This window comes from Arachis hypogaea, chromosome 1, assembly GCF_003086295.3.
Source record: "Arachis hypogaea cultivar Tifrunner chromosome 1, arahy.Tifrunner.gnm2.J5K5, whole genome shotgun sequence".
NCBI lineage: Eukaryota > Viridiplantae > Streptophyta > Magnoliopsida > Fabales > Fabaceae > Arachis > Arachis hypogaea.
Genome location: NC_092036.1, coordinates 9,039,734 through 9,109,472, shown reverse-complemented (window position 1 = coordinate 9,109,472; position 69,739 = coordinate 9,039,734). Strand labels below are relative to the sequence as shown.

Sequence of the window (69,739 nt, the reverse complement as noted above, 5' to 3'; positions counted from 1 at the left end):
GATGATATCATCTGTCGGTTATAGAGCCAACCCGACAAGTCCTGGTAGCTAACCCTTGGACTGTTCCTCTGTCATGCATCCCCAACTCGAGTTATACTCATCATAAACTTGATCATAATCATGATCTATATCCATCACCTTCACTGGTGAATATTTACGGGGGCGAGCTCATCCGGGTCTTTCATAGTGCCCGGCCACACTTATGACATAGGGTCAAAAGAGTATCAAGTCTCAACCTGGAGCACGTGGTGGCTAGCCACTACTACTACCCAGGGAAACTCGTAACTCCGATAGTGGAAGTGCAAATCACAATTATCAATAATTCAGCATAAACATGCATGAATTCTCATCCATGGATCAACATCCATATCAGCCATTCCGGCTCACGATTAAATCCATAACCAGCCAATATTCATAGCATACACAGCTATTCCGGCTCACGGTTCAATCCAGAACCAGCCAATATCCATAGCATACACAGCTATTCCGGCTCACGGTTCAATCCAGAACCAGCCAATATCCATATCATACACAGCTATTCCGGCTCACGGTTCAATCCAGAACCAGCCAATTCATAGACAATTACAGCCTTTCGGCCATGGCATAACAAGCACTTCCACCACCATCCTTCACATCCCACATAATCATCTTTGATCCTCATTGATCATTCATTTTTCCCTTGCTTCACTCGCAAGTTATCTCATTCACTAGCCTTTCTTCTCATAGCTAGACATATCATAATGATTTAAGATATAAGTGGTGAGATCGGAGGCTTAGAAGTATGAAATTTGGCTTTTAAAACTCAAAAATCAACTTTGGGATGAAAACAGGTCCACGCGTACGCGCACTCCACGCGCACGCTTGAATGGCCTCAAAACTTCATCGACGCGCAAGCGTCATGCACGCTAACGCGTGGATTAAACATTTGCCAATCGACGCGCAAGCGTCAACCACGCGTACGCGTGGGTGTTCTCGTGCCCCAGGCACAACACTGGCACAGTTCTGGCATAACTCTCTGGAAAATGGCTGGGCATTGGGTGCAACACCATCGGCGCGCCCGCGCACATCACGCATACGCGTGTATGGCATTTTCGGGAAGAACGGCGCGCACGCGCCAAGTGCGCCCACGCGCAAGGGGTCAGTCTGCTAAAAATTTTCTAAGTTAAAAGCTGCAGAATTTACCAATTTGAACCCCAATCTTCCAACGGACATAACTTCCTCATTTTAAATCGTTTTTCACCCGTTCTTCGAACAGCACGGACATTCCGGATCCAATTTTATTTCTAAAAAGATTTGGTACAAAACAGAGATCCGTAGTCCAAGTTATGTCCCGCCAAAGTATGCCCAAAAACCATGTTTTTCATAAAAACCACAAAGTGCCATTTTCAAAACAAGCCATTTCCAACTCTTTTCAAAATCAATCAAAACATGCCATTTTCATCCTTTTCCTTTGAAATCAATCAAAATATATCAATTTCAACATCAAGCCTCCTCAACTCACACATTGAGATTTTACCACAATATACAAAATCACTATCTCATCATTCTAACCCACTTCACCCAAGTGGCTCAAACTCAAATATATTGACATATCATATACTCTTACTCATGCCAATTCTCAACAACACCAATTCCAATAAATCATCATTGTACACAATCAATATCATACTCACCACCAACATGGTTCAACCCATAATTCAACCATAACCAATCATCAAGCATATATCACAACATGCATATTTCTCATACATCATACCATCAAGGCATCATTAATCATCATCACATATATGACCACATCATATATCTCAATCATTCAACAACATCAACCATTCAATGCCTATCTTAGGGCCTCTAGCCTAAGTATTTCCTACCACATTACATATTAGATACGGGAAACCGAAACCATACCTTAGCCGATTTTCCCAAGCTCCACCGGAGCACTTCCAAACCACTTATCCACAAGCTCTCAAGGCCTCAACACCTCCAAGAACAGATTTTTCACCACCAAACCCTTTCCAAGCTTTTCAAAATCACCAAATCAAGCTCCAATATTCACATATACACAACCTAAGCCACAATCATCATACCCATACACAACATCTCAATACCCCAACATCATAAAACAACAAAATACACTAGGGTTGAGAATCTTACCACACCCAAGGTCCAAGGAGACAAGATTAACCTTCTCCTTCAAGAGAGTTGGGTCCTATAACATCAAAGAACCCAAAATCTCAACATTTCACCCATGAAACTCGAAAATAAGGGCTGAGATTTCGAACAGAAACTTGTGGCTTACCTCAAGATTGATTGTATGGGTTTTGTAGAGCTCTCCGCGGTGAACGCGTGGCCGCAAACGGAGCGGCAATCGGAGCTCTAGATCAAAAGTTATGGTGGTTTGAAGATCAAGTGAGAGATAGAGGTTTGAGAGAGTGTTCTTCCCCCATTTCCTCTCTTTTTCAGCGTGTTTGGTGTTGTGTGAGGAGAGAGAGTGCTGAAAACTAGGGTTTTGGTTTAGTTATGTTGGGCCAAGGGCCCACTTTGGGTCCGATTGGCCCGGTTTGGCCCGTTCGGTCCAATCTTGGTCCGAATTCTATAAAATTGGTACCGAAATTCTCGTCTCAATCTCCTCTATCACATTTAGCCATAAAAATCACATTTTAGGCTTTCTAGAATAAATTCTCATTTATGGGTTAATTAGCCGTTAATTAACCAGGTTTTACAAACCGGCCGGTCCGGTTTGATTTTCAGAACCATGTTGTCAAAGTATTCTCCACATGAGTTTGTTTTGTTGACTGATGGGAAAGAACCTGAATTTTATGGAGAAGCTGTTGAAGATGGAAGTAAAGCTCAATGGTTTGAAGCTATGCAAGAAGAAATGAAGTCCTTGCTTGAGAATGATACCTATGAGTTAGTGAAACTATCGAAGGGTATGCGAGTTTTGAAGAACAAATAGGTATTCAGAATCAAGAATGAAGAACACAATTTTAAGTCTTGGTATAAAGTTAGATTGGTTGTTAGAAGCTTTAGCCAGAGAAAATGTGTTGATTATGAAGAGATTTTTCTCTTGTTGTGAGGATGTCATCCATTCGTGCTGTGCTTGGATTAGCAGCTTCTCTTGATCTGGAGATTAAACAAATGGATGTGAACACATCTTTTTTTCATGGTGATTTGGACAAAGAGATCTACATGGAGCAACCAAAGGGCTTTGTTGTTAAAAGAATGAAAGATTTTGTGTGCAAGTTTAAGAAAAGTCTTTATGGGTTGAATCAAACTCCAAGACAGTGGTACAAGAAGTTTGAATCTGTTATGGATGACCATGATTATCGTAAGATAACTTCAGATCATTGTGTATTTATGCAAAAATTTTCTGATAGTAATTTTATCATTATTTTTCTTTGTGTGGATAATATTTTAATTTTGGATAAGATTGCTTTGAGGATTAATGAGTTGAAAAAACAGTTGAGCAAGTTCTTTGCTATGAAGGACTTGGGTCCTGCCAAACAGATTTTGTGCATGACTATTACTTGTTATAGAGATTCCAAGAAACTTTATTTGTCATAGGAGAAGTACATAAAGTAGGTGCTTCAAAGGTTTGACATGAATAATGTCAAATGTGTTGCTAGTTCTTTTGCTCCTAATTTTAAGTTGAGCACCAAGCAGTGTCCAACCACTAATGAGGAGAAACAAGCAATGGATGAAATTTCTTATGCTTCAGCTGTTGAAAGCTTGATGTATACTATGGTGTGCACTAGACCAGACATTGCTCATACGGTTGATACTGTGAGTCATTTTCTCTCTAATCTAGGTAAAGAACATTAGAATATTTTTAAATGGATTATGAGATGTCTCAAAAGTACAATTAACTTGAGTTTGAGTTTTGGTGGTGAGAAACTTTTGCTAATTGGCTTTACTGACGCAGACATGGCAGGAGATATTGATTCTTGAAAGTCTACTTCTAATTATTTGATCAAATTTACAGGGAGAGTTATTTCATGGCAGTCAAGATTACAGAAGTGTGTTGCACTTTCTACTACAGAGGCAGAGTTTATTGCAACAACTGAAGCATGTAAAAAGTTATTGTGGATGAAGAAGTTTCTTGTAGCACTTGGTTTTAAGCAAGACCATTATGTGTTATTGTGTGATAGTCAAAGTGTTATTCATCTTGTCAAAAACTCTACTTTTCATGAACATATCGATGTTAGGTATCACTGGATACGGGATGCGTTAGATTCCAAGTTATTGAAACTTGAGAAAGTTCACACTGATGATAATGGTGCTGATATAATGACAAAAGATATTGTCAAGAGATAAGATTGAAATATGTTGTTTGATTGCCGAAATGGCGAGGCCTCCACCTAGTCGAGGAGAGCGAGATTTGTTGGGTTTTTTCTCTCCTTTGTGAGGCCCAAGCCCAATTTTTTGGGGTATCTCTTACTTTCTTTGCACTCAGTGTGTCACAATTCTAATAAGATTTTTGGAGTTATTGAGAAATAGAGAGTGTAGCCATCAAAGTGAGAGAGAAGAGGGAAGACAAAATTCCTATTTTTATAAAAACAGTAAATTTCAAATAGCAGTTCTCATTAGTTCATCGTTAGATCGGCTTAAAATTTGAATCACATATTCCTCTCATCTTGTTCTTTATTCTGGTTGGTGAAGATGTTCATTAAAAGTTTACACTGGAAGAAATTGGGTTCGCAAGAGAGAAAATAGATTCCCCGTTTTTATGCGGAGCAACAATATTTGAATAGCAATTTCTCATTCGTTCACCGTTTGATTAATGTAAAATTTAGACTTCAGATTTTTCTCATTTTCTTCTTCATTCTGGATGGTGAAAATTTTTATTGGAGGTCTGTAGTGGGAGAAATAGGCTTTGAACAACAGCTCTATTTTTGAGGTATTTTTCATCTTCTTGTTTTTCTTTTGTAAGTTTTGGTGCTTTGATATTTTGGCTGGTTATATACGCGATTTGTGTTTTGTTTTTACCTCTCACAGTGAGGGAGTTTTCCACATTAAATCTTGGTGTGTTCTTGTTATTGCTTTACTTGTTGTGAGTGTTTTCATATTGTTCTTGTGTTTGTGTTATTTTTCCTACTGGGCTCTTTCACATATTAACGTTAGTTCTTTGCATGAGGAAGTTTAAATACGTTGTGACAAAATATTTTTCCATACGTAAAAGTATCACATTTGTTTCCATTTTGTTTAGCCACATAGTGTTTATGAATCATACATTTTTTGCAGTCACCTACATTTGATTTTTTTTTTTAACCCAGAAAGGAACAAAGAAATTAGTGCCTGTTGATGAGTAATACAGAGCAAGATTTGGATGATTTAATTTGCATTATGCATAGGTCTTGCGTTTATGCTAGAGTACAATGATAATAGGAACTAAATTCACAGGTTTCACCATGCTAAAGTTACAGCAGAGATGAAAGGATGCTATTGTAATGTAAAAACAGGGAAAAAAAATCGAAGTTGAGGATCTCCTTTATCACCAACTTGAATATTCCATCCAATATTATTATTAGTTCCCTAATTTGCCTTCATATTTGTAGGGCATTAGCAATAGATCCTGCTAGACTCAATACTTCAAAAGGAGCTTTGTTTGCAATAGCTTTCACAGTTAAAGGGCAAGAATCTGTGATCCAAAAGTATGCAAAAGCATTATCCAAGGCTCCAGCAAAATTCGAAATCGAATGGCAGCAAATACCATCAAAACATGTATCCAAGTGTGAGAAATGTACAAGTATGTGAAAATATTGGGTTATGCTACGTGTACACCAAAATCAGCCACCAAATTAAGTCACCAGTATAAAATACATGTTAGAATACAAAATACACATTAGAAATAAATTAAACTACACATGTATTTATATAGAAATACATTGGTAGCTAATTTGGGAGTTGGGACTAATTGTTTTTATGAGTGAATCGCTCCCACGACTGTGACATAGGCGCTTACCTTTGCTGCACCATGGGATGCTAAAACTTTCTGAGTAAAACCAGCAAGATAAAAAGGAGATACATGTTAATTGCTAAGTTGCAAATAGATGCAGACACTCTTGTAACTCTCTTGTAATTTGCAAGTATTTTAACTTGTAATGGTCTCGAGAAAAATTATATAAATGTCTATGTAGGCATTTAATGGGAAGAAGTGGGAGAAGTTTAATAGCGAAAAGGTTGCCTCACTGGCATACGCAAGGATACAAGGAAAGGCTGCACTTGTGACACATTTTCAGAATTCAAGCTTAATGAATGAGGATAAGCGGTGTCGGCCAATTCTCTTTCATTCAAAGGGCCAAGAGACGAATGATCAGGTAACTTCTGACGACAATAAAGTTGTTAAGAGAGCCGAGCCGACCGGACACATTCATCCTGATCTTATACATACGCCTTGCAAACTTGATTGTGAAGAGTCATTAAGACTTTAGAATTGGAAATGGTTTAATTTATATATTGATCAATTATTGCTTTTTTCAAGTGTTTTTCTGATTGTTTCTCTCTTACCATCCAGGAGAATTTTCTATCCAGCAATTTGAATATATGTATTCGTCAACCAGACGGGTCTTACTCAGGTGATTTATTGGAGAGTCCAAAGGGCGATTGGGACGAGAAACTAGAAAAAGATTAACCGTTTGCTAGCTATTTATATGTTCCTAGCCACAATAATAAATGGGGGTTGGGAATGCTAACAACTGCATAGGGCAATGTTAAGGTGTACAAAGCTAATTGATTTAAAAGAACAAAAAAGTTGGTGTATAAAGGTGAAGAATCAGCATAGCTTTCAGCTGCTGGAGACTCTGAATATGTCAATATTTCATAATAATCATCAATGGAGGAAGAGAATAAGATGGCATTTCTTTGTCAGCTTGCATGCCAGAGTTTGCAGATTTGACTAATTTGTATATTATTAAAATGAGGTACTGTCATATTAGCTTTGTCAATGTTGTCATGAAACCTAAAAAGCTTGTGCATGTATATATGTGAACCAGTTTCTTTGCCTTATTCTTATGTTAGATCAGCCATCTAGAATATTGTTACTGGATACACTGAAATGTTGGAATATCCTTGAAGAACCTCTTATTTTTCTCTGGAGTTTATCCTTAGTCTATCAATATCGTGAAATTTGATAAAATAAGTGTAGATATCATATGATACGAACATCTTAAAACCATGTTCATCAGAATAAGCACCTACAACTACCTACATCTGCCATGTATGTGATGTAGTTTAATCCTAGAAAGAGGCTTAGTAAGTAGTAACACAGTAAGACCCAATTAATTGCAATCATAATTACTATAATCTGCTGTTAGTGAATTTGAGCTCTATTTAAAAATTTGTTGTTGACCAATGAATTGCTGTATGCAAAAAGCGGGATTCCAACCTTGACACATGCTTAAGTGGATTAGTAAATTAACTACTAGACTAAACATCACATGCATTTGTTTACATGAAAAAAGAGACATGCTCTCTAAAAGCTGCACTCACTGAAGCTTCTCTTCTTTGTCTTCTTTCTCCTCCTCCTCCTCTTCGTCGTCGTCATCATCAGATTAGGTCAGAAGGGGTTGTACAGCTTCACTGGCTGCTCTGAAACGAAACGCATTCCTAATTGCTTGTGCATGATTTCGAACTTTTCTCATTACTTGTTCCCTTTCCTCTTCTTTCTTCAAGTCCAAGGTGTAAGCAAATCTGCGCGAAGCATTTAGCACAAGTGCCGCTTGCCTCCACTGCTTGAGCCGATCAATCGAGGCATTTTTGGTGGTTGTGATGTCGAATGGAGAACCTTCATCCTCATCGGTCGCCACCGGTCGTTGTTGAACCGTTGAAGGAGCAGCAGCGGTGTTAGTGATTGCGTGGTTTTCTAGATCAATGGCCACTTGAGGATGCTGATCTTGGATCCCAACACGTTCTATTGGATCACGAGCATCTACATGAGAATGGAGAATCACAAAGCAAAAGCTAATAACTGTTCCAACTGAAAATCCCAACAGCAACTTAATCTTCATCATTTGAGCTATGAAAATTCCAATGAAGAAGTACATGAGTTCTTCGAACACAAAGGGGACATTCCAGCTAAGCGACATGGTGGAGAAAGCAATGGACGAAACCACACTATATGCATCTGGTTTTGCAACCATGGCGGTGGCTCTATCGGAGAAGAAGGAGAAGACGGTGGTGGATAGCATAACCAAGAACGTAGTCACAGATCTGAACCGAAGAATTCTCAAGCGCTGCCACTTTCGTGCTAAGAATCTAAGAATTCTTGAGTGTTTCCAATCCTTTGCAAGAAGAGCGACGAGGAAAGTGATGGAACTGAAGAGAGCGTAGAAAATGATCTTCCATGGTTTCCAGTTTCCGAAGAGATGATTGAAGGAGGAGCTGAGAGCATAACAGATTAATCCAATTAGAGCTGAAGCAACGGTTACCAATCTCCACAACCTTTCTTGCTTGTTCAAGCGCACCATATTTTTCTTGCCTCGTCAATTTTGGGATATTTGAATTTATTGAGTCAAAATAGATTGTTTCATGGTTGTTTGGAAGAAATTTCCAAGAAATGTATAGGCTGTGTCTAATGCTGCCTTTACCAATATTATTATAATGAACTTATGTTCTGCTTTTTAGATGTGTGGGAGTAATTGGAAGGGAAAAAGAGAATAGTTTTTTTTGGCTTTGACTCATAAGTAATAAACCACTTCTGAATTACCTTCATTGGTTGGGGCTGATCTTGGATACCAAGCTGTTCCGGTGTAACATTTGAGCATTGTCTGATTCCATAAAAATAAAATTCAAATTTAGCATCAACATTAGATAGTTAATGCTCAATACATATTTATCCATCTAGTAAAGCTACCTCAACAATGGAAGAAATTATGGGACTCGAGGATATGCTCTCAGTTTATGTAAACAAAGATTTTTATCTTAGTTTAAACATACAGGCAGTGGTGTTCAGTAATTAGCATAAAGACAGGAAGAAAAGATAAATCTAAAGACTACTACCAAAACATGGAGCAAATTACATTACAAGAGGTTGTTGAGGTAGATTTACTAGATGAATAAATATCTATTGAGCATTAAGTATCAAATGTTGATGCTAAATTTTCTCCTGAAATCTCTCACTATTTTCCAAAAGAAGGGAAGAGGTAGAGACTGAAGTAAAACATAAGAAGCTTACCCAATGTTAAATATTTTGACCAATACTCATACATTTTTAAAGCATACATATCAAAGGCTATTTATTTCATGATGACGCTTTTTTATTTGGTTTAAAAAAAAGTGGTGATCATATTTTGTGGTGGCTAAAATTGACTATAATTGACTGGCCAATAAAATGAAGACACAAGATGGAAAAGTTAGTTAGTGTATGATTAGTTTCAAGAAAAAAAGATAACTCAATAAATATTACCACAATAGCAGAATAGTAATTATAGTCCCAGAACCATTTTCTGATGGATCTGTAATTATTATTCTACTATTAAAATAATGTTTCTTGGGTTATCGCATTTTTTTTAAAGCTAATCATATATCAGTTATTTTTTTTCATCCATGTGTCCTAATTTTATTGATCAGTCAACTATAGCCAACTTTAGCCACCACAGTCCACATAAGGGAACATGTACGTAAGTATGACCAAATATTTTATCCGCTCTTTTTATTGTGATTGTGACAAGTGGGTTTATAACACACTAGTTATACAATTAGAAGATGAAAAATACTATAGGGTTATCAAAATTTATTACTTTCGGTAATTAGTTAATTATAAATTTTTTAAAATATGGGATAAAGCATGTAAAGGAATTGAATTTATAATTAAGGAATGTCAAAAACAATAAATTCTAATATTTCATAATATTTCTCAAAGGATATATAATTTCGTACACTATGCTTAAGCAGTAGATTGTAGTGAAGCTTCATCTATGACCATTTGCGGTTGAATTTCATCACTGGCTTCAGTGGCTTGCGGAGAAGCTACCCCATCGGAAGAGACTTGTTGTGGTGAGTCTTCTACCTCAATGACCAACACTTGCGGCGGTTGATCTTCATCAGTAGAATGTTCTGAAGCTTCTTCAACACTAAAACCAAACTGCATGCATTCCCGTGCTTTATATCAATTGTGTTGTTATTACAGATTTATATTTAACTTGTGTTAAAAAAATGGCTTGATTTCATGTCATATATCAACTTAAGCTTTAGAATCTGTCAATCAATTAATCAATTACATCACTTTCAACAAATACTACCTTTGTGTAAGTACATCACCAGATTAATGTTAGTTCTTTGCACGAGAAGAAGTTGAAATACATTGTGACAAAATATTTTCCAATTTTAACATTAGAGTATTACATTTGTTTCCATTTTGTTTAGCCAAATATTGTTTATGAATCATACATTTTTGCAGTCACTTACATATTTATTATTATTATTTAACCCACAAAGGAACAAAGAAATTAATGCCTGTTGATGAGTAATACAGAGCAAAATTTGGATGATTTAATTTGCATTATGCATAGGTCTTGCTTTTATGCTAGAGAACAATCATAATAGAAACTAAATTCACAGGTTTCACCATGCTAAGGTTACAGCAGAGATGAAAGGATGTTATTGTAATGTAAAAACAGGAAAAAAAATTGAAGTTGAGGATCTCCTTTATCACCAACTTGAATATTCTATCCAATATTATTATTAGTTCCCTAGTTTGCCTTCATATTTGTAGGGCATTAGCAATGGATCCTGCTAGACTCAATACTTCAAAAGGAGCTTTGTTTGCAATATCTTTCACAGTTAAAGGGCAAGAATCTGTGATCCAAAAGTATGCAAAAGCATTATCCAAGACTCCTGCAAAATTCGAAATCGAATGGCGGCAATACCATCAAAACATGTATCCAAGTGTGAGAAATGTAGAAGTATGTGAAAATATTATGCTTGGGAGTTGGGACTAACTGTTTTTTTTATGAGTGAATCGCTCCCACGATTTGTTGGGGAATACGCCATGTGTGACATAGGCGCTCACCTTTTCTGCTTTATGGGATGCTAAAACTTTCTGAGTAAAACCAGCAAGATAAAAAGGAGATACATGTTAATTGCCAAGTTGCAAATAGATGCAGACACATGCATTCATGTTTAAGATTCTAATATAGACATTAAGTTTTGCTTATGGTGTTGCTAAGCTAGAATCATAAGAAAAATGAGAACATACAAAAAGAAAAAAAAAATTGACATAATCATCTTCAATTCGCAAATTGAAATAACTTGCCTGACACTCAACCAGGGTGCTTCCAGATTGAACCAAATCATCAACAATTACTACATGATGACCAGTGACGTCGCCTTCCTTGAGTTGAACTATCCGCTTGTCACCGTCACGAACTTTTGTACATACTACCTGCCACCTCAAATTTCAGGTAATCTATTTGGGAAAAAAAATTACAGAATAGATTAAATAGATAGATACTAAGAGACTCACCACTCGGAAACCATCAAACTGCTTGTGAAACCTCTTCCAAGCACCATCATCTGGAAATGCTATAACTACCTGGAAATTACAACTGTTTTAACATCATAATTTGATCGCTAGACAAAGGCAGTAAGATTTTGAAGTAATGTAGATTACAAAATACTCACATTTTTGGCATCCAGAAGCCGTTGCAAGCGTTGCTTTAAGAGAGGAATACCGGTCTCAAACAAGGGCAAAACCTCATCTCCAAAATAAAACCTCTCCTGCATATTTAAGTCATAAATAAAATTGAATGAAAATTCATGGTATTTGAATTGAATGAGAAGTTTACCAGAACATCATAAGAAACAAATGAGAGCAATGTTGCTATCTTCTTCAAAAGTATATGAGAAATTAAGTGAAGAGCATAAACATAGCATTATGATAGAATATCATGATCATCTGAAGTGAACAAGTAGTTTTGGGCAAAAACACTACTCTTAAATTGTACTTTTGATTCCATCTAGGCCATGTATTCTATTGGATGGTGTCGACGTGTCTTCACTCATTCTTTGGATAGTGTATTTAACAGTAAACATAACTTTAATAACAATCCATAAGTACCATAATTAAAGGACCACAAAAGTGAAGCTAATGAATTCCTTTTAATGCATTATGTACACAAACCTGCAAAGCATGAATGTCATATGTGACTAAACTAGTTGGGCCACCTCTTGAAATCGGAATATTCGTCAACATCCTTGCAAGGGTGAAGGCAGTTGCTACATCTCCTTCTTCCTCCATTCGCTCGAAGGATCCAGTTGGAAAGAAAGGCAATACCAATGTGAACGAAGCGACAAATAGACGAGGGAGTGCATACACAACAGAAAGTTGCTCAAAGATATGTGCTGGGGAGCTGAAAGATGCCAGAAAAGCAACGTGTTGACCTCGGAGCTCTTCTGCATTTTCTATAAAAATATTTGGAAATCCATCAGCAAAAGACCTGGAGAACCATAAAATTAGTCAGCTTTTGAATTTTCTTTTCCTAAACGATGCATGAAGAAACATCAAAACATAATAACATATGTTAAAGGGAAGACAAGTAAAGACATCATTGTTAATAAGCCAAAATCGGAAATAAAATGAATGTTCATTCTGTTAAGTTCAGAGCATAGCCAAATGAGAACTGGGATGAAGTGAAGAACATAGATGAGAAAATGAGAGGGAATAATACACAGGTAGTTCATTGTTTTGCAAGAATTCAGAAAAATTGGGAATGAATTTGTATTTGAACTAGAGACTCTTGAGTTTATGGCTTTATGCAGATCAATATATCATTTATTTTATTTTCTACATTTTATTGTTCATATAAGAGGTAGTTTCCACTGTCACATCAGTGAAACTCAATTCCAATCAGAACCATTCACTGTTTCAATATATAAATGGTTGATTTGATGAAAGCTTGTTCATGTAATGTAAATTTTAATGCTGGATTTGCTTGCTTTTCTCGGATCAAAGATGCCGAATAGAGCTAATTAAAAAAAAATAAATGAATAAACTAACATGATTCACCTAATATGTGTTAGGATTTGGTTGAATTAGTCCCACATTGCTTAGGATAGCAAATGGAGTGGGTGGCCTAGGCTATAAATATGAGGCTAAGTTCTCCATTTGTTTTTGCACCAGTCAGAAACACTTTAAGCTTGTATCTGATTTTTCTTTTCCTCTGTACTCTTTGATTAGAGAGTGTTGTGAGGTGTAGTTAGATATTTGCTTTGAAAGAGTGTGGGTGTACTGGGGTGCCGGTGAGAGAAAGAAGTCTATGTGTTGTAACAATTTTCACATAGTGATATTCTCTGGTTGTCATTTGACAACGGCCGTGGTTTTTTCTCCGGTAATTGGAGTTTCCACGTTAAATTCTTGTGTTGTGATTGTGTCTATTTTATTTCTCTGTCAAAGGTGTTTTCTCAAGGGGGAATTGTGTCTTATTCCCAACAAGTGGTATCAGAGCCTGGTTCGGTGGGATTTATTCTTAGTATGCTCTGTGGTTGCAGCCTAGTCTAATCTCTTTGGTTGCTGTTGTTGTTGCTGGAAGGCAGTGTGACTCTGTGAGAGTGCAGTTTGGAAAAGGTTCTGGCTAAGGAAAGACTTGGTATTTAAGTGTGTCCATTGTGACCCACCTCTCTTTCCTGGGGACCCTTCCTAGTGCACGGTCTACAGTTGAGTTATAATATTCCAGTATACGGTTGCAACAATGTCAGGATATTCAAGTGCTGTGAAGCTTGAAATAGAGAAATTTGATGGAAGAATCAATTTTGGCTTGTGGCAAGTACAAGTCAAGGATGTGTTGATACAATCAGGTTTGCACAAGGCGTTGAAGGAGAAGATCTCTGGTTGCTCTCTCTATGAGAGAAGATGATGTTCTCTAGAAGACAAGAAGTATCCTCATGGTATTACCGCACTGCCATGGATAAGGATAAGTTGTGGCAATCGGGTCCACAATTGCACACGGGCATTGGTTGGCGTTGAGATGCAAGGTGTGTGGCGGAGTTAGGTCGATGGCTGAAGAACTTCCAGGAAAAGCCAATTTGGAAGTTGCACCATGAATTTTCAGCAAGGTTTCGATCTGTACCAAGGCGAAATTCTTGGAGTGGTCTAATTCCAAGTGAGTATACTTTCATGGTGGAGTATGATAGTTCTCTGAACTATGATTGTCGGTATAGACAATGGCAGCAAAGAATTGTCGGTGTTGACAATGGAAGCTGAAGATGTGTGACTATTTCAATCAAGGTGGAGATTGTTAGGATTTGGTTGAATTAGTCCCACATTGCTTAGGATAGCAAATGGAGTGGGTGGCCTAGGCTATAAATATGAGGCTAAGTTCTCCATTTGTTTTTGCACCAGTCAGAAACACTTTAAGCTTGTATCTGATTTTTCTTTTCCTCTGTACTCTTTGATTAGAGAGTGTTGTGAGGTGTAGTTAGATATTTGCTTTGAAAGAGTGTGGGTGTACTGGGGTGCCGGTGAGAGAAAGAAGTCTATGTGTTGTAACAATTTTCACATAGTGATATTCTCTGGTTGTCATTTGACAACGGCCGTGGTTTTTTCTCCGGTAATTGGAGTTTCCACGTTAAATTCTTGTGTTGTGATTGTGTCTATTTTATTTCTCTGTCAAAGGTGTTTTCTCAAGGGGGAATTGTGTCTTATTCCCAACAATATGCTAAAGTAAGCTATAGAATTTAGATAGCTTAAAGAACTCCTACAATCAGTTCCTTTTTTCTTTTTTTAATCAAAGTTTCTTTTCATCATATCAGTTAATTAAAAAACATGATTCTTTTTTCTTTTCAAGAAAGCTCATCCAAATATTCAGTTACCATTGAAATTACTGGAATAGGAGCCAATACACAATCCATGAATAGTTTCAGCTTTCAAGCAAGAAAATAAATAAATAAAAATAAATAAAAAGATTCAAACGAATGAGAAAGAAGGAGAGTATAGTAATTGTTAGAGTTACCTCCATTTGATACTCTGAAGAGTGACGTGGTCAAATGAATGAGAAGCAACATTGCGAGCGAGTTCCTCACAGTCAACGGAGTAGAACAAGTTCACGTGCTTCTTCGGGCACTTCACCATTGCTTTCTTCATTTTGTTCTTCTTCTTTTTGTTCTTCTTCTTGTTCTTGTTCTGTTTTTCTCAGCTTCAACAAACAACAAAGCCAAGCGTGAAGACAAAGCAGGAAGAGAATTTAGCGAGGGGTTTAAAAAAAAAGCAGCAAAACAACAAAATAAGTTTCTTTTTTTATTAAAGAAAAAAAAAAGAAAAAGGGTTTTCTGGTTGGTAGGATAGTCAATTAGTCAACTCCGAAAGACACGGAATCAAATGAAAGAAACGGGTGGGTCGGGTCCCTCTTTCAGTCTTTTCTTACATGACTCTGTTTTGGTAAAGGATTTTTTTTATATATTTGATTTAATAAGTTAAATTTTTATTTCTGTTTCTATTAAAAGCATAATAAGTCTCCTAATATTTTTCGTATTAGGTTGAACTTAAACATATTCTAATTAAATTGGAATAGAAAGTATTATTGTTATTCTTAAAATAATTTTGAAAAAATAAATTTAATAAATAATTAACTAATAACATAATAAATTTAAAAATTAAAAAATATTAACTTATCAATAAAAAAGTTGAATCATAATATTTTCACTTTTTAAACTAGGATTCCACAGTGCAAAATATTATCCAAAATTAGTGATTAAGTAAATTTTCTTCACTTATATACATATGGACAACCGGTCAATCAATCCAACTAAACAACAAACAAACTCAAAAGCATTAAAATAGGGCCGATAAATACAATAAAAATAAGGAGTAATTCATGTCCAATAATGATATGTAAATACTAAAATATCTAAAAAATTTAAGGTGGGTTTGTTTGTAGAATTTAATTTTGATACAAAAATCATTTTACATGTGGATCCAATCACATAACGCTACATTAGTAAAAATAAAGATTAAATAAGATTTTGGTCTTTAAAGTATAGGCCAAAAATTTTTTTTGCATACAAAATCATTCTTAAGATGTAACTTGGTTCTAAAATCGTCCTTACTTTAGCGACAAAAATCGTACAGAGGTGGCAACGGAAACTAAGACAGAGGTGGATCGTGGACAGCTTCTTCTTTCTCTTCTCTTTTTTTTTTCTTCTTCTTCTTCTTTCCTTCCCCTTCGCAGGCACAGAAACATTCTCTTTCTCTTATTTTTTTTATTTTATTTTATAATTTTTTTGTTATGGATAATTTGACCCAAAATTTTAATATTTGAGTAAAAACTTGATTTTAAATCTTAAGGATGATTTTGTATGACAAAAAAAGTTGGGGACGAAAAAATTTTTTAGTCTTATACTTTAGGGACCAAAATCGTACTTAACCCTAAAAATAACTATTTTTTACATTAACCGCATGAATAGTCATTTACGAGAACGATTGTGATTAAACAATTGTGTAAAATATTTTATACTATTAGTATATCAAAATTAAACTCTTGTTTTTAATGTTAAGTAACTTAACCAATCTAGATTGATCGAGTAGTCAGCTCACTCATCCGCTTAAGCAAGTGTCATGATTTGAATCTCATCTTGTACATACAGTAATCTATTGCTCATTAATAAATTCTTAAATAGAGCTCAAATATTTTTTTAAATGATCATTCATGCAATGAATGTAAAAAATAGTTATTTTTATTACGCAGGCAATGTGAAAAGAAGTTACTTTTATTGATATAGCGTTATATAATTGAATACATGTGTAAAACTATTTTACACTGACAAATTGACAATATGTCAAAATTAAATTCTTATACAATATGGATGTTTATATATATCTAATACAACAAATTTCAATCTTGATGGTTTTTATTTTTTAACATTGGTGGATTGAATTTTATATTGTTAGGTTTTGAATTTGAAAATGTATTTTAGTTGTTCGCATAGTGTCATTTTATGTATCTATACATATGCCTTAGTTATTAAGATTTATCACACACAAAATACCAAAATACAAAGAGAATAAAAGTAAAGAGATGTCGCAATCCGATTTAGACAGTGAGCGACGCTGAGGAAAGGTTTTCTAGCAAGCCTATTTACACCTTTTAATTTAGATCTGAGAGGGAGAATGGTGTAAGATTTACGCAATTGTGGTGTTAAGAGTAAAAATTGGACCGTCTGATTTTTAGGTACACAAATCGGACCGTCCGATTTGTGTTTAAAAAATTAAAAAAATTTGGGTACACAAACTCCAAATTTTTTTAATTTTTTAAATACAAATCGGAGGGTCCGATTACCTTCGCCAAAATTTAAATTTTTTCTTTCACACTAATTGGACTGTCCGATTAGTAGGCTTAATTTTTTTTACAAAGAATAATCCGATTTCTTCATCCCTTGTTTCAGAAAAAGTTGTCCCACATCTATGTCTAGTATCCACATTCTCCACAACAACTCACAAGTCACAAAACACACATACTTCTCATATCCAAAAAAAAAAATGAACACCCTATAGTTCTTAAATACTAATTCTTTTCAAAACACATAATTTAAAGTTGCATCTATTATATAGTACAAATACAAATTTATACAAATATATAATACTATCAAACATGAAAGATCCTGCTTGTTATATATGAAGCATTTATTAAAAAAATTCAAAAGTGCAGTATAAATTACATGACCTTTAGAAGGAAACGACTCACCAAAAACTCAATTTTTTTTGTATCTATCATTGTGAAGAAAAAAGAGTACATTCTTGAATCAATGTCACAATACATTATAACATTGGAGATTTTGTTCAACTGCAGTGGGCAGACAAAGATACATACCAAGGAACACTGTTGAAGCTGGCTGGATTATTCAAGAATAATTTTGAAACCTTCACAAATTACAATATTGGAACTAATGATGAGCTTACACAAGAGATTCTTTCAGTTGGCCCAATCTTCTAATGCTGAATAGATTCAAGCATTGCTAAGCTTAGTGACTAGATTTCATAATCAAAATCAATTAAAAAAAGTTAGCATTTGTAGGGATCCATTCATGTGTACAGATTTAAATTTCAAGTTTGCTAATTGAATTATAAGTATTTTTGGGGAAGGGAAAGTGAAAAAAATATAAATGAAAATAAAACAAACTGATCATAACATTTGGATAAAAGAAATACTTGAAAATATTTTAACTAATACATTGATAATTTTTTAATCACAATAGCCCATTCAAAAATCACATGTTAAACTAAAATGTGACAAAAGTTGAAAAGACATAACATCAACAACAAATCATTACAAGTGTACCTAGCCTAATAACAAAGTATTCTAATGAAGAATAATAAGAGACAAAACATTAATCATGGAATAAGTTTCCAAGCTTGATGCATAATGTCATCATCTATGAAGGGACGCCAAGACCACATCTCACAGAAGCTTTGCAGCTCTTCTGATGGCACCTTGAGATCTAATGCAGAAACTATCTTTTCCTACATCAATATAATTAAACAAATAAATAGTTTATAAGATGTTAAATATGTACTTCCCCTTATCAGCTTAATCTTTTAAGATAAGTAGATTTATAATATGGTATCAGCTTTTATAACCTAAAAGTCTAAAGTTTGATCTTTGTTGATCCTGAAACAAAACAAATTTCAGCACAAGACAAATAAAAGAAAGACTATGCAAAATTCACAAAAATAAAAGAAAAAAACTCGTGTATAAAAGGACATGTATATAATCATCATTTATGTATATTTTCCTATTAGCTTAAACTTTTGGAACAAGTGGTTCATAACATAAAGGTTTTCCATAATTTAAATATGAATTGTTAAGGTCACAAAAGAGATCATTTACCTGCATCAAATAGTCTTGCTTGACCATACCATATAAGATAGCCATTAGAGAAGCAAAATGTGTGACATCACTACTTTTCTTTTCTTCAGTATTTGTGCAATCAGTATTTTGAGAATGTGAGAAGCCAACGATTTCTTCCTGAGAAAAACGTAACTACCATTCTTAAATGAGCTACATCCCCATAGTTTCCATTGTATAAGTTGTATCAGTAACATGTAAATGATGCATGAATTTTAGTGAAGATGCATATCTTCCTGACAAAGCAGAGAAAGAGGAAAATTGCCTTGTGCTATATGATTGTTAATGGTGAAAGATCATGCAAAACCGAATCATGCGAAAACATCAAATGAGAGGCTCCGTTATTGAAATTTTACTATCAAGTCTTAAAATTTGAAGTTATGTGGGTAAAAAGCTAAACCCAGAAAGATAGTGAATCAATAGTCACTCTCAAATAAAAAGTATTACCAAATCATCAGAAGCTGCCTGATCATTCAATTCAACACCAAACTCAATATCCGAGAAGGTAGATAATTTCCCATGTGTACTTTGTATGGCACTCGTTACGTCTCCCAATAAACCTTCAAGCTCATTAATTATTACCTTGGCTGCAAGACAGAGAAGACAATGAATAGCAGCAGCATCCATTTGTACCAAGGACAAATGCTGAACATAAGCTAAGGTGAACATTGAAAAGACAGGATAAACAAAAACAAAAGGCCTAATAGGCCAACTTGTTAAATAGAAGTAACAGTTATAACAAGACAAATGATCAATCACATAACAAAAATAAGCCTCAGTAGTGCCACACCTTCGCTTATATGGTTAAGAAGTCCCCGTTTGCATGAGCACACTTCAATATTCAATTTTGCCATGTCAAAACCAATGTAAATCAGCACAAATAATAGCAATAGCACTAAAGTGGATAGAAATTGAAACAAGAATCGATAACCAAAAATAAAATTGATGTTCCAAACAGATGTCTACTATTGAATGAACAAAATTCATAAAATATGTCCAATTCTAGTTATAATAATCAAAATTTACAAGGACTAGAGTAGCAATTTCTTGAATTGACTAAAAAATGTGAATAAACAAATTAGATGGAAACCAAAAAGGAATGAGAATGGAGAAGTCTAGAACCAAGCAAGTAAGAAATGCCAGCACAACTGAGTTAATCATGCGAAGCAAGATCATTTAATGGGAACGAAACTTGTGAATGGAATTTAGAATACTTCTTTTTCAGAACTTGCACAGATTCTTGAATAACTAAGAAATAATACTTGCATACATTTGCAAAATGTATGATCAGCTTATAAGTGCACACAAGAAGAATTCCTCTTATCGTCATTCAAGGGTAAGCAAGAGCCATACTTACAATTGGTTACATTCTTGACACTGTCATTGGGTTTCTTGCAACCAGAGTTGACATAGGATTTAACTCTATCTGTTCCATTAGCTTCCATTATCTTGCCAACTAATATAGAATTGGTATCTATAGGAGGTCTCCGGATAAACTCTACATGTTGATAAAGAAAATTCAAAACAACCATGTAGCATACGTAAGTAAAATTATTATTTCACACTTCCTAACTAACAGATGGTAAACATAATTGTGTAAAACTACCAAGTGCTTGTTGAAATCCAGACAGCTGCTTGCTTCCTACATTTCCCAACTCATCAATCTTTGTAATCCTATCATTGGGTAGCTGTTGAGACACATAACATTGCATAGATATATTTTCTGATGGTGAAAGAAAGAAACCACAAAATAGCACCAATTCCTAAAGAACAGGGGGAAAAGATATATGTTTGTGTATTAGGTCGAGCACTGTCTCAAATCATAAGAAATACCATGATGGAAAGTTTTTCTATGATGCACTCTTTCTATTTCCCACTACCTCCACCATTTGCAGTTATTGCCACCTCTAGCAGCCCTTGGGACTAACAATCATTGTAGTTGTTGCATGTCCAAAACTGTGGCTACTAGTTAGGAAATATGTAGTTTGTAGGTGGAGAATTACAACACAAATTACGATGACAAGACAAAAATTTACGGCAACTACAATGAACTATGTGGGAAACCTCCCTCAAACTTGTTGATCCTCTTGGTTATTCAAGCAATTAAAACAACTACAAAGCAACAATAACATATGCTTTGTATTGTATCCAAATGAAATTCTTCTTTCAATTAGTTTACATATCTAGACATGGATTTCATTTATTCATTTGAAACTGCTAAAGGAAACACAAGAAAAATACTATTGTTCTTGTAAGATTGCATTCATGAAAAGGGAAATATTATTCCCAATATTTGTTCCAAGTAACTTTTCAATCCTTAAGAGTCAACCATGGCAACCAGGCTTTATTTTTATATACAAGCATATAAAACTACCAGATACTTACCAATAGACCAATATCAAAGAAACAAAGAAGCTATAAAGAGTGAAAAATTACCCTGTCATGAAATCCCTAAATTTGTGGAAAATTTCTTGATCGAGGTGAGAAACTGGATTATCTTCTGTGCTACCCATTCTGAATTCCAGACACAAAATGTGTTTTAAGTTAAAACTAAAAAAACAGTTTCATGTAACGTTTCATATTTTCATAATATGTAAACCAAACCCAAATCAGTTTAGAGAAGAGTTGTGCATAAATTTGTTTGTCAACTGAAAACATTTCCAAGCCGAAGGCTAACAAATAAACGTTCGTAAACGAAACAGCACGTTTTACACGTCTGGGCGTCTGGCTCATATAAGTCAGTCTGCAGGCTTAAATGGCCTGCCCGTTTAACTTTTTATGATCTTAAAAAATTATTATAATTCCTAAATTCACCCCCCCCCCCCAAAAAAAAAAAACCTTAACAGGATCAAACATTTATTGAATGGGTTGAGTTCGAATTGTGTTGCGCTTGACTAAATTTATTTACCAGGTCATATATCACATTGATGGTTGGTAATATCATGTCATGAGAAGTGATCTAGTCAGTATAGTATAAATTAAATATTTTAAAGCTACCATATGCTAAAATCAAAATAATCTAAATAAAGCCATGAAATTAAACTAAACTATTGTATAATAGATTTGTGAACATCTCTTTATAAAAACATTTGAGTCGAGAAATTAAACCCAGCAAAAATGAAGAGAAATATAATTTACTTGGATGGGTGTAAACTTTTGTAAATAATAAATCTAAATTGACTTCTAAATATATAAAATAAAATTGACAGAAAGAAATTAAAAACACATCTTCAATAATGATTCCTTTTCACCAACAAATTCTATAAGTATGGAAAAATAGTTTATTCAATAAATATTTTACTCAATAATATTCTGAAACATGTATTCCTCTTTGATACATGGCTTACGTTCTAACTCTAAATCATACTAAACCTGGTGTTTGACTAGCAGCAGTAACAAAAAGGTAAGAACAAAATGATGATAATGGCACTTCTTATGGACATTGTGCTTCTAGCTCAGAACAACAGTGAGACCAAATTTACACCTATTTATAGTGCAGTAGATAGATATTAAAGAAGGGAGTTATTAGAGCATTGATTCACCATCACACTCAAATCCATTACACCAATGCTTCCTCTTATAGCACATTAGTCTCAGGCAATGGGAGGAAACATGCGAGAGTGGACAGATATAACTTGATGCTGGATATACTTGCTAGTATTCATGGGATCAGGAATCCAATGAATCTCACTCATATTTGGTGTCTCAACATATGCCATGGTGAACTCTCCTACCTTCTCCATCTTACCTCTCTTGCCTGACCTTAGCACAAGGTGGTTGCGTTGGTAGGAGAAGATGCCATTGGTCAGCTGAATTATGTCGCCACCCTCGAAAGCATTGCACTCATCTCCCCAAAGCTGAACATGAACGGCTGCAGTCTCGTCGGCCACAAGAGCCATGCATAACTTGTTCTGGCCCTCCAGTGTTGCATTGCCTTTCTCCAAAACTATGAATTTGGTGTTAATGTTGTTCTGAGCTGAAGGCACAATGTCTTTCAAAAGTATCATCGTCGTTGTCATTTTATTCTTGCTTTTTGTTAATGCTGCTGCTCCTCAAACACTAGGTTGGCTTATTAATTAGTATGATTTGGAATTAGAACCAAAACCATGTATCAAAAAGGAATGAATATAAATAATACAATACATATATCAAAGAACAAACACTAGGCACTTGAGAATATACATCTCTCTCAAGTAAACATCCAAATTGGTCCAACGAATTTCAGAACACTTTGGTCCCAACAAATTTTTATTACTCTGGAAGTTCTCGAGAAAGATTGGTCCCTCCGCTTTCAATCATATTATTAATATTAGTGTTGAACAAATAAGTCACTAATACAATTATGTCCCAAAAAATTATTATCACAAGACAATCAGACTTCTAGAGAATGAAAATTTGTTGAGAAACAAATTGTCCGATCTAGAATTTCTCGGGGACCTAGTTAAGTGTATACTTTATATATTTTCATACAGGATTTGGGAATTAACATGAAGTAACAGAGAAAAAGCAGCAGCAAAGTGAAAAAGCTATGAAAAGAGTGGAAAGTTACCGTTAAAACTGTTAAGAATTTCTTGCTCCGAGTGAGAAAATGCTTGATTTCTATCCTGAAATTCACACACAAAATGGAATAGAATTCAATTCAAATCTTAATGAAAGTGGAAGAAATTTAAAAACAAAATAAAATAAATAAACACAAATATGGAAAAGATACAGATGTTGCCGCGGCAGCCGCCGGAGAGAGAGGAATACGGTGGCCAGTGGTGGTGGTGGTGGCGGTAGTTGAGGGATGAGAGAAGAGCAGAAGGAGTGAACGCTGCGGAGAAGAAAAGAAAGGAATTGGGGTTTTTGAAGGTAGGGATATATTTGGTATTTTATTTAAAAAAAATGGTTACCGTAATTAAAAATAATTAAAATAAATAAATAAAATAGAACTGTGAATTCAATAAACGGAGCTTCCTATGTAATCAGATCCCTTTCTTTTTCGCTTCATCGATCACTCTCAATCGATCAATCATCATACAATGTAAGCTCTTTTCATAATCTCCCATTTTCCCTTCCACTTTCGGTTTTTTTTTTTTTTTCAGTTCCTTCATCGTTTTTAATCTTTTTTAATTTTTTAAATTGTTGCTACTTTACTACCATGCATTTTGATATGAATTATTCTCCATGCGGGATCAGTTGATTTTCTGAAATGATTGAAATTTCGGTGAAAATCAATCACCAATACATATTTTCTGGTTTGTGTAATTTAATTTTTCGAGTTTCTAACGAGTTTATGAACCCAATAATCCTGGTTCTATTGTTTTTCATATTAAAAGTTTTTTTTTTTCGTGTTCACCAAGGTATTGGATTATGTCTAACGTAAAAAAGTTTAATTTTTGAATTGGTTTGTGTGATTGGTGCAAACAGAGAGCATGCAACCATTCTTCCATCAATTACTGTTGCATTGTTGATTAATTGGTTGATTTTGTACTTCAAGCGGCAATGCGGGGCTATGATGATGATGAAGATGATAGAGATGTAAGATCCATAATTTATGGGTTTCAAGATTCCCCTTTTTAAAAAAAAATTTATGTTGTGATTATTTTTTCTGTGACCCTCTGATTATTAGGCTTGTGTTCGTTTAAGCACTTTTTTCCGGCTGCATTTTTGGCTCATGCGTTATGATCATCCCTAATTGCAGGAACTGCAGGATTATGATGATTACTATGACGAGGGTGAGGGTGCGGAAGAGTATGAAGAGGAAGAAGAAGAAGAAAAGCCTCGGAAGCCGACGAAGGAGGAGCTTGAGTACCTTGAGTTGAGGCAGAAATTGAAAGATTCAATTCGGAAGCAGATGAAGAGGGAGGGTACTGGTAATGGTAGTAGTGCTTCTCGCACGGATTCAACCGATCACAGAAAGAGTAACAAACTGCCTTATGATAAGTGAGTCTTGCAATGCAGTCCCTTTAGGAATTACATCATTGATTTTGATGAAGTATCTAAGTATCTTGTTTGTTTAATAGATTTGCATGATAAAATTTGGCTGTTTAAGGGACATAATCTCATTTGATAAGTAGTTTTTTTTCCCTCCTTATTAACCTGTTTTTGAACTACATTAAAGTATTACACCATTTGGTTGTGGCCCCTTCCCGGATCCTGTGTAATGTGTGATTCTTGAACCACACGTTGTTATTGAAAGTGCTATCTATCTATGATGTGACAAAATCCCTGATCTCTCACTGTTTTTATCCATCTTTTATTGCAGTTATGGCTCCTTTTTTGGCCCTGCTCAACCTGTTATTGCACAGAGGGTAATCCAAGAGAGCAAGTCATTATTAGAAAACCAGCATTTGGCACCTAGGGTTTCCAACCCCAATCACATTGTATGTATTCACAAATCACAATCTATGTTTTGGTTTCTTTACCATCTTTCCTATAAAATTATGCATGATGTTAATAATTTCAATTCAAGCTACTATGATTCCTTTGTAATACGTTTTGGAATCCTTTTAGTGGGCACAGTCATATGCTTTTTAATTAGAATGAGTTCATGTATGATAAGCCTAAAAACTTTAATTTTCTGTCTAAACATTTCTGAGTTGTGGTTTAGCTAAGTACATTGTTTTTCATAATGATCTTGTTTGCAGAAGAAGAACCCAAATAAAGTATCAAACAGAGGCTCAAAGCCTATATCTAAGAATCCGCCTCGGCCTTCCAAACACACAGAGGTCTTGTTGATATCTGTTTAAAGCTTTTTGTATAAGTTTGTAACTTTGCTTCTTTGCTCTAAATGATTCTTTTTCATGTCCATGCAGACAATGGTAAACGCCCAAAAACTAAAAAATACAAGAGACTATTCCTTTCTTTTATCCGATGATGCAGAGCTTCCAGCTCCTTCAAAAGCAACTCAACCTCAGAAAGTCTCTGTACGAAATTCGGGTATATTGGCTATTTGTTAATGTGGGGTTGCATTGTGGGCACTAAAATATATTATTGTAGTTGAGGAAACTTATACAGGATTTTTGCTGATGTTGAAGAGGAACGGCCGGCTCAGGTTCCGGGGAGGAGTAAACAACCTTTGAATGAACTGAGACCGGGTTCTATGACTAGCCATTTGCCACCTAAACCAGGACCGAATAATAAGTTAAGTTCCAGCAGCAAACCTAGTACATCATCAGAACATTCTAGAAGACAGCTTGGTAACAACAGCGCGAATGGACCAGGCCGGCCGGTTGGGCCAAAAGTGCCTTCAAAGATGTCTGTTGGTACAACAAATGGTTTCCGGAAACCACTTCCTCCAAAGGCCACTCATTCATCTATTCCTGGGCATAGTGTGGAACCAAGGAAAGATGCGCGAGAACCAAATAAGCCTAAAATGATGCCAAAACAATCAGTGGCAGCATCAAAACCACAGGTGGTGTTATATACTTGTGAACACTGACACATATCAATGTTATGGGATTTTGCTTTGATCTTGTTCATATAATTTATCTTTAAATTCTTAATGGAATTAGACATTTACTTGGTTTACAGAATAATAAACCAGTTAAACAAAATCCAATTGCTTCACAAGATCATCGTCCTAAGAAAAAGGTTGCAACACGGCATCCTGATGATGTTGAGGACGACATGGATATCAGTAGAATGATCAGATCAATGTTTAAGTAAGGTTTATTTGTTTTGTGAAGATAATCTTGAATTTTATACAACGTTTTAGTTTTGTTTTCAGTTCAAGAAAAAAGCATGAGGTTTTATAGTAGCTGTATGTTCTTATTTCTTGATTCCTCTTCTGTGAATAAGGGGGGACAGAGGCTTTGATATTCTTACTTTGCTGATGCAGGAAGCCATACTCAAATGTTTATATGAATCTTGATTGTTGTAATACCTAATCAATGTATTTCTTTTATGGTGCTTATAAACTGGGATTAGGGAAGGAGAATTAACCAAATTTTATTGTTTGTCTTTATTTCTCGCATTACTACTAATTTGAAATTGTTGATAATTGTTTGGTGGATCGTTTGCAGCTACAACCCCAACAAATTTGCCGACCAAGACGATGATGATAATATGGAGGCGGGCTTCGATGAAATCTTAAAGGAAGAAAGGAGGAGGTATGTTTTTCCAGATTGAACATTTTTATTTATTACTTTATCAGTATTGCTTTAGTTTGTTGCTTGGTAAATGTGTGTATATTATTCAGTATATATTTCCAAATGTCACTTCTTTATGGTTGTTGATTTTGTGCTATACACATGCAGTTCCTTAATCGCTAAACAAGAGGACGATGAACAACTCAAGTTAATCGAGGAGGAAGAGGAAAGAGAAAGGAGAAGAAGGTTGGCCAAGTTAAAGAAAAGAAAGCTTGGGGAGTAGTACCAGTAACATTCAACACCACCCTTTGGCTTCCATTCAAATCATTGGTTCAAATGGAACTTCCCTTCTATTTTTATCCGGGGCAGTTCTTTGATTACGGGATTTAATTAAGCAATTTATCATTGATGGTAGAATTAGAAATTCATTTGTCCACATTACTTTGAAAAAGGTACTGTTGTGTAAAGACAGGTCCTTCTTTAACAAAAATGTGCTTCAAGCTGCACTATTTTTTGCCTCTATGAATATGCAAGAATTTCTCATGGCAGAATTGGCGGCAAAAGCTTGATTCCTTATGGCCAAGTTAGGAACATACAATCTGTATCCTCCAACTTAGGGGGGTACCAAATATAGCTTGTAATAGTTAGTAGTACAACTTAACAAACTAGTTAGAGCCTGAAGTTAGTTAGGCTACCATCATCAGAGCTCAATTCTCTCCATTTCTCTATTATTCAACACTAAGATAAAACTTGATCAAGTATGAACACCACTGATTCAATCTAGTGTCTAATAATGGGCAAGGACTCGAGTCACTGTTAACATCATCTCAAAGATGCAGCCAACAAAATCATGCTTAATATATTGGACAAATATTAGTATCATCTAAGTACACAAAAATGGCGAAATATTCCACAAACATCCTTCAACATAGTTTCGGACAGTGAATGCCGGGGAAAATTAAGCAGGTATTATTAACAAAAAGATTATATCTCTGGTTTCATAATCACAAAGACAATCAAAATTGCACATATTATAAAGTACTACACACTATATTCTGAGCAAAACTATTGAAAGATACGTTTGTTATCCTCTTTTTCTTTTGGCTACAGAGTGGAGGAAGTGGAAGGAATCCATCGATCATGGCTCTTCTGATCAAATAACATGCAGTCCTCTTATCTGTATAACACAAACCAAACAAGTATGGATTTAAATGGCCAAGCTTTCGTTGCATTTCCAACATTTTTTCGAAAATTATGTCCGATGAAGCCATGCCGATCCACTCCCCATCCACCACCATTTTGATGAGAAACCATGCTGTGAACAATTCAAAAATCTTTATGTAAACAGGTAAAACATGATTGATTTATATCAAATATGCACATACATTTTATACCTTCATACTGTCAATTCATAGAAGAAAAAGAATGATACTTCTTCCATTCTCACCAAGAACCAATTTACAACAACTACCTTCCATCAAGCTTTCTTAACCGGGTATTAATCAGTGTCTCATAGAAAACACCATCATCACCCTTCAACATAAGATGTAAAGGTAGTTTCACCCTATTCTCAACCAACACCTTATGCCTTGGCTTAATCCTCCCTTCCAAGCTAAATGAAAAATACTGTGGAAACCGATTCAACTCCGAAACGTTTCCATTCATCTCATTCAAAAAGTACTCAACTTTAGGCTTCAAATTCTTCTCTACACTGTAGGTTAACAAAGCAGGGGACCTCACAACCATGCAATTAACCTCCGATTCTGAAAGCCCCAAGCTTTTCAAGAACTCGATCTTCGGAACGAGCGTTCCCTCCACGCTCGAAACAAGTAGCACAGTGTTCTGGCACGTGAGAGAATTCGAACCGGTGAACCCTAATTTCATCAGGAATTTTAGGGTTGGCTTCAATTGCTCCTCCACGCTGCAGATCAAGAGCCTAGGGCACCGCGAGATCGATTTGTGAACGTCGGGGTAAGGGATTCCGACGTCGTTGAGGAGGAAATCGAGGATCGGATAGAGGTCCGTGGCGGGGTCTCGGTTGAGAAGCTCCGGGAGCATGTCGAGGATTCTTCCCATGGCGGAGCGGTGGATTCCCATGGAAGAGAGGCATTGCTCGACGGATTTGACGGTGGAAAGTGGTGTGGATCGGAGGTTAGGGTTTACTTGGAAGGCTTTCTGTGGGTTCACTTTGAGATTCTCGAGGTACTGAACTTTCTCCTGGAAAATGAGGCCACGGTCGGTGGAGGAAGGAGAGGTGTTTGTTTCCCGGGAAAATTGGGGTCTGAAATTAAAAGGGGCGTAGTGGGTTTTCAGGATAAAATTAGGGATTTGGAAGGGTTTTGAGTTCTGAGGGAGCAAGAAGTGAAGGGAGGGTACAATTGTCATCGTCATCGTGTTGTTGGAGGACGATGGAGCTAACAGTGCGTTTGTTTCTATAATCCAATTCCAAGGAATCTGATTAAACGACGTGACGTTTTAACTTGACCCCTTGCATGCTGGGTTTCTCGGTAATCAGCTAAAGAAAAACCGACGTAGACTTGTTTAATTGCACAAGTTTCTACAACAAAGAAAGAAATCAATATAAATTATAAAGCATAAACTATGAAAGGAACTTCAAATTTCTTTTTTGCATACCTAATTCAAGTTTCTCAAACTCCTCAATAATCTCCTCAAAACAAATGAGCAACAAGATACAACAAATAATATATGTGTACATGTATCTGTGAATAGTTGTGTAACTGTGTCAACTTACACGACCAGCATAATCACTTTATCAGCACAGAAAGTGAACCTTCTCTTTTTCTTTTCCATCATTGCATTTACCATCTTTGAGACTTTCTGTCTCTAACTTCATTCTCCGCTGCCCTTGAATTCATCAATAGCAATGCACAGACATTAGAAGAACACAGTGCTGGTAAAAAAGAAAATCTAAGAAGATGGTATTCAGCAACAAATCACAATAATTAAGCATTGCCATGTTTTAATTAAAATCAGAACCAAACAAGGAGAGCAAAGAAACAATAATCAGAACATATTTTAATTAAATTCAGAACAAATCAGACCCAATTACCCAAACATGGAGAACAAATCAACATTATCAGTAATTAAAATCAAAACATATCAGAACCAAACAAAGAGAACAAATCAACAATAATCAGAAGTTCAGAACAACAAATCAACCTTATAAATTATAATAACAAGTTCAGAACAACTCCAACATTATAAAGTATAATAATAATCATAAAAATCAACAATAACCACATCAATTAAAACAAGAACAAATAAGAAAAAAAAACAGGTAATAATCAGAGCAAATAATCAGTTTCCTGGTGGTAATCAGAACAAGAATCAGAACCGTAAACATTTCAGAAGCTCAACCTTAATTATATTTTTTCAGAAAAAAAATACCAGTTCACTTGTAATCACTAATCCGAACTCCAATCAGAAGTTTAGAATATCAACATTAATTATTTTTTTTAAATAAAAAAGAAGGTTTACCTGAGCTTGGGAACAGGGGAAGGGGCAGTTGAGCAGAGGCGGTGGCTGACTGATGGTGGTAGAACTGAGAACCAGAGGAGCGCCGAAGAAGAAGAAGAAGTCACTGAGAAGCCAGTGATGGTGTCGTCGTCAACAGAGGAGGAAGAAGAAGAAGGCACTGTGAAGCATCTTCGACACTCAACAGTTCGATTGGACCAGAGGAGCGCCGAGATGCAGTCGAACAGAGGAGCTCTGAGGCTGGTGACGGTGGTGTTTGGACAAGGGTTCAGTCGTGCCCTAATTGAGGTTCTTCCCTCCCGAGCCGTGCTCGTAGTATATATCACCCCAGTTTCTTCTACTATTGCGGCGGTTTCGATGGTCCCAGCAAATTGGATCATTAAATGATTCCATAACAAAATATATTTGAATGCTATTTGATACATTATAGGAGTAATCGATTTTCATGTCTATATTATTATTATTATTTTTTAAATAAATAAGCATATGTGATTATAGTGAGAGCACTTATATAAATTTGGTATTGTTATATACCAGTAGAATAGATTATGTCTTGATAATATAAAATAAATTAGTTGACAAGTTATTAATAATTGTTAGGTGTCGAATGTATTTTTAGTAAATATTAATTAATTAATTAAATTTATTTATTAACTGTTTATTACATTATCTTAATTTTTTAATCAAATTTTATATTTTTAATTTTAATTTTAAATATGTTAGAAAATTTAGTTTAAAATCCAAGATTTTACTATTATTTAGATTTATTATTAAAATGTTTTATTTTTTAACAGAGATTTTGTCTACTATTATCTAGTCAGGTGAGCCACATTCTTACACCACCAAACACCATTGTCCCTTACTTGAAGAAGACTAGATTTGACAATATTATGTAGTTCAAAAGCTTTGTGTTTGACAATTTTCTGATCGTTGTATTCGTGAAATGACGACATTTGCAAACTCACACTTTTCACCTGTTATGAAATGAGTGTATTATCATCCTATAAAACATTGCATACCACCTAAGATTATACACCCACAAAAAACTAATAAATGGGTGCTTGTGTGACTTTCAAACATAATACCAATGTCCCGACATAGGAGTACATAATAGAGCTACTAGGTGTAGGTTCTCCTCATGCTCAACAGCAGGTGCCATACAAAAGAGTCGTTTAATATCAGGATAACATGACTTTAACTGAGTCTGGCACATACCAGCGGATGCAAAGATAGGGAGACCAAAGTGAACATGCGTAAAATCAATTCACCAATTTTGAAAAACAAAAGCCATCCAAGATTGAAATTTGAATGGTTAAAAGCATGGACATTCATATATGTATATCGTAACATTTACAAATTACATTGCTTAATTACCTACGCAACTGATGTAACATACTTCAACTTAGCACAAACATTAACTCCTACTGACACAATTGGAAACCAGCCTCCCATCCATATCACAATTTCCATTCGCTTAAAACAAACAACTTCATGAACATAGACATCATCATAAAACTCATTCAAATAAGTACCCATCAAGTGAACAAAAGAAAGTACCCATCAAATCCTCCATTTCCATTTTTGTTTTAACGCTCTCCTCAGAGACCTGGGGTAATTGCATATTTTAAATTACTAACTTGCGTACTGTGACTAATGTCTATGCCGTAATTTGAGCTTATATCATTAACTAGTCTTCAACGATAAAATATAATCATAAAACATACTATTTCAGTTAAATATAATGAGTGTGTGCATGTTATTATTTTGAAGGATACCTTTCAGATTCTCAGACATTCTAGTGTACGCTTACAAAATTTTCATGTTAATCAGTTGCATATTGTAAGCATAAACACTGAAAAAGGTTTTTGAGTATGTTATTAGTGGTATTATTAACATTAGTTAGGGGAAGAAAAGACTTGTGAGCCCAAAAATTACAAAGTAACAACAGATTAGGATGGTTAAAAAAATTGAGATAGGCCCTCCTATATTTCCAGAAATGTCATATTATAGACATTAATGTAACCATAATTTAGAATCCACTGGATTATGATTCTTATTACTCTTTCTTACAAGTTACAAGTTACAAATGAAAACAATAGATACAACAATTTTTTTCTTCGTGTAATATGTCTAATGATTTTCTAGATCTAATGAAACATTCTAAAAACAAAGAATGGAGAATGTAAATCAATAATCTTATTCTCAGTTTCCAATGGTTTTATATATATTGTTTCTCTTGGTTCCTCGCTCACTCCACTCTGTGTGGCATACTCCAACGCCATTTCATAATCCACCTGTATCACACATCATATAGCAGAGCTGATCAATAAATCCGAAATTCAATTTTTTCTATTGTTCATATAAAGGATAGAAAACAATCCTATTGCTGAATCAGAAAGATGGCTTCAGAAAACCTACGAGCACTTGAGCAGAGTCCTTATCGGAAAGGAAAATTTTGCCAAACGGGCACAAAGTTTATGATAGTCATAAAAAGTCTTTCAAATAGAAAGATCTATGAAGTCCATTTTCATAGTTGTGACGCTAAATATATCTAGATCCTAACTTAGGACAGTCAAGTTCATATCACAAACAAGCAAAAATTGTTACTCTATATCAATTCAACTGCCACTCAAACAATTTTTTAATGTTTTCAGGTTGACAGAAAATTTGGCTAACATAACAGTAGAACTAAAAACTACAAAGTTTCGATAAAATTTTAGCTAGACAACATACCTGTTCAACATGTTTAGCAAGTTTTTCACTGAGCGTTTCTTTAGTAATCAAATTCTCATATACTTTTCTTAATAGTTCTCCATCATCATCTCCATAGCGGAACTTCTTTGATGCATGTAACTGTGTCTCTGCCATGTCTTTCAAAACATTGTATACTGCCCCAGTAGCATCAGGAATGTACCTGCCAACCACCAGTTGGTACGAATCACATTTTATTTCATGCAATAAAAACAAAAAAGCAAGCAGAGCATCAGTCAATTCTTGGATTTGAGAAGTAAGACATAGACATACTTGCTTAAATTCCGTTTCCTCTCCTGCTGCTCACGTGCCTGCATCTTTTTCACAATCTTGGATTTCAATTGGACGCAACACTGCTTAATGGAATACTGGAGAAACAGCACTTTTATGTTATTTACCTTTACTATAATGTGAAATTGATAAAGTAAAAAAAAAAAAATCAATTTCAACCTTGACAGCAGAAGCAATCTCAGTTATGTCATCTCCAATGTATTCTTTTCCAGTCCCTTTGAAGGGAATTTTTGTGCTCACAATGCTAACAAAGATGCCAATCTTGTCTTGTAGCTGGTTGATTTTGTAACTACTCCAACTGAAAAGGTATTTAGTCAGATTTCATATTCTTTACTGCAATTACCAGAGAATTTTGCAAAGCAATTATTGACCCTTATCCTGCCAATGCAGGTAAAAAATCGGAAAGGCAAGAGGAAACCATCTGCTTATGTGCATACTTGATTCGCTTCAGTGCAGTCCTGGTGACAACATCAGCTCCTTGCTCAAAAAGTAGTGGAATTCTATTTGCAAATCGAAATATATTCAAACCCTGAGACAAGTGTTATACTGTTATATGCTTTGTCATTGACAGATCATTAATTATTTTAGAACAGAATAAAGATCACAATCATTAGCTCTTTAATATTGCCTAATTGATCAGCTGCTTGATCAGGAGTCTCCTACACCTAATATACAACTCTGGTGAGAGGAGTCAAACTAAGCATTAAAGTATCCTGAGAAGAGTAAGAAGTAGGGTGCAGCATATACTATTTAACATTTATCATGGTTCATCAAAAAGTTATCAACTAAATCACATTTTCCTTTCGCTAATTTATAGGTCCATTGTAATTGGTTGAAACGTCAGCTATTTTCACATACAATGATGTATTTTACTCCCATGGATTTCAACTATTATCTAATATATAAAATAAAACACTAATAGATCTGAAACTTTACTTGCTTGACATTTTTTCCACCGATACTAACTCCAGCTTCAACTATGAATGGGTGGCCTTCAAAAACCTGAGCACTGTGCAGCAATGACAGAAGAAATTAACTTAGGAACCAAGAGTTATCTATTGCCAGAAAAGTGAAGTGCAAAGCCACATAACTAAATATCTCGTGGATGTTGGCAGGGTGACACCTTTAGAACCCCAACAAAAAGAGTATCATAGGAACTAAGCCAAATACCCATGATTGACTCAACCACAACCACAAGGATTAAAAACGATATTTAAACAGAATATATAGAAGTTTCCACAAGCAATAACTTGAATAGGAAGATCTAGAAATTTTCATATTCAAACACAACCTGCCTGAATAAGTTGCAACCATGTCTGGGTGTAGCTCTTTTATTATTCCTAGCCGGAGATTGTACTCACCAGCAGGGCTAAGACACTGAAAATAGTATTAAAGACCCACCAAATGACAAGAGTAAGGAATTTATTTATAATAATAATAAATGAAACTAAAAAGAAAAGGGGCCCATAATAAAGACTAGTAACTAACATGGCCGTTAGGATCATCAAACTTGGCTTGACGAAATAACTGATGAATGCGTACTAGTTGCTGTGGAGTTAGAGACTTGAGAGCCATTTTTGGGCTGAAGTCTGGGCCCATTTCACCTGAAAAAGGTCAAAAGTGCAGTAAATAACTAGAATGTTTATGGTTTGAACAACATTCATCGAACCATATGAACTATTTTTATACCTATCAATCTTTCAGCATGAGATTTACTAATATTTACAAATTCGTGTTGAAGAAATTGCAAAAGGTTCTGCTTTGAAGTTTCAGCAATAAGGCGTTTAATTAGCAGCAAATCAACTGACGATGGATGATGCTTTGTCTCCAGGGGAACAGGAGGCATCACATCTGTTCTTCGAGAAAACCTTATAGTGACATTCTTTCTGCCAAAGAGAATAGCTAGTATGAGATGATTATGCATTGCCATAGTTTAGGGGGTTATGAATAGATATATGTATACATACTCAGGAGCATCTGAAACAAATTTAAATAGAAATTGTGCATAAGGGGTGATGACAGCCATTTGTCTCATGTAATGTAATATTTTTGACTGCAAATGTAAACAAGGGAGCTTATATTAGTGAAACATAGTCAACTTCAGTCTTTAGAAACAATCAATAAGCATGAAAAAGTGTACTTTGGAAAGTGGAAAAGCTCCATATCCATTATATCTGGGGTTTGCAATGAAATCATTAAGGTAGCACCAAATAAGTGTTACATACACGGTATGTTGTCCAGTTCCCCTCAATGACAACTTGAATTTCAGCCCCACGCCAGCGCTCCTTGTTCTCTCGTTTTTCATGTACATGTACATGTGGAATATTCCTGAAAATTAAGGCATTTGTTTATCTGGAGAAGGGATTAAAAGACAATTCATTTAATAACTTGAAATCATACTTATGAATGTCAATATCCAGCCTGCAAAATGACATATAACTTTGGTTTCTCATTGATGAAGAGATCTCAATTGGAAGCCCAGTGCTCATTTTAGACCATATTAATGCCTGCACATATGAAGAATATAGTTCATAAGGCCAGCTGAAACTACTATATGCATGTACTTCAACTTCAAGAAAGGGAAAAAAAATTGGCATTTGTTCTACTAGTTGATTATAAAAAGAGTGACAGTCTATCTAAATAATGCATGTTGCCAATACCATCTTTGCTCCAAGACCAAACTTCCCCCGTGTCTGTTTCAAGCCATATTTTGTCCCAGAGAGAACTGCGTGAATGGATAAGCTTAAACAAATCAGGTCTAGTTCGTACCGATAAAAGATATGTCAGAACAAAAAGTGTATATTCATGGATAATTAAGGTATCGAGTAATTGAATGACCTCGGCCAAACATATTCGGGATGTCATCATGTGGCATTCCTTTTCCATTGTCCTGCAATCAATCATGAGATAATTTGAGCTTCACCTCAAAGATGAGATTAGTAAACAGAAAATGAAAAAAGGACTTTCAAATTGAATTCAAAATCGAATAAAACAGCTTTGATGAATGTTGACTTGAATAAAACTAACATATAAGGTAACCCGCACAATACAATACAGTATGAGAATGCTTGAGAGCAGAAACAATGCATACCTTGCATATAACTCTGTAAAATGAAGCCTCGCCTCGGCCCCTTATACCCTTTGAAGCTGGAGTCTCTTTCACTTTCTTTCCAAGGGCAGCATTCTTTGCTTGTATTTCTTGAGCACGGGCCTCTTTCGCCAACCGTTTCTGCATAGGAACAAATTTAGAATCTTCCACAAGGACCTTATATGCTTTTCTCTATTTAATTGCATTTGCAAAATACTGCTTCAAGTTTATTGCTATAATTAAAAATTGATACCACACAACAATACAGTTCGACACAGTCTAGTATTTTGCATTATAGCACAACTAACTCAACAATAATGTAATCAAACACACCTCACGGGCCTTCTCAGTCTCATAATCATCGTACAACTCCGCATCAACACGCTCGCAGTCAATGAGACCGATCATAGAATTAAATTTGCTTTTCTTTATCTCCTCACTGCAACAACCATGTCAGCGTGGAACAATCAATCATTTACTAGTTCATTGTACTTTCAAATGCAAACTCACATGGTTATCTCAACCACCGGAAGCTCTGATATGGATTCTGCTGAGTCAAGCGAATTCTCCACAAGCTCTCTAACAGTAGTATAAAGAGATTTTCCTGGCTGATGTGAAATCCACATAATATAAATACACACAAATCACAAAAATCAATAGATACATAAAAATCAGACACGCCACTCCTTATAATTGATTACAAGATCAAGCTTACATTATCAAATCCTGCAATGTTCTTGTTCTCAGCAAAGAACTCCGCGGGAGATTCTGCAAATTTAATAAGTAAAGAAATAAAATAAATAAAATATCAGTTGGAGGATAAAGGTTATGAATGTCGAGAATGCTTGAACGACAGATCGAGAGAGAAGTACTTTGCTTGAGAACGGTTTCTTTGTTTTTTCGAGGTGTCTTGGACTTAGTTTTCTTTGTTTCGGTTGGGCTTTCGCTACTATCCATGTGAATTTCACTCTAAATTGAAGCAGCTTTGCTTACGGCGGTGAGGGAGGAAGAGAAGTGACGGCGAAGGAGGAAGGAAAGTGAGCTCGGGCACAGAGGGCTCCGAGCAGACCTGGAGACGCGAGGTTAAGGGATCCAGGAGAAGAGAATCGGCGACGGCGGACCTGAACAATGGCTGAGGAGAAGAGTTCGTCGGCGACCAGCACCCAACAGCACTAGCAGCAGCACCAGGTTGCTTACTGCTACTGCTGCTTTTAGGGCTTCAAAGTATATTTTGCTTTCGCGCTGTTTCTCATCCAAATCGCAAATCATGTGCCACTTCCCAAAATCACGTGGCGCGGGTTTTTGTGATCAACGGCTGCCATTCTTTTCCTTGTATTATACTATTAAGAAAGTTAATAAAACAAGGGCTCAGTTAATATGTGTCCTGGCATAGATAAATTGATTGAACTAACACAATTTTTAAATTTTACTAGCATTTAGTTTGTTTTTTTTTTTTAAAAGTTGAGAGTGAAAGTCGAACCTGAAACCTCTAGATAAGAATAGAAAGACTATGTCATTTGAGTTATAATTCATTGACCTATTATTTTTGTTTGTTGCTTGGTAAATGTGTATATATTATATGAATTTGTAAATGTCGTTTTTCTCTTTTTTGTGTTATACACAATACACATGCAGTTCCTTTGGTGGTAGAAACTCATGTTAATCTAGGAGGAAGAGGAAAGAGAACAGACAAAGAAACCAAAGCTTGGGGAGTAGTAACCGTAACATTCAACACCATCCTTTGGTGGTAGAAAGTAGAAACTCATTCATCCACTATACTTTGGAAAAGGTACTGTTGTGTAAAGATTACTGTTGTGTAAAGACAGGTCCTTGTTTCACAAAAATGTGCTTCAAGTTTCACTATTTTTGCCCATTTTGAATATGCTAGAATTTCTCATGGATCCTATCGTTTTCTCTATCGGCACTCATCTGTTTATTTGTTGTAATAATCCCTCAACAATGTATTTTGTACTTCTTCCTCTGTTATGAACTTATGATGTTGGCAATTTTTGTATATATAAACCAAATAGATGATCTTCGTGTCAACGGACATTTGAACTCTAGTTTAATAGTTCACAGGTTGACATCACAACTGATACAATAGAAGTCACCCTCACCAACACTTTGAAATAAATAGAAGTCGACATTTTCTTATCAACTCTAGATAGATCACTACATCTCATCTTCCCCCTAAATGTGATCCTCTAATGTTGTCTGGTCAGTTAGCAACAAATTAGAGCTCACTACATGGGAACGTGTCGTGGGCTCGTGGCGCATTTCCGATCAATGGTGACGGTGACGATCATCGCCGATTTGTCAATTTTTATGCTGGGTGTTAAATCGGGGCACATAATATTAACAAAAAGAAAAAGAAAAGAATGAACATCTCACACCGAAGCAAAGTGATACCAAAACTCAGCACAAAGCCAAACTCAAAAGGAATAACCCTTTAGAATGTGACAACTTCGGTTCTCTTTAGAAGCATGTACAACTGTATTAAAGCCGAGCATCTGAATGAAAATTTTGAAACCCTAATTCATCTAAACCTGCTACAATAATTCCTCAAAAAGCAAAAAAGAGGGAGGAAAAAGGAGCAGGTTGTATACAGTTAGTGAATGTATCTCCATAGTTGCTGCAATTGCTGGGGTGACAAACCTTGTAAACCACCTGCCTGCTGAAGTTCTTCCGCAACCTGTTTCTGAGAATGATAAGGGTCAGAATATCCGGGATTTACATATTGAGACACTGGCGCCAAATTTTGCTGCTGCTGCCGCCTCATGAAGTTATACTCGGTCCTCTCGGGGCGAAATGAAGCTCTTGGCGCGGCCCCATAATCCAAGTGAGATAAGCTACCGTTCTATGTAGAAGAATGAAAACAATTGTTAAGCCAAGTGATAATATTATCTAAGAGTGGGCTTCATAATAGTATGGGTTATGGAACATACAAGGATAATGGATATAATCATTAACAGTTCATGTGAAACCATAAACGCCTAATTAACAATAATTGGATGCTCAACCATAGCCAACTATGAAGATCTTCACAAATAGAAACTACAGCTAATAGCATTCAATCATGTAAAAACTATTAGTTGTGTATAACTTTCATGCACTAGTATAAACTTAAACTGTCAACCAACTTCAAGGAAATTACTGAAAGGGTGATGCACAATTAGTGAAAATAACTATTTCAAAAACAATTACACTAATATTGTATATGAATACATTGATATTAACAAAAACAGCTTTCTAGATAAGATCATTCATCATCCATACGCAAAAAGAAAACAGTATGAAACCAACCTGTTGAATAGAGCTAATGTTACGCCCACCGTTGCCATATTGAGAAGGTAAAATCTCATCTATGTTACTCTGAGGCATTGCATAACCAAGAGATGAATTTGGCAAAACATTTCTAGGACCATAAAAGGAAGAGCCATGATTTCCATAAGCATAGGTTTCTCTGGCAGCGGCAGGAGGCAATCTATTCATTAGTAGTTCATTTCTGTCTTGATGAAGGTTGTACTTCATGTCCAAAGCAGATTGGTTATATCGAGGATTGCCTGAAAATGGTTGCTGTGAATTGATGGCTGTTATATATAATTGATCACGGGGCAATGAAGAATATCCTTCCATGTTGGGGAATTGCTGGAACTGTACTGAGGATTGCACCATAGGTTCGTGGGAAAGTGCAGATCTTTTAGGTAGATCGAACATGCCAGGTTCCATGACCTATATTATTCAACATCTGTCAAGACTCAATACTAAAAAACATCAACAGTGATAGTTATTACTTATTAGGCCCGATTCATCAATACCTTAGTTGAGGGCCCTAATCCCTTGGAACCTTTTAAGCCCCAAATAACTTACAATGCAATATCTTTCAACATCAACTAGAATGCAACTAGTACTCAAATCTGTTGTTTCATCAGATGTTAATATATATTAACTTAACTTAAACTTGGATTATGGTTAAAAACATTGTCAAATGATGGTTTTAATGTTGTGCCAAAAAGCCCAAATCATAGTAGTATCACGATTCAGATGACATATCCATTCCTTATTAATTCCTCATTCTCACAACCTACCAAGACATCAGTGCTGTACTTCAAATCAAAAGAAATATTGAAATCAAAACTAATGGGAATTAACCTTCTAGTCTTCTACCTTCAAATAACATCTGCTTCTACCAACAATTTTCAAGTTATTTAAGCATTGCAAAGTTGGTTATTTCTAGCAGAACAACTTATGTTGTATCAAGTTATTAGCCTAGGCAAGATTACAATAAAATCACAGAAACAACTAATGAGAAAAATAAGCATAAGAATATTCCCTACATCAGATATGGAGTTGGGAGTATTGCTTAGGGACAACATTGAGCTGTTGTATCGTACAGGTTGTTCAGATCTTGGTAATGCCAACATATCACCAGGAATCAAATTTGATTCATTAAGCTGTGTCAAGATAAATAAAAGCAAATCTCATTAATAAACTTCTACCACCAATCTTCTAGTGATTCAAGCATCAGGAAGTTGAATATCTAAGCAGAAGAGTTTCTGTTGTATTAAGTTATCAGCGCAGGCAAAATAACAATAAAATCACAGAAACAACTAATGAACATAATAAGCACAGAAAAATATTTCCTACATACCCCAGATATGGAATTGGTATTATTGCTTGTAGACAACAATGAACTATTGTATCCTCCAGGTTGTGATTGTGACCCAATGAATTTGAACATATCACCAGGAATCGAATTTGATTCATCAAGCTACATCAAGATAAATAGAAGCAAATCTCATTAATACAGGATAGAAGCGCAGAAAACAAACAAACAACTAGGTTTTATCCCACTAGATTGAGACAGCAGCATAGAACAGATGACATGATGTCAATGAAATCAGTGTTCTACTGTAACCTTATATCATTATGCCAATATCAACAGTAACACCATTAGTTTCTGAAAGCTTAAAACAACTCAAATTTGAAGGACTATTATATCACCATTTCTCTTGGAAAATTATAATGACTTCCACTCTGCAAGCCTGGCTGCTTCAAAGGCAAGGAAGGAGTCACCCAGCGAGAATTTTGCCAATTGGGATCTGATACAGATGCCACCACGTTGTATTCATGCCCAAAAGTTTCCTCTGGAATAATATGCCTCAGAAGCTCTTGCTGAGGAGATGAAAGGAAGTTATCATTCTTATCACCTGTTGATCCTCTAACAGCCTCAAATTCAAGTTGCTTACCACCATGTTGTACAGAACTAATACAGAGAAAAAACAATATAAAGATGCGTTGGAATAGACAAAGCAGGGTATATCAAGTTGGTAATGGAAAAGGAAATGCCTGGCGTCTGAGAACTGAACCAAGGAACTATCAATAGCTGCAGACTTCTCTTCCAATCCATTTCTAGGAAGATTAGGTGTAGGAATCACAGAAGATGCAGTATTACTGCTGGCATTAAATTTTCCAAAACTCAAATGTGAGCATGTATCAGCCAAAGCTTGTAAATGTACATCATTTGGAAGAACCACCGTAGGATTATCTCCAGATAATGGCATTTCCAATTTGGATTCTCTTATGCTTAGCCCCTTGAAATCTGAAGCTGCCAATAACACATCTGCAAAGGCATTACTAGCCAATTTATTAGAGCGAAGATATAAATAGAATATTGGCAATCATAACATGGTCTTGAGCCAAAAAAGAGGATGAAAGCAAAGTAGATAATGCATGGGAGCTATATTTTCAATGCATTAAGAATGCTGAAAAAATAGCACATCTTAGCATTGCCTTTTCACATTGATTTCTACATATAACAATTCGTAAACCAGACACTCCTAAAAAACTCGAGTATAAAAGTTAGAAACTAAAACCAAAATCATGGAAATTACCCATACTTCACATTTCAAACTCAACATTTCAGCTAATGGTCTTATTCACGTTTACGTATAACAGAAAAATGTTCTCAACTTACCCAGTTAAATACCTAAACAGTTAGAAAATATCACTTCCAATCCTCCACAACAACAGAAAAAGGTTTCGAGAAGTCCAAGTCCATGTAAACTCAGCATCAGTACCTAATACATGGATCCTAAACTAGATGAAATATAGGTCATCAAAAGCATTTAGGTGCATTTCCAGCTTCTAAAAGAATAGAAAATCCAATTAACAAGTTCCAACAACAATGACAACAATCAATCCTTAGGTCAATAGTGGAGTCAATTACATGAATCATATTATGTAAACAAAGTATTAATCAATACATTAAGAACAAGGGCTTTTTCAAGTTCAGTTTAAATATATATTTATTTCTTTTATGAGGTCTAAACATAGATATTTTAGTTACATCTGACTTTTCATGAATAAGTCCATATATAGTTTGTGGCTTCATAAAGCATCATAGTATTGAATCTTAAGAGCTAACTAAAAGCATCATTCACCAAGATGACTTAACATCATGTTGCAATATAGTTTATGCTTACTAGCAAATTAGAGAAGTAGGTTATCCTAAATCTCATTTCAGCATAACTCGACCACAAAGAAGACTTCATAGAACAATAGAGAAGTTGGTTATTCTAAAGCTGAAACAACAGTTAGAATAGTAACCTTCATGCCCCTGAGAATGATGTAAATCAGAGGAACAAGTATCTTTTGAGTTAGAGTTTGAATGAGATTCTAGTTTAGTTTTGCTGCACATAACATCATCACTAGCACAATCCCCCCATGCACCTTGGGATGAATCTAATTCAGAATTCCTGCACACACTAACTACTGTATCACACAAGCTACTCTGCTTAGAAGGCCCATTAGCATTTAAAGAGGCAAATACGGTTGGTGCTTGAGAACTGCTGGTAGTTGGCTGTTCATTTACATGCCACTTGTCATGAAAAGGTTGCTGCTCAGAATGACTTTGACTGTCCAGATTTAGCATTGTCTCTGAATTTCCAGATGCAGAAACTCCTGAGGCAGTACAATCGTCATGTGAAACATTTTGGGATGTTCTACCCATTCTTACAATGTCTGCCATAGTAAGATGTGCTTTGCTCACTCCTAGCAGTGAGGTTTGAAGTCCTGAAGAAACTTGGGCAAAAACTGATATGGAATCGCTTGTTCCCAATGACGAACTTCCAGTATCAGCACTAAAAGAATCGCTGCAACAATTTCTCAACAAATAAGAGAGGTGAATAGTTAGAGACATTTATATATATATTGTTAAATTTTCTAATAGCAGTAATTTCAGTATGATATGCCAATATAAGACACAGAAATCAGAACGAAAATGTTCACCTCACGAGTACTACAGAAATATTAGTATTCATGGTTTATATAAATTATCTAGATAAAACAAATGCATACAAAAGCAACAACAACAACGCCGCCTTATCCCAACGGCATCACTTACATCTAACCACCAGTAGATATAAGCAGGACACAGACATGGTAATATAATTAAAAATTTAAAGAAGTCATTATATATATACTTAAACTTTGTCCTGCCTTAAGCTCTATTTTACTTATTTTAATCACTTAAGCTCTATTTATTATTTTTTTCAAATCCATAATGCTGTTGTCAATGTGGTGTCCTGCCACGTTGGAGTAAATACAAAAATAATTGAATACAGATGCATGAAATCAGTATGTAATTCGTGTAAAAAAAGAATTATAGCAGCAGCAGTTAGCAGGACCCATAATTAGGGAGAATATATAAATTAAGGAAAAAAATGCAAAACAATCCCTTTAATGCTTCAGTTATTTCCAATCGCCAATAATCTAATCCGCTGATGCTTTTTAATTGGAGCATTGACCTTCGATGACCAAAACATTAATGGACTTTTGGATGTCAACAATTGTCCTTTCCAAGTCGGTGCACACACAGGGGGAACAGCTTGGCTCCCCCCCCCCCCCCCAAAAAAACAAATAAAGGGAAAAAAATCAAGGCCATTGGTAAAATATTCTTGTATCTGTATAAATACAAAGCGATAACTGTCTTATTAAATATACCAAATACCAAACCATGCTCCATAAGTCAGCTATATTTTAAATTCATACAAAACACCAGAAACTATATTGCATACAGAAAAATAAGCTAACCTTCTAGAACCTCTTCCCACGACATGATTTGTGGATGACGTAACTGTCGTACCAATAGACCCAACATCTTCCTTGTTAACAGGTTTGACGTGTCCTGAAAGAAATTACACATTCCACAAGGTAAGACAATGCAATACTAAATGTGTATAATATCTGCATCTAGCAGAAATGCAGGATCATGCCGCAATCAGACAACATACCATTATAAGTCAAATGTGTAAACTCATTATTGGTAACACTACGATCACTGCCATTGCCGGTTTTGCCTGCCCGACCCAGCCCACCATTACTACCCTTTGTCCTTGAATCCAATGCCTCCTTTCCCTGAAGTTAAATAAGCAAGTTGATTACACACCCTATAAGAAGGCCATCCTCAACACATTTATGAATAATGTCATACGAGGAGTACCTCTTTTCTTCTTTCACGTTTGCTTCTAACCTCATGAAAAGTATCTACAATTAAATATCCGGGAAAAAAATAGAAACTTAAAACAATTAAGATAACAAAACAAATCATAAAAAATCATTCTTATTCAAGATACACAACAACTAAACAGATCGCCAAATTCCATCATTCATATAAATAAACCATAATATAGAACCAATGAACTTAGAATTTCGTTCCTTTTCCCTGTCTCTGAACCTTTAAGTTCACTCAACCAGAATAAACAGTTAAAAAAACAACAAAAAACAAAGTAAAAAACTTCCACAGTCACCAATTTCCTCAGCAACTAAACATCAAACAGAAGATAGAAAAGAAAACAGAGAGAAAAGCTGGCAAAATTTTAAACACAGTAAATAACATGCACATTGTCACCAATTTTCTCAGCTACCAAACACCACACACAAAATAATAATATAAATAATATTCATCGTTTTTTCACTTCAAACCCGAAAGAATAACAGAGTAGTAACAAGAACGAAGAAAAAGAATTTAAAAAAGAAAAAAAAAAACCTTGAGCTAGAAGCCTTTCGACGGCGCGGTTAGGGTCCATGTCACATTCCCTAAGCACAGCGTAGATCTCTTGCTCGGAGCAAAAGTTCAAAATCTCCTTCACACTCTGCACAATCTTCTTTACCGCCGCCGGCAGCGCCGCCTCTCCACCGCCGTAACCGTCACCGTTCCTGCTCTCGCTCCCCATTGCACGAAAGAACAAAACGAAACGCAAAAAGGAAGACACGGATTTTCTCTCTCACTTTCACTTTCTATCTCTATTTATTTTCCAACCAACCAAACAGAGAATAACACACGAAACTCAAAAGAAAACAACGAACCCTTTCTTCTTCTTTCTTTCTTCTCTATATATCACTTTTTAAAAGCATAATCTCTTTTTATTTTTTGTTTTTTATTTTTTAATTCTCGCGCTTTTTTTTTCGGTCCTTTGGTTTTTTTTTTTTCCGTTTCAGTTTATAGTAATCACTAGTCACTGAGATTAGATTATTCTCACTGGCTGTGACAATTTGGTTCTGTCACAGCCCACGTATCTCTTGCCACCTGTGTAGGAGAGTTGGGTGCGATGTGGGTCATTTTGTAATTTTAGTTTCTTTTAACTTTCCTTATGGACAGAACAGTTGTCACAGGCACGTCAGATTAGTATGGTTCCCTAAAAGAATCGAATTTGCAAGGGGTTGGCCTTTATTTTATTTTATTTTATTTTTTTATTTTAATGTGTCTTTAAAAAGTCAGAGGATCAGTTCTTTATTTGAGTAAACATAATAAAATATAATATTTTAGTTTTCTAAATTTGTCTACAAATTTAACTAATTTTTTAAATATATAAAAAAAATTTATTTATAGACTAAAATTAATTGTTAAAATCAATTATTAGTATATTTATGTATTAATTTATTTTTAATATATATTTATATTTTAATATATTTAGTGACTAATTTTAATACACATATAATATAATTAAAATATATATGGTTTAGATATTGATAAGTTAAATTTTGAAATTTATAAATTAGGTATGATTCATATAACAAATATATTATTAAAATTTTAAATTCTTAAATGAAAATCAGTTATTTATTTATTTAGTAATTAAAAGAATGTGTGACAAGAATTAACAAAAAATTGAAATACATCTCAAAAATTGTAGTTTGAAATTATTCTTGCTTTTATGATGGCTCGTTTGTTAGACAATTTACAAATACTTTATAAGTATTTGTTAAATTTGGAAAAAATACCTGAAAAATAAGGCTGAGATAAAAGTTAATTTTTATAGAGCTAATTTTTTACAATTTTACATGATTATCCAAATCGAATCAATCACATAGAGCTAATTCTATAACATTCATATGTTTTTTTCTCTTTTTTAAACTTTAGTTGAATTAAATTTTTAAATTTGAGTTAGAGATTTGAGTTAAAATTTTTATAAATTACAAAACAAAATTTATCACATAAAATAAGATCATTAATAAAAAAATTCATTTTGATTAAAATTTTAATATTAATAGAAATAAATCAAACTATAATTATTTAGTCAAAAAAATATTACCCTTATACAAGAAATTCCAGAACAATTATCTACCATAAGTGTAACATTATCTATCTGAAATATTGAAAAGGTACACGTGGCAATGGGACTATGGCAGACCATACATTTGGGATTTGACTTTCATTTCTTGTGTGATTTTATAACTTGTGACTCATCATAGGAATCATCTTATGTTGATTAAAATAATCAAGTTGGTCTTCATTTCAATTATTGAAGGATGTGATGTGATATGAAAGATTCATCTAATTAAAATGTCAATTTCCTAACACACATATTTGACTTACAAGTTGTATAGCTATGAAATTTTAAATGTAACTAAAATATTTGTATTCTAATAATTTTAATAATTGATGTTATTTATAAAAGAAATATATAATATATTAATTAAAAATAATACTTAAAATTATTAAAATATTAATATTTTAAATATATTTTAAATTTTTTAATTTTTTATTAGCAAATAAAATAGTAAAATATTAATAGCCAAATGTTCTTGTTACTAAGTAATTATTATGGATCAACATGAATAAATAACTATTCTTTAATTAACCAATGAATTATAGTTCAAATGGTATAGTCTCTTTATATTTACTTAATAGATCACGGATTCGAGTCTTCCCATCTTTAGTAAAAAAAAATTACTCTTTAATTACAATTTACAATCATATGGTAGGGGATGAAATAATTATTCTTTCGTCACAAACTATAATGCCAAAACTACCCTTATATAAATTATGCAATATTAATTTCATATTCTGAAAAAAAAAGATAAACTACTTAAAATATTTTTAAAAGAAATTGATGTTGATAGAATTATTCCTAAAAAATTAGTATAGAAAAATGTTTCAAAAATTATAAAAAACGTAACAAAAATAAATAAAAATATCATTTTTTATAAACGGCAAATAATTATTACACTTAATAAATGACTTGTTATTTTGATTCGAACTTTTGTAGAAATATTTTGAATAATTATTTAGAAAAGCAAACAAAATTTAGTAAAAGATTTTATCTCTAATTTTTTTTAAAAATTTTATCATTAAAAAAATAAAAGCCAAAAAATTCACTTAATATAAAATCACAAAATTTTAAAGATAACGACTCTCTTTTTCTAATCATGTTTATAAAAACAAAAATGTTATATATATACAAAAAATCAGTCACAAAATATTTGTATATAAATACATGTGTTGTTAAACTTATTTTTAATATATATTTTTTATTTTAATATATATTTTATTTGAGTGACTAATTTGATGCTAATTTTTTATGAACACATAACATAATTATTGTAAAAAAAAAAATTACATTAAAATTGGACCACTAAAATCCTAATATGTATGTAATATTTAGTTATATTTGTCATGCTTTTAAATCTTAAGAGTATTATTGTTGATTTTGGTATTGATATTTTTGTTTGCATATACATCTTTCATAAGGTATTTGTAGGGGTGGTAACGGGGCGGGTAGGGGTGGGTTTTCCGACCCCTATCCGCCGTACAACAACTCGCATAGAACCCGTCCCACTTCTACCCATGAGTAATAAAACGTTGAACCCTAACTCGTCCCGCCCCTACGCACCCTTATAATTATTAAAATTCAATAAATAAAATAAAATTTCAAAATTTATATAACCATCATCACATACATAACATAAATTAAAATAAAAATTTAAATATGATACAATATTATTAATCATTTACTAATTATTTTACATATATTATATATATTATATATTATATATATAGCGGGGCGGGTAGGAGCCAGTATTACCTAAACCCGACCCTGCCCTGCCCCGCACTCTCAAGAACCCATCCCGCTAAAAACCCACCTCGGTGCGGAGCGGATAATTACCCGCCCCGAGCGGGTAGGAGCAGGGTGGGTACCTGCGGATTCGGGTGGTATTCTCATCCCTGCATTTCTGATGGGTTATCCTTAGATATACATGATTAAAGTTAACTAAAAACTAAACTTAATTTTAGTTGACTAAAAATTTTGTTTAAGTTAATAAACTAAACTAGTTTTAAACAAAAAAACCGGTTATAAAAATAATAAATCGATTTTAAAAATTTGATTTTAAAAAATAACTATTTTTTTCATTTAAAAACCGATTTTTTTTTTCAGTTAAACTCCGATTTCTTCATTTAAAAACCAATTTTATAAAAATATATTTTAACTTATAAACCGATTTTTGACACTTTAAAGAAAACCAATGTTTTCTTTTTTGCTTATTATAAAACTGATTTAAATTTATAGCATATTTATATTAGAAAAGTTAACTTTAAATTTTCAAACCATTAATCGATTTTGATTTGGTTAATCAGTTTGTAAATCAATTTTTACCAATTCGGTTAACCATTTTTTTAAACTGGTTATAATTTATAAACCATTTGAAAAAAAAAAAACAAATTATTTAAAATTTGGTTAAGATTTTTTAACTGATTAACCAGTTCTTGGTTTTTGATAAACAACCCTTAAAAGCAATTAAAAAGAAGCTTCAATAAGCCACTAGAACTTATGGAGCATATATACAATTTATAATAATTAATCTTAAATCAAAGTGTCAAGGATAGTGAAGCCAAATATAAGAATTTTCCCTATCTCCACTCTCCATAACCAGAGGGATTATAAAGAGGTTCAAAATAAACAATCTTGTAATAAGAAGGTAGGCTCCTTGTATATATAGTTTTATTTAATAATTAATTAAACCATTTAAATTTCGGTCAAACCATTAAAGCAGTAAACTAGTCACCTTATCCGTCATTATCGACCAGTTCGATTTTCGTAACCTTCATATATACACAGCATTACTAGCATTTCACTCACTCACTCACCCACATTCCTTTCAAATTTTTGTGCAATTGCATTGAATTTGTTCACATTGAATAAGAATATGCTTCATTATCTAGATAAGCTAACCTTTCATCTGATTCTCTTCTCAGATGCAGAAAAAAAAATTTCTTAACACAAACTTGGATGTGTGTGTATATATATATATATATTGTTTGGTTGGTTACGGTAAGGTGGAAACTCAGTGCAGTCAACTTCACGTGAAGTTGATAACTGGGAGTCGTTAGATAAAAACTTAGTCAAATCATTCAAATCATTTAACGACTTTCAGCTATCAACTTCACGTGAAGTTGACTGCACCTGAATTTTCACCTTACTATAATTAGTACAAAGTTAATTGTACATGCAGGTTATGTATGTCATATGGTTGTAACTGAAATCCTATTGTTGGGATGTCTCAAGCACATTGCTTTCAGGACCCTTCACCATTTCGGCATCCGATGGACCGGAATTATCCTTCACAGATTCGATTTCCATACTGCCGGTGCGGCTCTTTCTAGTTCTTCGATCCTGAATACAGTTTCAATTACACACGGTTAGCTCAAATTTCGTTGTTTCGACAGGCATCAAAGGTTGGCAGCCTAACTAAGACTGAAGAGAACTTGTAGAAGATCAAAGTTTGAAGAAAACTAAGCATAAATTTGTCCAAAGTAAAAATGCACATAAAATGCAAAAGATGCAAAAATGTGATGCTCCCTTTATGCCCCTATCTTCATTGCCAAGGCAACCCATGAATTTGACTATATGCCCTAATGATTTAATAATGTCAAGAGTTAAACTAGTCCAAACAGTAAAAATATAGTTATTTCTTGATACAGTGGTAGTATAAAATATTTTACACAATCATCCAATCACGTTCGTTCTTTTGAATGACCATTCATATAGTCAATGTAAAAGGTAGTTATTTTTACTGATGTTGCATTACGTGATTGGATGATTCTGTCAAAATTGACATATATAGATAGAAGGAGGGACTAATAAACATAGGATAGGATGAGATATTGAAGGAAACCTGTCGGAACGGATACTCGTCTGCTTCAAGCATCCTCACAACCTGACTCATTTTGGGTCTCTTGTCGGCATCAGGATCGACACACCTAAGTGCGACCAGAAGGGCACGCTTTAGGACACGCATCGATGGTTTCACTTCGAGGCTAGAGTCCACAACTTCCTCGGCCCTCCTTGTTCCCACCATGATCTTGAGCCACTCAACAAGATTCACCTGTCATGGGGATAATCATAATAACATCTATCAGCATTGTACCGAAACACACCGAATAAGGAAGGCAAATTATCATTTGTAAGGATTAAGACACCTCATTCGCGGAACGGGAATAGTCAACCGGGTCCCTTCCGGTAACCACTTCTAGCAAGACAACACCGAAGCTGTAAATGTCGCTTCTTTCATTTAACATGCCAGTATTAGCATATTCTGGTGCCACATAACTGAAATTGTGAAGAGGAGTTAGTTTCTACTTATGAAATAAAATTTAAGACAACAAAATATTCAACATACCCGAATGTTCCCATTACTCTAGTAGTTATGTGACTTTCCCCGGAGTCCAAAAGTTTGGCCAAACCAAAATCAGAAACCTTCGCATTGAACTCACTATCAATCAATATGTTGCTAGACTTTATATCCCGGTGAACAACTTTTGGTTCGATTGCTTCGTGTAAATAAGCAAGCCTGCAAACAATCATAAGTCCAATAACAATAAAATTGAAAACCAATGCCACAAGTGAAAGCTTAAAACCGAAAAATATAGAAAATCTCAAGAGTCTAGATTAGTTCCAATGCTTGCTAAGCTTACAATATCATGTTATCCACAATTCTAATGGACTCAAATAAATCTCAAAATATGTGAACATGTAAATGTTATATTTAACAATATCAACATGATTACATGAATAAACTCTCAATACCAAGCATTTTGATGATATATTAATTTATGGTAACAAAACAAGGGATAAAATGAGTTATTCACAACCATGGCCACAAGATGAGGAATTTTAGATAGTCACAAATCCAAGATTCATGCCAATTGATTTAACTTGAGAAAAACAATGATGAATGTGAAGTTTAACTTACGCTTTGGCTGTGCCGAGTATAACCTTCATACGAGCTTCCCAGGTAAGTATTCCATGTTGACTCATAGCTCCATGTAACCATTGTTCTAAATTACCATTGTTCACATATTCATACACTAACAACCTATAAATGAAGTGTAAAGATACACCATTATTGATAAGATAAAACATACAAAAAAAAAACAGATTTTTTAACAAAATGAATGCGACTTGTTCAGAAAAAGTTTTACCTGTGTACTCCTTCTATGCAATATCCAAGCAACCGCACAAGATTTTTATGTCTAACATGGCCTATAGCTTCCACTTCAACCCTGAATTCTTTCTCTGCTTGTCCCCTGTGAACTCAACAACCAATTCAATTACAGATCGAAAGCTATATGTGAAAATTAAGGAGGGAAGTACCAAAAATGTCATAAAGTATGCTTACAAGTTGTTAAGAAGTCTCTTCACTGCCACCTCAGACCCATTGATTAGCCTTCCCCTGTAAACAACTCCATATCCACCCTCACCAATCACATTCTCAGCCGAGAAACGATTGGTTGCAAGTTCAAGATCTCTAAGGGTGAACCAGTGGCCCCATCCAAGATGAGAAACCTCGGGCAAACCAATTAGAGGTGATGCAGTTACCATCCCCAATGCAGACTTCTTCTTAAATGTGCTGGAGCTTCCTTCTTCACCGGACATCGAACTAAACCCTCTCTCGTGATGAAAAATCGAGCTGCATTGGCTGATATTATCTGCATCACTGGATTTGCTCATTCCCAAATGAACTAACAACTTTTCTGAATTATTATTATCACTTGCCTTGTCATGAACAGGAATATATACACTCTCAGCTTGATCATGACAATTCAGCACCCCAACCTTGTCAACCTTGATATCTTTCGAGACATTTGGAATTTGAGACATGGGGATCTTGTCCAGAGATCTCCTCGACTTTCTCCGAAATGTCACCCATACGGGTAATACACAAAGAATTAGAACTATGAATGCACCAACACCTATCCCAATCAAAACCCACAGCCTCAAACCCAATAATGCCGTCGTCTTCGACAATTCAACCTTTAAAGAATGGTTGCCAGACATAATTGGAGGCAACAAGTCAATCAATTCTTGCCCTCCAAATTATTCAGCCAATAAAATCAAGGCATTCCTACCTGCATGCAAGAATCCAATTATGCACACCCTTAACAATTAATTTCAAATTCCAAATATTCAGCAACTCTAGAATCAGCAATCACACATTTTCCTCAAAATTCAAGATAATTTACCAGTAACATGAACTGAAATTGTAGAATTCAGGCATCCCCAAAGCGAAAAAAAATACAATTGCATATGCTTCAACTTCAAACATTCAGAAAATCAACAACCATTTTCATTTTATGTCACACCAATCAGAGAAAAGTCACACTTAAAAAACTTAATGGAATAATTCTAATCACACACATAAAAATCTAACAACAAAAAAGGAAAGAAAAGAAAAGAAAAGAAATTAACATGTGATGTAAAGCATCACTTATAATCCAAGCAAACAAAAGATAGAAAAGCAAAATGTCAAAAAAAGCATTTTCTCTTTACCTTTGTGTTGATCAAATATCACCTCTTCCTTGATCTTCTTCTACCTCCCAAAGAAACACAATGAGGCATATAAACAAACACAAAGCCTACAAAACCCAGATTCTACAAAGAGTTGCAGCTACACAAATAGTTACCTACTAGTGAGTGTTGTGAACTCAAATGGGGAGAAAAAAGAAATAGAAAGAAACTCAGAACAATGAAAAAGGTATTAACAACAATGGCAGGGAATCAGTGCTAACACCCCAAAAATAAAAATTTAATTTTTAATGCCAAAAAATGGATTTTGGAGAAGAGAAAATGCAAAGGTGAGGAAAATGGTTGGTGGGGTACTGAAAGTTGAAGGATTTGAGGGCAGGACCAAAACAAGCTGGAAAGGAAGCTTGAAAGAGAAAGAGTAAAGTGAAAGCATCAAGAATGAGATGAACAGTGTTATAAGCATTTATAGCTATTAGCTTTCAAAGAGTGTGTTGAATAAGCTAAACAAAAAGTGAAAAAAAGAAAAGTGGAGTTTGGAAGAGAGAGAAAGAAGCTAAGTGGTTTTAAGAGAGAGAAGGGTCAACCTCAATGGAACAGAGAGAAACTGCTGATTGCTGAAGCCAAATCTAGGATTGTTCTAAGGTATGCTTACCAAACCAAAATTGTCCTATTTGTGTGAAATAAGGAAAATAAATAAATAAATAATAAATCTTATTGCATAAAAAATATAATCTATAAAAAATACTTTAAATTTTTCTTATTTTTGAAACTTGAATCCAAGATTTCTTATTGTTTATTAATGCCTTAGTATATTGTCAATGTCAAGTAATGAAATTGTTAAGGAAATAATCCGTTTAACAAAAAAATTATTTTTTAATATTTGTGTTCTTTAGAATTTTGTGAATAAAAAATAAAAAATTCTATTTTTCTATTTTTATCTTTTTTATACAACTTTTAAAGAAAAATAAAAATACCAAATAAAATCGTATTTTTAAAATGTAAATTTATATTATGAATCTTAGATTAAAAAGTGTATATATTCATAATCATCTCTCATATTTAATTAGTTATCAAACATTATTTTATGTTTTAAAAAAAGAAGCTCATAGTGATAGGGTTCTTGAGTCTTAACTTTTCTATAATATGAGATTATATTAAGTGTTTCACAAGAATATGATATTAAATGAAATAGTTATAGCTACATAAGTTTATGTTTAATTAATCCTCATCTATTATATATTGACATCTAATTAATTTTTAACATAGCTATACCACATTACCAAATCAAAGTGGAGGAAGAACTACATAAACAAAAGCTTTGATTTGAAGCATAACTTTTTATTAAAGTATGACCCAGACAACAAGCTTGCAACTTTTTTCTCTTTCTTGATAATTATCATAAATTGTGGACTTTATCTTCTTGATTAACTTTGTAATTAGAGGGATAAAGCAAAGTCTATGTACACAAAAATTTGTCATAGCCCACATTTTTCTTAAATATAATATGTAACTCAACCTTTTAATTAAGTAGGACCTGAAAAAAACAACTTTTTAATCAAGTGATTAGTTCTTAACTTTAGGGATTTGCATATTTTCCCTTCTATTTTATAGGAAAAAGAGTACTTTTATTTACAAAATTTTATAAAAAATATCATATAAAAAATAAAAACATTTCTTTTAATCATCAAGAGATTTTCAGTAATCTAATTTAGGTTATTATTTTTACTTCATATGTAAAAATCTTGATTCATTAGAAGTTCCTTCATTAATCCATTGCTTGCTTGGTATTAATTTTTTTTTTAATGTCAAATGAGTAATATATTGCTCAAAAGCTCTTAAAAATAATTTCAAATAAAATTAGTAATGAGATCCAAAAACCATGAAACAAACAATGACATAAGAACAATTATTCTCAATTGTCACAGAGTACTAATGTTAAGAGATGCTGTATTCTATATAGGAGTATTTTATTTCATTGCTACTTATTAGTGGTACTATTAAATTATAGAATTCATTGATAAAAGCTTTATTTATGACTACATTAATTCTACTATTGCTTTGTTAATTGATTATTTAATTCTTTAATATTTTATATATTATATTCTTTAATTCTCTAATGAGAATATGAGATGTGCATTTTATAAGTTTACAACTCTTCACATGCATCATGTGCACCTCACGTGGTTGACCAACTTTTTCTCCTAAGGCTAGTTATTTGGGTCTATTTCCTAACATTAATAATACTAAGGTTTATGCTAACAAAATTAAATGTAATTATTGACTATAAAATAATTGATTAATTGTTTTACACATTATATTAGTGTATGAATGTCCCCTCCCTTCCCACAAGTCAGAAAAAAAGAATGTGAGAGTATTAAAAAACTTGGTATAAATTTCATATTTCTTTTTTTTTTGTTTCTCTAAAAAAAAATATCACATGGTGCCACCATAAATTACAATTAAAATGTTTGGCTAATGGCTATACATCAACATCTTCATTTTCTTTTAATTTATCTCTAAAACAGATAACATGTTAATTATTATAAGCACATGAACATGCCTTTACCATTTTATGAAATATAACATTAGATGTTTGTTTTAAGATCAATATTATACATTAGGTGTGGATGTGCTTATTATTATTATCTAGATTTTTATTTTTACAGAATAAAAATATTTATTTATTTTAGACACTAATAGACCTCATCTCATTTACACAGACCAAAAAAGAAGGAAAGAATCATAGCACAAACGTGCTGATGTAAGATTGCAGAATGAAAAAAGTAAATAAATAAAAAAGATGATATACAGCATATACTATATCTATTCAATAAAGACGACAAGACTTTCAACGAAAAAGAATTTGTTAATCCTAGTTCGTTCTTAATGGATAAATCAATCGTTTAACATATTATGTAGGTTTATCCGTTAATATAGATAGAAAATATTGACAGTCTTATAAAAATAAAGATTAGGAGTCAAAAATAATATTTTTTTTTATTAAAAATCTAATTGTCAATCGTTTAGGATTTTTTCTCTTCAATAAACTAAGCACATGGAAACCATGAGTTTAGGTGTCTACCATACATTTACAATAGAATACATATCTACAAATTTCTTTAAACCCAAACCCAACTTTCTTTTTTGGTTAGCCTAAGCTTAGAACCCCATTTTGGTGCTCTCTAAAATCTTCTTCCCACAAATATGATTCACTTTAGAATACATCTTGAAAAATGTCTATTGAACTAATTTTTATATTAAAATTATATTTATACCCTCACTCTTTAAAGATTTTGCATTTAGAATTTAGATTTTAGAGTTTAGAATTTAGGATATTCGACAGCAACAAATGGTGTTAGGACGAACTTATAAAAAAAGAAAGAGATGAGAAGGGAAATTGTAAATGAACTTAGAAAAAAAATTTTCACTAACACAATATTGTTTAAATTTTTACCTTACTATTAAACATTTTAATTTCCATTAAGAAAGGAAAAAAAATCTGTGTCCATAGTTAATAACTCAAAGCTGTTACTAATTTTGATCAAATCTTATCTAATTGGTTCTCATACTCTTCTCATTAGTCACTACAATCTCAGCAACCTCAGCACAAGAGTATTACACATATCATGTCATTAGCTCCAAACACCAGAATTCGAATTCTGGCACACCAAATTACAAATCAGGTATCCAAGAACTTGGCAATGAAGATCTGAATATTCGGCGAAGCAGCATTTTCTCCCTTTTTCCTAGCTTGTTTACACCATTGCGTTGGAAAACGCCTAACTTGAGCGCTTCTCTTCCTTCTTCTGTAGCTCTTTTGCGCACGGTCATCAGCAAAGCCGCTCCTTGAGGAATTTCACTGCTTCCAGCCTTTCCAGTTTCGGATGCCACCTTTTCTGCTTCCCCGGCGACACTTTCTTCAAGTTTACACTCGGCTCGGCTTCCATTGGTGCCTGCACTGTCATCATGATCACTACTTCCCCACCATTTATTTGAAGTAGTTGACAAGCCTTGTGATGGAAACCCATATTTGAATTCATCCATTATTGTCATTCCTTTATTCATGCTTGTGTCGAACGAACTCTGGATTCGGCCACCATCAGTGCTCTTGTTTCCTTGCGAATTGTGAATTGCTGTAACGCCTTGTGCTTTGGATCTCTCATCATTGGTTTGTTGCGAAACACTGCACTTAAACATCAGGTAAACATAAACCGGTTATGAAGAAAAATAATACAGGTTACAAATATGGCAATGATGTTTCCACCAAATACACACACTGCTAAGTTCTTAGATAGCATTTGGATCTTGTCGCTAGGTAGGAAACGACGGAGACAATGCGATAGTAGAGACACGTCCCATCCCCATGACACGTTTCTTACGTCCCTCTATTTTGAAATTGCACAAGTCATCTTAAAAATTTGTCCTGACGCAGGACAACTGGACAAGTATCCGCCTCTATCTCTATTTCCAAACAAGTTTTTGTCGCCAACGTTTCATTTCTTTCTTTCACCATATTCGCAATACTTCGAAGAAACAAAAGAAGAGAAATCCCAAAAACTATTTTGATATCAAATATCAAAGATTAAGCATACTTCTAAGGGACTAGGGTCAAGGTAACCTCTCCATATCCCGAGATTATTAGTGTTTGTTGACGAATTACAACTTACAAGATAGATAGGGTATTTGACATCCCACTTAGACTCTCCTAACACTCACAATTACTCGAACGATGGGACCCCTTTTCTTTACCCTATTTTATTCACAATAATCACCAACTAACTAACTAACTACGAAAATCCATCTTAGATTGGTCGAGTGGTGAACTCACTCATCTGCTTAAGCAATTGTTAGAGTTCGAATCCATTGGTTAGCAACAAACCTTAATTGGCTACGATAAGAATAAGATTAATACTTAATATAGTCAACTAAAGCAATAGGACTTCTACAAATAAGAACAATCATGGCTTCAACTAAACATTAGAAAACCTAAAATCAGATAAACTCTAGGTGATTTTAAAGATTACCTTTTGTTATTGCCACTTAGCAAGACCATTTTCAGCGACTCCAAATTATTAAATACAACACCTTAAAGATTCAAACCTGCGAAATAAAAACAATCTTACAGCATTATATGTTGCTAATGCTAATCACAATTCTGCTACAAATCCAAACTTGCTTCCTTCCCTCCTAGGAGCAAATAATCTAGCTAAATTCTTGAAGACAAAGATTAAAGAAAAAAACTCTCCTTTTTTATTTTATTTCAAGAAAGAACATGCTTCAATGAGGTAAACTATTCTGGGTTGTTCTTCCTATCAAGTTTGATGATTATTAATGCTGAGAAAAATAATACAAAAAAGAGCGAAGAAAAAAAAAAACACTCTTATTAATGGGAAGAAAAGTAATTAAAAATAAAAAGGTAAAAAATAAAACTTTTCAATGACCCAAAAGCATAAAACATGATTAAAATCGAATACACACAATCCCTAATCCCCAATCACGAATCCGCAGAAAAATAATAAAAAAAAAAGGAAAAAGGACACTTTTTTTTAACCAAATAGTGGGAAAAAAAGAAATTACCTGAGAGTGAGAGTGGTTGAATCGGAAGTAAAAAACTTTGTTGCCAGAAAACTGTGGTTTTGTTAGGATTTTGTTTCTTGTTTTGGGAATCAGATCACTTTCAGTTTCAATTTCAAGTTTCAAGCTTCAAGTTTTGTGTTCGACCTTCGAAGAGAGTACTGAGTGTGACATCGTCATGTGGATATTACCTATATGAAAGTACGATATTACCCTTTATCTTTAGGAATTGTTTCTAAATTGCTATTTATTATTTGACTTGTTAGTTTTGTTTTAGGTTAAATTTTTAAAAATTGAGGCATATGAAAGAATTAATGAATTATAGGGTAAATAATTAAAAATAAGAAATTAATACTAAAAATTTTATTTGTTATTTGTCTTTTATCTAAAAATATCTTTATTTTTTAAATTTTTTAAAATTATTTTTTAACTATGGAAAAGTTGAGAAAAAAAATAACAGGATAAGATAATAACAAAGCCATAAAAATTACTAAACGAAACATAATGATAACTCATTTGAAAACTTCTAACGAATTCACACTATATAATATATATAATCACCGTGTACTATTTGTTTTGATAGTTTTTAATACATTAAAAATTGACTAGAAGTTTTTAATGGCCCATTATTATATCTTTTAGTAGTCTTTGTGAAATAATATTACAAGAAAATGAAGTAACTTGTTATTGAAGAATATTGTAAATTAAAATTATAATATATTTTTTAGATTTATTATTTTTTGTAATATTATTTATTATACTTAATTGATATATAATATATAATAGAACATAACAAATAATATTACAAAAAAAATTTAAATAAAAAACAACTCTAATTTTTTGTTCTACTTATTTTTTAAATTTTATGTTAAAATTTACATTGATTAAAGAATTTTAATATTTATAACATTTCAATATCTAAAGAAAAAATATGTGAAAATTTTAAAGTACTTCAAGGTCAAAAGTAAAATAATAAATATTATAACTTTATTTATTTGTTATTTATTTTTTATCTAAAAGTATTTTCAAATTTTTAACATTTTTTTATTATTAAAAAAATCGTAAATTAAAATTATAATTAATTTTTTAGATTTGTAATTTCTTGTTTATTTATTACACTTCATTGATATATAAACATATAATAAAATATAACAATTAATATTATAAGAAAATTATAAATCTAAAAAATGAAACTACTTTAATTTTTTGTTCTACTTATTTTTTAATTTTATATTAAAATCTACATTGATTAAAGAATTTTAATATCCAAAAAAAATATGTGAGAAATTTTAAGTACACCAAAGTCAAAAGCAAAATTACAAATATTATAACTGTATTTATTATTTACCTCTCATTTAGAAGTATTTTCAATTTTTTAACATTTTTTCTATTATTAAAGAGAATTACAAATTAAAGTTATAATAATTTTTTAGGTTTGCAATTTGTTGTAATATTATTTGTTATACTTCATTGACATATAATATATAATAAAATAAAACAAATAATATTACAAGAAAATTACATATCTATAAACTGAAACAACTTTAATTTTTTGTTCTGCTTATTTTTTAATTTCATATTAAAATCTACATTGATTAAAAATTTTAATCTTTATAATATTTTAATATTTAAAGAAAAAAATATGTGAAAAATTTCAAGTACCTCAAAGTCAAAAACAAAATCACAAATATTATAATTTTATTTGTTGTTTGTCTTTCATCAACAAGTATCTTTAAATTTTCAACAATTTTTCTATTATTAAATAAAATAACAAATTATAATATATACATTTTCTAGGTTTGCAATTTCTTGTAATATTATTTGTTATACTTCATTGATATATGACATACAATAAAATAAAACAAATAATATTACAAAAAAATTGCTAATCTAAAAAATAAAACAACTTTAATTTTTTGTTCTACTTGTTTTTTAATTTCATGTTAAAATCTACATTGATTAAAGAATTTTAATATCTAAAGAAAAAAATATGTGAAAAATTTCAAGTATTTTAAACTCAAAAGCGAAATTATAAATATTATAACATTATTTGTTATTTGTCTTTCATCTAAAAGTATCTTCAAACTTTCAACTCTTTTTCTATTATTAAGAAGAGCCACAGATTAAAGTTATAATATATTTTCTAGGTTTGTAATTTCTTATAATATTATTTGTTATACTTTGTTGACATATAACATGTAATGAAATAAAATAAATAATACTACAAGAAAATTACAAATCTAAAAAATGTAACAACTTTAATTTTTTGTTCTACTTATTTTTTAATTTTATGTTAAAATCTACATTGATTAAAGAATTTTAATCTTTATAAAATTTTAATATCTATTTTTTTTTTTTTGAGAAATTTCAAGTACTTCAAAGTCAAAAGTTAAATAACAAATATTATAACTTTATTTATTATTTGCCTTTTATCTAGAAATATCTTCAAACTTTCGACACTTTTTCTATTATTAAAGAGAATCGTAAATTAAAGTTATAATACATTTTCTAGGTTTTCAATTTCTTATAATATTATTTATTATACTTCAATGACATATAATATATAATGAAATAAAACAAATAATACTACAAGAAAATTGCAAATCTAAAAAATGAAACAACTTTATTTTTTGTTCTATTTAATTTTTAATTTCATGTTAAAATCAACATTAATTAAAGAATTTTAATATTCATAATATTTAAATATCTAAAAAAATATGTGAGAAGTTTCAAGTTCTTTAAAGTCAAAAGCAAAATTGTAACACCCTAATTTTTAGCACGTCATGATCGTACCAAAAGTAAGGCGTTACGGACCTGATTTCCTTTATTATAAATTTACTACTGAGCCTTTACGTCGATATCGCGTTTCAGTTTTTAGAAAATTTCAGAAAAAGATTTTAGTAATTAAAAATCACATAACAAAAGATCTTCAAATAATAATAATCACATAATTACTAATAATAATAGATGTTATACGATTAAATTCAATACCTATCCCTCTGGATAAAATAAAAACCCTAAAGCAACAAGGACGAGGGAACTCTATAAAAACAACAGGAATCACAAGTAAATCTACGAATCGTCTGCAGCTTCTTACTGAATCTCCGAACCTGTGTCACTAAAAGGGTGAAAGTTTTGGGGCGAGAACAAACCACTCGTTCTCAGTAGGGAATGAAAATGCCGTAAAAGTAATGATATAAAGTGCAAATAATTAACTTTACTCAATAAAAATGTATTTTTATCAAACCCTTTGAAAATACTCTTGGTTCTACTTTAGATAATTAATTACTTCCTTTTAAAATCTCTTAACTCAAAACAAAACTTAAATATAAAAATTAGTCACATTTTCTGTCTCTCAGCCACATAGTTAATCCTCCGTCAAATGTCAACTCGTAATCACTTTAATATACTCACAAACAAGTAGTGCAAGCAAGAGATTCAATTCAATGTACAAGCAAGTCACAACAAGACAAACAATACAATCACAAAGTAATAAGACAAGCAAACGCAATCAAATGCAAATGTGCAAACAACATGATGCATGTCTATCCCTAAGGCAGGCCATGAGCTCATGTGTCGGTTGCCTACCCGCTCCCGACATTACCCGGGCACAAGTCTCAGATATGGCTTTCCAGATGCATCAGTATGCTTATAAGTCGTACGACTAGGCCGCATCAGTGTGACTTTCCAAATCAATAAGCGTACATCTGGAAAACAGTTCTCAGTGTGTGGGCGTCCCCACTTTACATTTGGCACTAAGGCTCAAACAATGTCACATCTGCTCTCCTGTGGCAGACACTTCATTAATTAATATATTCTTTAAAACCTTGTTCTCTGCTCTCCTGTGGCAGAGATTCATTTTCTTAATAAACCGAACTCAAATCTTTACTTAAAACAAAATCTCTCCTTAAAAGATTGGGTTTAACATTATATTTTCCTTAATAAATCAAACTTTAAAATAGAGTAAATCTTTTCTTAACTAAATATATTTTAAATAATTTAATTTTCCAAAACCAAATCTTTTGAAATAACTTTTCAAATAAAACCTCAGATTTTATAAAATTTCGGCGGTATTTTCTCTAAAATTCGGTCTAAACCACCCTATTCCTTAACAATTCACCAGCCTTTTTCTCAACAATTCTCAAATCAGCGAAATGCTTAATAATCAGAAAACAGTCACATTCACAGCAATAATCCATACTCAATAACATTACTATTATTAATATATATATATATAGATATATTTGTAATTATTCAATTAATTTTGTAGGCATTCTAAATTAAAAACGTTTATCTTTAAAAAATAAATTCCCTACTTCCGTATGAAATCAAAATCCACAAAAGTTCTGGAGAAACTTTTGATCGAGTTGCTGAAAAGAAAAGCGTCAAAAATCATCTGTGTCTCCTAGAACTCCAGTTGGCCGAACTCAAGAGAAAGAGGAGCTACGTCACCGTCAGCCTCTATCGAACAAAAGTGACGCCAACGTATAGAGGAGAAAGATAAAAACACTTTTACCAGATTAGATTTTTTATTGGAATTATGGATCGCAAGAAATTGAACTCGAAAGATTTTTGGTGCCATGGTTTCTCGTTCTTCTCGCTCACGACATTCTCCCTCTTTTTTTTTATCTTTAGTTCATGTTGATGAATGAAAGGAAATGAGGGTGATTAAAGGCTAAGGGTGTTGAATGAGAAATTTTGTGGTATTAAATATCATTAGGTGTCAAGCTTATATACATATTTATTCATGCACCTAAGCCACGTCTCCATTTTCTTTCTTTTATTTTCTTCATTTTCGGTGGGAAAGGAATGAATGATTAAAGGAAATTGGTAATAAGTTATAATGTGGTGTTTAATGTTATTAGGTGTCATGGCTAATAAATAAAATGAAACATGTGTCATAGTTATATATGCATATATGCTAATAAGTCATATTTCTATTTCTTTCTTTTATTCCCTTAATATGTCCGTTGGTGATGATGATTCATATGATGAAAAATGATGATTATAATTAGGTGACATAGGTTATATGTATATATATACACATAATAGGTTCATATCTAATAATAATAATAATAATAATAATAATAATAATAATAATAATAATAATAATAATAATAATAATAATAATAATAATAACTTAAAATATAATAAAATTTAATTTTAAAAACTCGAGTGTTATAAAAATCACAAATATTATAATTTTATTTGTTATTTGCCTTTCACCTAAAAGTATCCTCAAATTTTCAACAATTTTTTTATTATTAAATAGAATCGCAAATTAAATTTATAATACGTTTTCTATGTTTGCAATTTCTTGAAATATTATCTGTTATACTTCATAGACATATAACATATAATGAAATAAAATAAATAATATTATAAGAAAATTACAAATCTAAAAAATGAAACAACTTTAATTTTTTGATCTACTGATTTTATAATTTTATGTTAAAATTTACATTGATTAAAGAATTTTAATCTTTATAACATTTTAATAACTAAAGAAAAAAAATATGTGAGAAATTTTAAGTATTTCAAAGTCAAAAGCAAAATCAAAAATATTATAACTTTATTTGTTATTTGTCTTTCATCTAGGAGTATCTTCAAACTTTTAACATTTTTTTATTATTAAAGAGAATCGCAAATTAAAGTTATAATACATTTTCTAGATTTGCAATTTTTCGTAATATTATTTGTTATACTTCATTGGCATATAACATATAATGAAATAAAAGAAATAATACTGCAAAAAAATTACAAATATAAAAAATGAATCAACTTTAATTTTTTATTCTACTTATTTTTTTATTTCATGTTAAAATTTACATTGATTAAAGAATTTTAATTTTTATAAAAATTTTAATATTTAAAAAATGTGAAAAATTTCAAGTACTTCGAAATCAAAAATAAAATCACAAATATTATAACTTTATTTGTTATTTGCCTTTCATCTAAAAGTATCTTCAAACTTTCAACATTTTTTCTATTATTAAAAAAATCGCAAATTTAAAGTTATAATACATTTCTAGGTTTACAATTTCTTGCAATATTATTTTTTATACTTCATTGGTGTAACAGCTCAGACCACCCGCTAGCACGATATTGTCCGCTTTGGCACACAAGACCTCACGGTTTTACTTTTGACGATAGGAATGATAGTCGAAACCCCCCACACTCACTCGTCAAAACGCATCATGCTAGGGAGAGATATCCACATCCTTATAAGGCATGCTTCATTCTCCTCCCCAACCAATGTGGGACCTTACAATCCACCCCCCTAAGGGAGTCCAGCGCCCTCGCTGGCACATCGATCCAGACTCCGACTCTGATACCATTCGTAAGAGCCCAGACACCCACTAGCACGATATTGTCCGTTTTGACACACAAGACCTCACGATTTTATCTTTGACGATAGGAATGATAGTCGAAACCCCCACACTCACTCGTCAAAATGCGTCATGCTAGGGAGAGGTATCCACACCCTTATAAGGCATGCTTCGTTCTCCTCCCCAACCAATGTGGGACCTTACAATCCGTAACAGCCCAAACCACCCCCTAGCACGATATTGTCCGCTTTGGCACACAAGGCCTCACGGTTTTGCCTTTGATGATAGGGATGCTAGCCGAAACCCTCCCACACTCACTCGTCAAAACGCATCATGTTAGGGAGAGGTATCCACACCCTTATAAAGTATGTTTCGTTCCCCTCCCCAACCGATGTGGGACCTTACAATCTACCCCCAAGGGAGCCCAGCGCCCTCGCTGGCACATCGATCTAGGTTCTGGCTCTGATACCATCCGTAACAACCCAAACCACCCCGCTAGCATGATATTGTCCGCTTTGACATACAAGACCTCACGGTTTTGCCTTTGATGATAGGGATGCAGCCGAAGCCCCCCCACACTCACTCATCAAAACGCGTCATGCTAGGGAGAGGTATCCACACCCTTATAAGGCATGTTTCGTTCCCCTCCCCAACCGAAATGGGACCTTACAATTGGCATATAACATATAATGAAATAAAAAAATAATACTGCAAAAAAAATTGCAAATATAAAAAATGAATCAACTTTAATTTTTTGTTCTACTTATTTTTTTATTTCATGTTAAAATCTACATTGATTAAAGAATTTTAATTTTTATAAAATTTTAATATATATAAAAAAATATGTGAGAAATTTCAAGTACTTCAAAGTCAAAAACAAAACCACAAATATTATAACTTTATTTGTTATTTACCTTTCATCTAGAAGTATCTTCAAACTTTCAACATTTTTTCTACTTTTAAAGAGAATCGCAAATTAAAATTATAATACATTTTCTAGGTTTGTAATTTCTTGCAATATTATTTGTTATACTTCATTGGCATATAACATTTAATAAAATAAAAGAAATAATATTGCAAGAAAATTACAAATATAAAAAATGAAACAACTTTAATTTTTTGTCCTACTTGTTTTTTTATTTCATGTTAAAATCTACATTGATAAAGAATTTTAATTTTTATAAAATTTTAATATTAAAAAAATATGTGAAAAATTTCAAGTACTTCAAAGTCAAAAACAAAATTACAAAAATTATAACTTTATTTGTTATTTACTTTTCATTTAGAAGTATCTTCAAACTTTTAATATTTTTTTATTATTAAAGAGAATATCAAATTAAAGTTATAATACATTTTCTAAGTTTACAATTTCTTGCAAAATTATTTGTTATACTTCATTGGAATATAACATATAATGAAATAAAAGAAATAATACTGCAAGAAAATTACAAATATAAAAAATGAAACAACTTTAATTTTTTATTCTACTTATTTTTTTATTTCATGTTAAAATTTACATTGATTAAAAAATTTTAAATTTTATAAAATTTTAATATTTAAAAAAATATGTGAAAATTTTCAAATAATTCGAAATCGAAAACAAAATCACAAATATTATAACTTTATTTGTTATTTGCCTTTCATTTAAAAGTATCTTCAAACTTTTAACATTTTTTCTATTATTAAAGAAAATCGCAAATTAAAGTTATAATACATTTTCTTGCAATATTATTTGTTATACTTCATTGGTGTAACACTCGAGACCACCCGCTAGCACGATATTGTCCGCTTTTGCATACAAGACCTCACGGTATCACATTTGACGATAGGAATGATAGTCGAAACCCCCCAAACCCACCCGTCAAAACGCGTCATGCCAGGGAGAGGTATCCACATCCTTATAAGGCATGCTTCGTTCTCCTCTCCAACCAATGTGGAACCTTACAATCCACCCCCTAAGGGAGTCCAGCACCCTCGCTGGCACATCGATCCGAGCTCCGGCTCTGATACTATCCGTAACAGCCCAGACCACCCACTAGCATGATATTGTCCGTTTTGGCACACAAGACCTCACGGTTTTACATTTGACGATAGGGATGATAGTCGAAACCCCACACTCACTCGTCAAAACGCGTCATACTAGGAAGAGGTATCCACACCCTTATAAGGCATGCTTCATTCTCCTCCCCCAACCAATGTGGGACCTTACAATCCGTAACAGCCCAGACCACCCGCTAGCACGATATTGTACGCTTTGGCACACAAGGCCTCATGGTTTTGTCTTTGACGATAGGGATGCTAGTCGAAACCTCCCCACACTCACTCGTCAAAACGCGTAATGCTAGGGAGAGGTATCCACACCCTTAGAAGGCATGTTTCGTTTCCCTCCCCAACCGATGTGGAACCTTACAATAATCCACCCCCAAGGGAGCCCAGCGCCCTCGCTGGCACATCAATCCAGGTTTTGACTCTGATACCATCCGTAATAGCCCAGACCACTCCGCTAGCACGATATTGTCCGCTTTGGCAAACAAGGCCTCACGGTTTTGCCTTTGACGATATGAATGCTAGCCGAAACCCCCCCACACTCACTCGTCAAAATGCATCATATTAGGGAGAGGTATTCACACCCTTATAAGGCATGTTTCGTTCCCCTCCCCAATCGAAATGGGACCTTACAATTGGCATATAACATATAATGAAATAAAAAAATAATACTGCAAGAAAATTGCAAATATAAAAAATGAAACAACTTTAATTTTTTGTTCTAATTATTTTTTATTTCATGTTAAAATCTACATTGATTAAAGAATTTTAATTTTTATAAAATTTTAATATTTAAAAAAAAACATGTGAGAAATTTCAAGTACTTCAAAGTCAAAAATAAAATCACAAATATTATAACTTTATTTGTTATTTGCCTTTCATCTAAAAGTATCTTCAAACTTTCTATATTTTTTCTATTATTAAAGAGAATCACAAATTAAAATTATAATACATTTTCTAAGTTTGCAATTTCTTGTAATATTATTTGTTATACTTCATTGGAATATAACATATAATGAAATAAAAGAAATAATACTGCAAAAAAATTACGAATATAAAAAATAAAACAACTTTAATTTTTTATTCTAATTATTTTTTATTTCATGTTAAAATTTACATTGATTAAAGAATTTTAATTTTTAAAAAATTTTAATATTTAAAAAAATATGTGAAATATTTTAAGTACTTCAAAGTCAAAAACAAAATAAAAAATATTATAACTTTATTTGTTATTTGCCTTTCATCTAGAAGTATCTTCAAACTTTCAACATTTTTTTATTATCAAAGAGAATCACAAATTAAAATTATAATACATTTTCAAGGTTTGCAATTTCTTGCAATATTATTTGTTATACTTCATTGACATATAACATTTAATGAAATAAAAGAAATAATACTGCAAGAAAATTGTAAATATAAAAAATGAAACAACTTAAATTTTTTGTTCTACTTGTTTTTTTATTTCATGTTAAAAACTATATTGATTAAAGAATTTAAATTTTTATAAAATTTTAATATTAAAAAAATGTGAAAAATTTCAAGTACTTCAAAGTCAAAAACAAAATCTCAAAAATTATAACTTTATTTGTTATTTGCCTTTTATCTAGAAGTATCTTGAAACTTTCAATATTTTTTTTATAATTAAAGAGAATTTCAAATTAAAGTTATAATTTATTTTCTAGGTTTGCAATTTCTTGCAATATTATTTGTTATACTTCATTGGCATATAACATTTAATGAAATAAAAGAAATAATATTACAAGAAAATTGCAAATATAAAAAATGAAACAACTTTAATTTTTTGTTTTACTTGTTTTTTTATTTCATGTTAAAATCTACATTGATTAAAAAATTTTAATTTTTATAAAATTTTAATATTTAAAAAAAATATGTGAGAAATTTCAAGTACTTCAAAGTCAAAAACAAAATTACAAATATTATAACTTTATTTGTTATTTCTTTTTCATCTAGAAGTATCTTCAAACTTTCAACATTTTTTCTATTATTAAAGAGAATCACAAATTAAAATTATAATACATTTTCTAAGTTTGCAATTTTTTACAATATTATTTGTTATACTTCATTGGCTTATAACATATAATGAAATAAATAAAATAATATTGCAAGAAAATTATAAATATAAAAAATAAAACAATTTTAATTTTTTGTTCTA

General features: G+C 33.0%; 8 protein-coding genes across 30 annotated transcripts; 1 reads left to right on the top strand and 7 right to left on the bottom strand.

The window, feature by feature from the left end:
* Positions 1-10,466: 10,466 nt before the first annotated feature.
* LOC112795108 (ribose-phosphate pyrophosphokinase 4) lies at positions 10,467-15,255 on the bottom strand. Of its 2 annotated transcripts, none has more exons than XM_025837067.3 (7): positions 14,946-15,255; positions 12,119-12,434; positions 11,620-11,715; positions 11,462-11,530; positions 11,252-11,380; positions 10,939-11,038; positions 10,467-10,833 (listed from the first exon to the last, which is right to left on the bottom strand). In XM_025837067.3, the coding sequence occupies exons 1-7, from the start codon at positions 15,074-15,076 to the stop codon at positions 10,700-10,702; spliced, it is 975 nt and encodes a 324-aa protein (XP_025692852.1). In that variant the 5' UTR covers positions 15,077-15,255; the 3' UTR covers positions 10,467-10,699. The 2 variants fall into 2 exon arrangements, with proteins under 2 accessions (XP_025692852.1, XP_072093024.1); XM_072236923.1 differs by having other exon boundaries at positions 10,939-11,034; positions 11,248-11,380; positions 14,946-15,205.
* Positions 15,256-18,118: 2,863 nt separating this feature from the next.
* LOC112795036 (uncharacterized) lies at positions 18,119-23,937 on the bottom strand. Of its 11 annotated transcripts, none has more exons than XM_072236909.1 (9): positions 23,545-23,937; positions 23,383-23,437; positions 21,270-21,347; positions 20,440-20,521; positions 20,191-20,331; positions 19,624-19,665; positions 19,281-19,420; positions 18,816-18,953; positions 18,119-18,448 (listed from the first exon to the last, which is right to left on the bottom strand). In XM_072236909.1, exons 5-9 carry the CDS (start codon positions 20,276-20,278, stop codon positions 18,320-18,322), a joined length of 537 nt encoding a protein of 178 aa, XP_072093010.1. In that variant the 5' UTR covers positions 20,279-20,331; positions 20,440-20,521; positions 21,270-21,347; positions 23,383-23,437; positions 23,545-23,937; the 3' UTR covers positions 18,119-18,319. The 11 variants fall into 11 exon arrangements, with proteins under 11 accessions (XP_072093010.1, XP_025692820.1, XP_025692784.1 ...); XM_025837035.3 differs by having other exon boundaries at positions 18,816-18,968; positions 23,545-23,855; XM_025836999.3 differs by having other exon boundaries at positions 20,440-20,507; positions 23,545-23,838.
* LOC112794999 (uncharacterized) lies at positions 23,735-27,625 on the top strand. Its single transcript, XM_025836958.2, has 10 exons — positions 23,735-23,856; positions 24,243-24,353; positions 24,517-24,758; positions 25,081-25,198; positions 25,463-25,543; positions 25,631-25,754; positions 25,853-26,229; positions 26,349-26,479; positions 26,840-26,926; positions 27,074-27,625. The coding sequence occupies exons 2-10, from the start codon at positions 24,318-24,320 to the stop codon at positions 27,186-27,188; spliced, it is 1,311 nt and encodes a 436-aa protein (XP_025692743.1). The 5' UTR covers positions 23,735-23,856; positions 24,243-24,317; the 3' UTR covers positions 27,189-27,625.
* Positions 27,626-27,739: 114 nt separating this feature from the next.
* LOC112795009 (transcription termination factor MTEF1, chloroplastic) lies at positions 27,740-30,821 on the bottom strand. Of its 10 annotated transcripts, none has more exons than XR_011881866.1 (4): positions 30,404-30,821; positions 29,540-29,770; positions 28,300-29,462; positions 27,740-28,220 (listed from the first exon to the last, which is right to left on the bottom strand). XR_011881866.1 is itself a non-coding variant. In XM_025836973.2 (3 exons), the coding sequence occupies exon 3, from the start codon at positions 29,294-29,296 to the stop codon at positions 28,373-28,375; it is 924 nt and encodes a 307-aa protein (XP_025692758.1). In that variant the 5' UTR covers positions 29,297-29,462; positions 29,540-29,770; positions 30,404-30,801; the 3' UTR covers positions 27,852-28,372. The 10 variants fall into 10 exon arrangements, 6 of the variants coding, with proteins under 6 accessions (XP_025692758.1, XP_025692752.1, XP_072092997.1 ...); XR_003198900.2 differs by having other exon boundaries at positions 29,658-29,770; positions 30,404-30,801; XR_011881873.1 differs by having other exon boundaries at positions 29,658-29,765; positions 30,404-30,796.
* A 1,534-nt stretch (positions 30,822-32,355) lies between these two features.
* Positions 32,356-38,062, bottom strand: LOC112794968 (DNA topoisomerase 6 subunit B). Its single transcript, XM_025836931.3, has 19 exons — positions 37,403-38,062; positions 37,246-37,298; positions 37,041-37,138; positions 36,864-36,969; positions 36,534-36,671; positions 36,281-36,332; positions 36,103-36,167; positions 35,843-35,949; positions 35,668-35,770; positions 35,410-35,495; positions 35,132-35,328; positions 34,931-35,046; positions 34,734-34,819; positions 34,379-34,451; positions 33,880-33,971; positions 33,602-33,740; positions 33,425-33,519; positions 33,134-33,314; positions 32,356-32,694 (listed from the first exon to the last, which is right to left on the bottom strand). The coding sequence occupies exons 1-19, from the start codon at positions 37,485-37,487 to the stop codon at positions 32,548-32,550; spliced, it is 2,019 nt and encodes a 672-aa protein (XP_025692716.1). The 5' UTR covers positions 37,488-38,062; the 3' UTR covers positions 32,356-32,547.
* Positions 38,063-38,933: 871 nt separating this feature from the next.
* On the bottom strand, positions 38,934-46,006 carry LOC112794952 (uncharacterized). The gene is made up of 11 exons (XM_025836921.3): positions 45,580-46,006; positions 45,034-45,077; positions 44,825-44,948; positions 44,625-44,718; positions 43,140-43,684; positions 41,880-42,153; positions 41,535-41,796; positions 41,182-41,301; positions 40,868-40,984; positions 39,834-40,262; positions 38,934-39,387 (listed from the first exon to the last, which is right to left on the bottom strand). Exons 1-11 carry the CDS (start codon positions 45,764-45,766, stop codon positions 39,139-39,141), a joined length of 2,445 nt encoding a protein of 814 aa, XP_025692706.1. The 5' UTR covers positions 45,767-46,006; the 3' UTR covers positions 38,934-39,138.
* Positions 46,007-49,964: 3,958 nt separating this feature from the next.
* LOC112794984 (probable receptor-like protein kinase At2g42960) lies at positions 49,965-54,091 on the bottom strand. 3 transcript variants are annotated; one of them, XR_011881858.1, is made up of 9 exons: positions 53,642-54,091; positions 52,491-53,220; positions 52,294-52,398; positions 52,065-52,187; positions 51,492-51,662; positions 51,292-51,421; positions 50,988-51,197; positions 50,288-50,485; positions 49,965-50,169 (listed from the first exon to the last, which is right to left on the bottom strand). XR_011881858.1 is itself a non-coding variant. In XM_025836946.3 (8 exons), the coding sequence occupies exons 2-8, from the start codon at positions 53,147-53,149 to the stop codon at positions 50,357-50,359; spliced, it is 1,527 nt and encodes a 508-aa protein (XP_025692731.1). In that variant the 5' UTR covers positions 53,150-53,220; positions 53,642-54,091; the 3' UTR covers positions 49,965-50,356. The 3 variants fall into 3 exon arrangements, 2 of the variants coding, with proteins under 2 accessions (XP_025692731.1, XP_072092910.1); XM_025836946.3 differs by having other exon boundaries at positions 49,965-50,485; XM_072236809.1 differs by lacking the exon at positions 53,642-54,091 and adding an exon at positions 53,335-53,521 and having other exon boundaries at positions 49,965-50,485.
* A 2,964-nt stretch (positions 54,092-57,055) lies between these two features.
* Positions 57,056-59,380, bottom strand: LOC112794941 (uncharacterized). Its single transcript, XM_025836905.3, has 3 exons — positions 59,195-59,380; positions 58,642-58,717; positions 57,056-57,800 (listed from the first exon to the last, which is right to left on the bottom strand). Exons 2-3 carry the CDS (start codon positions 58,668-58,670, stop codon positions 57,290-57,292), a joined length of 540 nt encoding a protein of 179 aa, XP_025692690.1. The 5' UTR covers positions 58,671-58,717; positions 59,195-59,380; the 3' UTR covers positions 57,056-57,289.
* Positions 59,381-69,739: the final 10,359 nt, after the last annotated feature.

Bases quoted from the DNA above. Each gene is read 5' to 3' on its own strand.
- LOC112794984 (XM_025836946.3), bottom strand. From the start codon at position 53,149: ATGTCTGGCAACCATTCTTTAAAGGTTGAATTGTCGAAGACGACGGCA. The intron at 52,188-52,293 runs GTAAAACTTTTT...CTTCATTTATAG, and splicing joins TGCATAGAAGGAGTACACAG to GTTGTTAGTGTATGAATATG. The intron at 50,486-50,987 runs GTTTCCTTCAAT...AACTGTATTCAG, and splicing joins ACGAGTATCCGTTCCGACAG to GATCGAAGAACTAGAAAGAG.
- LOC112794999 (XM_025836958.2), top strand. From the start codon at position 24,318: ATGCGGGGCTATGATGATGATGAAGATGATAGAGAT. The intron at 24,354-24,516 runs GTAAGATCCATA...CCCTAATTGCAG, and splicing joins ATGATGAAGATGATAGAGAT to GAACTGCAGGATTATGATGA. The intron at 25,755-25,852 runs GTATATTGGCTA...CTGATGTTGAAG, and splicing joins AGTCTCTGTACGAAATTCGG to AGGAACGGCCGGCTCAGGTT.
- LOC112795009 (XM_025836973.2), bottom strand. From the start codon at position 29,296: ATGACGATGACAATTGTACCCTCCCTTCACTTCTTGCTCCCTCAGAAC.
- LOC112795036 (XM_025836993.3), bottom strand. From the start codon at position 21,346: ATGGGTAGCACAGAAGATAATCCAGTTTCTCACCTCGATCAAGAAATT. The intron at 20,508-21,269 runs GTAATTTTTCAC...ACCCAATGATAG, and splicing joins TTTAGGGATTTCATGACAGG to GATTACAAAGATTGATGAGT. The intron at 18,969-19,280 runs GTAATACTTTTT...TAAGAATGGTAG, and splicing joins AGGCAGCTTCTGATGATTTG to TTACGTTTTTCTCAGGAAGA.
- LOC112794952 (XM_025836921.3), bottom strand. From the start codon at position 45,766: ATGGGGAGCGAGAGCAGGAACGGTGACGGTTACGGCGGTGGAGAGGCG. The intron at 44,719-44,824 runs GTATGTTGTCTG...AATTTCTTTCAG, and splicing joins TACACATTTGACTTATAATG to GACACGTCAAACCTGTTAAC. The intron at 39,388-39,833 runs GTTGGTTTCATA...TCTTCTACATAG, and splicing joins ACATTAGCTCTATTCAACAG to AACGGTAGCTTATCTCACTT.
- LOC112795108 (XM_025837067.3), bottom strand. From the start codon at position 15,076: ATGAAGAAAGCAATGGTGAAGTGCCCGAAGAAGCACGTGAACTTGTTC. The intron at 11,531-11,619 runs GTGAGTATTTTG...TGTAATTTCCAG, and splicing joins GGCTTCTGGATGCCAAAAAT to GTAGTTATAGCATTTCCAGA. The intron at 11,039-11,251 runs GCAAGTTATTTC...GGTTTTACTCAG, and splicing joins GCACCCTGGTTGAGTGTCAG to AAAGTTTTAGCATCCCATAA.
- LOC112794968 (XM_025836931.3), bottom strand. From the start codon at position 37,487: ATGGATAGTAGCGAAAGCCCAACCGAAACAAAGAAAACTAAGTCCAAG. The intron at 36,672-36,863 runs GTGTGTTTGATT...GTTCCTATGCAG, and splicing joins AGACTGAGAAGGCCCGTGAG to AAACGGTTGGCGAAAGAGGC. The intron at 36,168-36,280 runs GTCATTCAATTA...CCATTCACGCAG, and splicing joins CCCGAATATGTTTGGCCGAG to TTCTCTCTGGGACAAAATAT.
- LOC112794941 (XM_025836905.3), bottom strand. From the start codon at position 58,670: ATGGTCTTGCTAAGTGGCAATAACAAAAG. The intron at 57,801-58,641 runs GTAATCTTTAAA...GTTTAAGTGCAG, and splicing joins CTAAGTGGCAATAACAAAAG to TGTTTCGCAACAAACCAATG.